General features: G+C 35.5%; 4 protein-coding genes across 4 annotated transcripts in view; all 4 read right to left on the reverse strand.

Moving 5' to 3' along the window:
- ovol1a (ovo-like zinc finger 1a) overlaps positions 1-7,212 on the reverse strand; it is a 7,645-nt gene extending 433 nt beyond the window's left edge. Inside the window, exons 1-4 of the mRNA XM_073837497.1 lie at positions 6,673-7,212; positions 2,793-3,031; positions 2,291-2,582; positions 1-662 (exon numbers count right to left, since the gene is read on the reverse strand). The exon at positions 1-662 is cut by the window's left edge and continues 433 nt beyond it. Coding sequence (XP_073693598.1) covers positions 325-662; positions 2,291-2,582; positions 2,793-3,031; positions 6,673-6,772 — 969 coding nt within the window. The 5' untranslated portion in view covers positions 6,773-7,212 and the 3' untranslated portion in view covers positions 1-324. The remainder of the gene's footprint in view (positions 663-2,290; positions 2,583-2,792; positions 3,032-6,672) is intronic.
- A 7,478-nt stretch (positions 7,213-14,690) lies between these two features.
- Positions 14,691-23,132, reverse strand: LOC141331333 (E3 ubiquitin-protein ligase TRIM39). Its single transcript, XM_073836358.1, has 7 exons — positions 22,443-23,132; positions 19,916-20,011; positions 19,485-19,718; positions 16,998-17,145; positions 16,844-16,888; positions 16,699-16,725; positions 14,691-15,232 (listed from the first exon to the last, which is right to left on the reverse strand). The coding sequence occupies exons 1-7, from the start codon at positions 23,130-23,132 to the stop codon at positions 14,691-14,693; spliced, it is 1,782 nt and encodes a 593-aa protein (XP_073692459.1).
- A 4,413-nt stretch (positions 23,133-27,545) lies between these two features.
- Positions 27,546-45,669, reverse strand: LOC141331329 (circularly permutated Ras protein 1). Its single transcript, XM_073836353.1, has 20 exons — positions 44,226-45,669; positions 43,483-43,566; positions 42,190-42,279; positions 39,366-39,458; positions 39,110-39,196; positions 38,926-39,023; positions 38,633-38,833; positions 38,491-38,541; positions 38,307-38,396; positions 36,357-36,508; positions 33,938-34,019; positions 33,275-33,399; positions 33,047-33,131; positions 32,273-32,379; positions 31,187-31,296; positions 30,982-31,093; positions 30,670-30,810; positions 30,493-30,586; positions 28,089-28,139; positions 27,546-27,970 (listed from the first exon to the last, which is right to left on the reverse strand). Exons 2-20 carry the CDS (start codon positions 43,562-43,564, stop codon positions 27,875-27,877), a joined length of 1,947 nt encoding a protein of 648 aa, XP_073692454.1. The 5' UTR covers positions 43,565-43,566; positions 44,226-45,669; the 3' UTR covers positions 27,546-27,874.
- A 337-nt stretch (positions 45,670-46,006) lies between these two features.
- tkfc (triokinase/FMN cyclase) lies at positions 46,007-55,796 on the reverse strand. The gene is made up of 16 exons (XM_073836354.1): positions 55,778-55,796; positions 55,404-55,596; positions 53,556-53,848; positions 53,393-53,471; positions 53,175-53,264; positions 51,653-51,687; positions 51,479-51,563; positions 51,308-51,397; positions 51,090-51,206; positions 50,353-50,469; positions 49,950-50,087; positions 49,750-49,856; positions 49,534-49,637; positions 48,636-48,669; positions 47,911-48,003; positions 46,007-47,818 (listed from the first exon to the last, which is right to left on the reverse strand). Exons 1-16 carry the CDS (start codon positions 55,781-55,783, stop codon positions 47,666-47,668), a joined length of 1,734 nt encoding a protein of 577 aa, XP_073692455.1. The 5' UTR covers positions 55,784-55,796; the 3' UTR covers positions 46,007-47,665.
- Between the last annotated feature and the right edge of the window lie 16,293 nt (positions 55,797-72,089).

A 72,089-nucleotide genomic window follows, 5' to 3' on the forward strand; every position in this document is an offset into this window, starting at 1 on the left:
GCTACATAAAATCTTTGTCCCACACAGTACAAAAGCAACTATTAAATGTCACATTCATCCGTGTATTTCTCCTGAGTTGTGTTTCATCTCATCTATTTTAATAATAATAATATTATTATGTAAACTCAAGTAGTGCATATTTATGCTGTAGACGTAGTTGTCTGCTTTTGAGTGTCTCACAGGGAAAAGTACCGCCTGATTCTACAGCAAAAGTGTAAACTGAATCTCAGCGTACTTCACTTTCCCTTTTTTAAACTCCCTCATGCACATTAATCACATCCCTTTATTCATATAAAAATATTTTTTTCAGAAAATTCTCTTTCTCTACATCCCTCCTGACTCTACAGTGTCATCGCTATTATGAGAAAGAGGGGAACCAGGTTGGGAGGTGTCATCTCTGGTGGCATTCAGCATTGGTGAGTGTCTACGTGCCCCCTTGGACCGCAGGAGGTGACTGGTTGGATGTTCAAGGTGGAGGTGGCGCAGCAATGCATCCTGGGTTGAAGCCGTATGGCCGCACTCTTCACAGACGTACAGCTTGCTGCGGCGCTCCTTGTAAGCGTACTGCTGCATGACGCCGTGAATCTTCTTCATGTGGGACTCCAGAGAGCAGCGCTGAGTGAAGGCCTTCTCGCAGAGGTTGCATTTGTACGGACGGACGCCTACAGGAGGAACAAAAGAATATTTTTGTTTTAAAAAATTGTTTTTGCATACCACTCATTTATTCTAATTCAAAAAAATCTAACTGAGAAGGAAATTACATGCTGGTTTGTTGCTCAAGAAACATTTCTTCTGGCTATCAATGTTGGGAACAGTTTTTGTCCTGATTTATTTTTTGTTGAAACTGTGATATACTACTATTCAAAAGTTTGGGCTAAATAAAAAAAAAGAAAATATTCAGCGAGCACATATTTAATTGTTCAAAAATATAGACAACGATAAAAACTATTATCATTAATTGAGTACCAATAATAAAGAATGAATAAATAATAATTGCACCAAATCAGCATATTGGAATGATTTCTGAAGAATCATGTAACACTGAAGACTTGAATAATGACCATTTTTAAATATATTCAGATAGAAACAAATAAATTGCAATAATATTTCACAGTATTACTGTTTCTACTGTATTTTTAAATCAAAAGCATTTACAAATCTTAATTATTTTAAACCTTTTTGAACTTTATCTATTTATCTATCTAGCTATCTATACAGACTACAGTCAAAAGTTTTTGAACATTAAAGTTTTTAATGTTTTTTTTTTCTCTTCTGCTCACCAAGCCTGCATTTATGTACACTGAAAACATTAAATATTTTTACTATTTAAAATAACTGTTTTGTAAAAAACTGTTATGTGAATATATTTTAAAAGGTCATTTATTCCTGATTTCAAAGCTGAATTTGTAGGATCATTACTCCAGTCACATGATCCTTCAGAAATCATTGTAATCTTCTGATTTGCTGCTTGAAAATATTTATTATTAATATGTTGAAAACAGCTAAGTAGATTTTTTTTCAGGTTTCTTTAATGAAAAGAAAGTTAAGAAGAACTGAAATAGAAATCTTTTGTAACATTCTAAATGTCTTTATCATCATCTTTTGATCCATTTAAAGCATCCTTGCTAAATAAATCTTTCTCAAAAAAAAATAAAAAATAAATAAATAAAATAAAATAATATATATATATATAAATAAAACAAGCTTTTGAATGGTATAGGGTATAATGCTAAAAAATATATTTTTATTTCAGATAAATGCTGATCTTTGGATGCTTCTATTCATCAAAGAATCATGAAAAAAATCTACTCAACTGTTTTAAATACTGATAATAATAATAAATATTTCTTGAACAGCAAATCAGCATATAAGAATGATTTCTGAAGGATCATGTGACACTGACGACTGGAGTAATTATGTGGAAAATTTCAAGCAGAGAAATAAATTACATTTTAAAATATATTCAAATAGACAACAGTTCTTTTAAATAGTAAAAATATTTCAGAATTGTACTGTACTTTGCATTAAAAAAAATGCATGCTTGATGAGTAGAAGTGACTTCTTTAAAAAAACATTTAAAATCTTACTGTTCAAAAACTTTTGACTGGTAGTGTATATATACTTTTTTTTCTTTTTTTTTTTTTACCTAATAAACCAAAGTGTCTTAACTAGATCTTCCAGTTAAAACTCTCAAATCCTGCCCCTCCACAACATCCAAATCTCACAATCCAATCAGCAACCAATCATGTGTGGCTACTTCCGTTTCACAGCAAACAGATGAAGCTCTTACCTGTGTGTGTGCGGACGTGTCTCTTGAGATCGAAGGTGTCATTAAATCCCTTCCCGCAAAAGTCGCACAAGTGTCTCTTCTGCTCGCTGTGACATTTCAGGTGTCTGTTTAGCATGCGCTGGAACTGGAAAACTTTCTGACACACCTGGCAAATATAAGTGGCACCGCTCGACTGCACCGAAGGCGACTTAGCTGCAGGAGGGGAGCAAGGTGTTGCTATAGAAGCAGGTGGACTTGCAGTTAGACTAGGAACAATAGGTGGAACCTCTTTGGGAAGCTCACCTGTGGTTACCTGCAGCGAGATAACAAACAAAGAGGGAAATATAAAGACGAAATTAGCGGTAGTGTAAACATTCAGACTAGTAAAGCGATATGAGCATAAGCAATTCGCAAATCAATTATGTCCAACAGTGGCACAATGGCGGCTCAATATGAGCTTATTGCCTCCGTAACTAGATCTTAGATAAACATAGTAAAAGTAAACATTTTCCAGAAGCCTCACCTTTATTTTAGTGCGCACATACGTATTGTCGTGTGTGCTTCTGATGTGCTCCGTCTCTGGACTCTGGCCCAGAGCGGTGCATGATGGGAGCTCAGCAGCAGGAACCACCGCACCGGGGTCATTGGTGTACATTTGGTTGTACGAGTACATGCTGTGGTCCTTGCGGGTGGATAAGCACAGCGCCACCTCTGCCGGACTTGCTTCCGTCTCCTCTCGAAGAGCAACGGGAGACATGGAGACTGGAAAAAATGGAAAACCACGTTTTAGAAGCACAGCAGAAAGCATCGTTCATTGTGTCGCCACAATGTTTGCTTTGCATATTGTTTAAAGACGAATGATGACAAATCTTTCTAGCACAACATCTCGACTTTGCGAACAAGTGTGGATTACATCCTACATAGCTGAAGATGAAGGATGTGATTGCTAGACAATCAGAAACTGGGTGTGTATGCGGCTCTTGAGGCTAAGGGGGACAGTTGTGCCTCTGGGCCAGGTGTGTGAGAATGCGAGTGTGAGTGGGTGGGTTGGCTGGTGCGCATGAGTGTGTGAGCGTATTGTGCCGGGCTGAAGTCAAACCACTCCTGTTACTGCTTTACCAGTCAGACCAGCTGAGCTAGAGGCACAGGCTCGAGCTCCCTTTATACAAACCTCCATGCAACACAATACATCAGATGGATAATCTGCAAATGTTTGCCGGTAAACTATCATGTTCTTTCCTGAGAGGTTGTTCGATCATTGCCTACACATCTACTGAAGAGATTATTAGGTCACAGGGGGAGAGAAAAAACATTGGTTGCATGGAGATTCCAGATGATCAAAAACACTAATACTAGTAGCCTGAACAATGAATCTGTTGATTCTGGTGTGGCACAATCGACTGGGTTGCAAATTATAATGCAAATATCTGATGTGTGCAGTGCCTAACGGTAACATGCAACAATCTATATTTCATAACCACCATATAATCCAAGTTTAGACTTGTAGAGCTAGTTAGTTACTAGTCATGAAGAAACCAAATGACAGCTTGGTACTTTCAGTGTTGGAATGAGCAGAATGTCTGTAAGCTATGATTTATGAAACAAAGCTGTTTATAAAGTTTGAAAGTTATTTACTGCATTTTATTTTATTAATTTTTTTTTCTTTAACATAACCTACATGTAAAAGGCAGTACATAGTAGTGATTGTTTCTTTTTGCCTTTGCACTTATGTTTGCCAACCCCTCCCTTCACAGACAGTCACACCACAAACAATAACATGAAGATGAACGACAACCGAACGGTTTGATCTTAAATGTGAACACCAGTCATAAGTCGCACGGGTATATTTGTAGCAATAGCCAACATTATTATATTGGTTAAAATGATCGATTTTATGCCAAAAATCATTAGGATATTAAGTAAAGACCGTGTTCCATGAAGATATTTAGTAAATATATCAAAACTTAATTTTTGATTTGTAATATGCATTGCTAAGAACTTCATCTGGACAACTTTGAAGCCGATTTTCTCAATATTTAGATTTTTCCCACCCTCAGATTCTAGATTTTCAAATAGTTGCATCTCAGCCAAATTGTCCTATTCTAACAAATCATACATCAATGGAAAGCTTATTTATTAATCTTACATATGATGCAAAAATCTAAATTTCATAAAACTGACCCTTATGACTGGTTTTGTGGTCCATAGTACATATTACAAATAGATTTGACTTTAGGATATAATACATATTATTAAGATTTAATAAATATTTTTTATTTTTTGATTGAGTAAAAAAAATAATAATAATAATAATTACATGCATAAAAAACATAGGCTTTTTGTGGACCACAAAACCATAAGTAGCACAGTTATATTTGTATATTTGTAGCAACAGCCAAAAATACTTTGTATGGGTCAAAATGATTGATTTTTCTTTTATGCCAAAAATCATTAGCATATTAAGTAAGATCATGTTCCATGAAGATGTTTAGTAAATTTCCTACAATAAATATTTCCAAACTTAATTTCTGATTAGTAATATTAACTCCTAAGAACTTAATTTGGACAAATTTAAAGACGGTTTTCTCAATATTTAGATTTTTTTAACCCCCAGATTCAAGATTTTCAAATAGTTGTATCTCAGCCAAATTGTCTTATCCTAACAAACCATACATCAATGAAAAGCTTATTTATTTATCTTTCAGATGATTTATAAATCTCAGTTTTAAACAATTGACCCTTATGACTGATTTTAACTCATTACTGAATATAAAGTCTAGAGTAGGCCTAAACCTAAACAGGTTTATCACTCATTCAAGCAATGTATTAATAGTATTGTTTTTTGTGTGTGTGTGTGTGTGTGTGTGTGTGTGTGTGTGTGTGTGTGTGTGTGTGTGTGTGTGTGTGTGTGTTTAAAAGACAGTTTCATCCTTATGACCGTTTGTTTTAGTGTCAGGTGGAAGGCGAAGTAGAATAAAACGATTAAAAAACAACGAAACTAAGTGAATGAATGGGTTAAAACAAGAGTCATAAACGGGTAGGCGACGTCGATAAATATATAACAATGCCTGTGCTCCGGGTTTGTTTAGCTGATATCGAAAAGTGAGGTGAAAGGTACACTCACTGTGTGTGTGTATGTGTGTTTGCTAAGGGTGTAGCGGGAAAAGGGAGACAGCGCGGCGAAGCCCGTTATTTCCTTTACCGCTGTAAACATTAACTCAAACCCATATCACGGACGACAAACTAAAGGACCACAGTGCGTTAAAACGGATGCTGCATTGATTAGTTAGAAAGAAAGAAAGAAAGAAAGAAAGATTAGCCTAGACAAATTATACTTTTTCATAGCCTATCATTATTGCTGTAGGGAGAATACACCGAGTTTAATCACCGATTAATACCGCTTTAGCCTATACAGTAATCGTTATGGCAACGAAAAAAACAGGTACAACAACCTCCTGACATACCTGCATGAATCAATGATACAAATGTCTCTGTTTCAGGTTGGTTCAGTTTATGAATGGGCTGTTATGCAAATAGATTAAACTTTCACACAAAAAACGCAGGGTGACAAACACAGAAAACATCTGAACGCATTGTTTTAAAATGTCACATTACTACAACACACATTTCGTCTTTAACTATTAAACGTAAATATTTAAAAGACACTAATATATCAGAATATCTCATTACGGATGTAACATGATAATCCGTGTAGAGATTGAAGAAGGGGCTCATAATGATCACTTGTGTCTACTCCGTTAGCTGACCCGCAGTAATATGATACCAGATTTGTTTACCTCCACAAATAGTTAAAATGAAGCATCAGTAACTTGTAAGCTTGTAATACGAAGAAGCTAAATAAATATGACCAAATATATTATATAAAAGTAATTACAGTGATAAGTCTAATCTAGACAGCAGGTTTCAGTTGAAATATTTCCTTTACCTCGAGAAAAACAGCTTATATGGTGCTTTAAATTCAGACGACTATAAATGTTTTGTGTGGGCCATTGGCACCGTACTGTGTTGCAATGAGTTTCATGTTATAAGGAAGACAGTTGGGTCTGAAGGTCAACTAAAGGAGCAATAACGGCCCTCTTACACACAAACGCATTTTATAAGATTTGTTTAGTTCAATCCCTCACAAAAAAATGTAAATTTAGGTTTTGTATGTACTTATAATATAGTGCAGGCTACTTTTAAAAAAGTTACGCAAAACACACATTTAACAAAAAAAACTATTTAAAAACAAAATGCACAAAATAAGCTATTAAATTACAAAGTGCTGTTACTTAAACACCGCATGACGTTCTGGGAATTGCTGTTGTGTTAGTGCCATTCGATGCATCCGTACCGTTATCCGGATTGTGTGCTAAAAAGTGTTTACTTTTGTATCGTCTCACCTGGAATATAAATGTCACCGCGTTCATGATCTGGCAGATCGCTCCAGTTTCTCTTGCCGGGTGAATTTCCCGTTTTCTTCACTAGGAAAGCTCGTGGCATGGTCTATTCCCGAGGTCCTTCACCGCTATCTCTCAAAATTAAACGGCAGGCTTTTTAACTTTTGGAAAAAAAAACTGCTTTACAATACAAACTAAGTGTAAAGTCCTTCTAGGATGGTGTCTTCAATTGGAGTAAAAGCCAACCCGAGTTCTTCGCTCTGTTCGCACACCTCTTGACTCCAAAGTTTTTGTAGGCTACCTGTACAGGTTTCCGTGGAGTTTCCCACTACATTTACCCGCTTCTGCTTACACCTTCCGCCGTCTTCCGCTACTCTGAGTTCACTAAGTCTTCTTCGGCAAATTCACTCAGTCCGGTAGGTTAAGACACAGCCAAGGTGTCTTTGTCCCGGTGGGAGGTGATGTTTGTGCCAGGTAAATAGTCCAAACTGCTCAACCGACGGAGTACAAAACGAATTTCAGTGGCTGATAAGAGCGCAGGTACACATTTCATGAGGAAACAGGTAACAGTGCGCATGCGTCTGAATATAACGGTGACAACAAACCCGACCCAGTCCGGCCTCTACGCCTTACCTGTCCAACCGGTTTTCTCTCTCTGTCCCCCCCCCCCCCCCCCCTCCCCTGAACAATTCCGCTTCAAGGTGGCAGCGAATGTAGAGGTAATAGTCTACGAGACAAGATTTGAGGGAAAAACGAACTAAAACGAAATCTTACACCGATTGTATACAGTTAATGTTGCCCATTACGTCATGTAAAAAAACCTGAAAGACTAAGTAGTATCTTCCTTGGGTTTTTCCTCTGACACCTTAAGAGCATGTCTTGGGCATTTAAATATGGTCGAAAGAGCTCAAATGACCAATGGTCACTTATTTTTTTGTTTAGTGTAGATACTGCTTATTGTTCATTAGACTAAGCATTAGATATGGGAACAGACAGTGATGGGATGATGATAGTTTCCTTGTAACTCAACTGCGCACTCTTTGTTCCTCTTAGCCCCTGAAAATAAAACTTTACACAATATTACAGTGAAACTTCTGAGACCTGATCCCCTCGGCATTTCACACCTTATTTATGAGGCAATTGATAATGACAGTTAAACTAAACAAGTGTACACAAAACAGCAGTTCATCCTGATGCTAATCAAACAGTTAGGAAAGTACTCAGTTCCAACGGTTTCATGCCAGCATGCAAGTTTCTGAAGACCACAGCTGCTGTTTTGCAGTTTTGCTTACACTTTTAAAAATAAAGGTTCTTTATTGGCATCGATGGTTCTATGAAGAACCTTGAACATCCAATGAAAAAAAAAAAGTTCTTTATACTGCAAATTTTTTTATAATGGTTATTTAAAAAAAAATGTTCACTGAAAGGTTCTTTGGGAAAGTGCGTAAGCTGATTTTGCTAAGTAGCAGTACACACTGTATATTTTCCAAAATATTCACGCTGTCCTTCTAATTTGGCCAACAGAGTGCTTCCATGATATGAAAACCAAAATTTACTAAAAATTTTATTTTTCCTCAATCATGTGCATTAGCTGTAAATGACCCAGATAATGGAAGGAGAGAACAATATATAAATGAAAAACAGGCTGAGGTAAAAAGAGCAAACAGGCGGAAAGATGAAGAGATGGTAGCACAAATGAGAAAGAGAAAGACTTTGAGTGAAAGAAGGAGTGTGTAGGTGTGCAGAATGACAGGTATGCTGTTTGGGCTGTTGGAGTGGTTGTGGCAGAACATTAGGCTTAAGTTTTTTTCTTTTTTTAATCAGGCTCTCCATCCTTACCTCACAAAAAATCTGAATTAATCTGAGAAATTACCACAATTTTAAACATTCTAGGTGTCTATAAGTAAGAATGCATTTTGTGTTTCCATTGTACAAGCCTCATGCAAGCAGGGCAAATCAGTTCAGCCACAAGACGGAAGTACCATGCATCTTATACGTTTCAAACATGGGTCTCAAAGACAGAGACGTTGGTGGCTGTGCAAGTAGAGCTGGCAGGAGGGCAAGAGTCGGTACATTCAAGCTGAACCTGATCGACGGCCTACGACCATTTCTCTGACAATCACCCCATCCCTTCCCCCATTTCTCTTCTTCTCTTCTCGCTCAGAGCCGGCTTTGCTTCATTCACTTCTAAGCCGTAAGAATGACTGGTAGTGACTTTTACTAAAGCTATGGGTTTTTTCCACAGCTGGGTGGAGTTGTGACCAACATGCATTACTGTCACAGTATTTGTGTGACATGACTTTAGTGTGCGTCACACCTGTCGACCAGAATCGATTTTGCGGTCTGAAAAGGTAGCTTGGAAAAACTCTTCTCACAGATCCACATTCTAGAGTGTATTAGTGAGGAATGTTTGTTACTATTGAAATATGGTAGTAGTCATCACACACACATGCTCTCTCATACTGTCTTTTTGTTATGTCAGTTGTACGTTCCTGCTTGGCTTGTTACACCTGTGATTTGTGAAATGTAAAGTTCGCATGATGCTATATTTTCTTTTTAATTATCTGTTGAACTTCCTGGAATGCTTTTTTGTCTTGATTGTTAGCAAGTAATATTTGCCACGTGAAAATGTGATGCAATTTTCTTTTACCTTATGAGGGCAAATTTTCTCCTAAACATAAACACATACAAAACAGTGTTCAATTTCATTATAAGGATCATTATAGCTTGCAGTTATAAAGTCAAAATGACAAAAATGCTGAAAATATTGACAACTTGACAACTATAAGGGAATGCAAAACAGTAAGGCCTTTGCTGGAATTTTAAAAATGACTGGTTGGTCTCTACTTACAGTTGAGGTCAAAAGTTGATATATATCTGGCAGAATCTGCAAAATGTTGATTATTTTACCAAAATAAGAGGGATGTTTACATATAGTCCAAAAGAGAAAATAATAGTTGAATTTATAAAAAATAATCCTGTTCAAAAGTTTACATACACTTGATTTTTAATACTTTTGTTACCTAAATGATCCACAGCTGTTTTTTCTTTGGTGATAGTTGTTCAAGAGTCTCTTGTTTGTCATGAACAGTTAAACTGCCCACTGTTCTTCAGAAAAATCCTTTAGGTCCCACATATTCTTTGGTTTTTCAGCAGTTTTTTAAATTTATTTAAACCCTTTCCACAAATGACTGTATGTAAAGTGACTGTGGACAACTGAGGGACTCATATGCAACTATGTGTTTATTTGAATTCAAATGACATATTTACAGATGCTACATACAGTAATGGTAGATTTAGTCATGTTTTTGAAGCAAAAATGGCAAATATAACATTAAAACACAGAAATTGCTGGTGCCAGAGACCAGGACAAACAAAAGGCTTTTTATTGACTAGACGTCACAAGTTATGAATGATTCTCATTCTGTATTTACTTTTGGAAGTACACTACCAACAGTAAGATGTTTTTTAAAGTCTCTTCTGCTCACCAAGCCTACACTTATTTGATCCAAAGTAACTGTTTTCTATTTAAATATATTTTCAAATCTAATTTATTCCTGTGATCAAATCTAAATGTTCAGCATAATTTCTCCAGTCTTCAGTGTCACATGATCCTTCACAAATCATTCTAATATGCTGATTTGCTGTTCAAGAAATATTTTTATTGTTTATAATTATCATTAATATTTAAAACAGTTGAGTACTTTTTTCCCCCCAGGATTCTTTGATGAATAGAAATATACCCAAAGATCAACATTTTCTGAAATTCAAAAGCTTTGAGGCACTTTTACTTTTATTATTCTTTTATTTAGCAAGAATGGTTTAAATTGATCAAAAGTAATGATAAAGACATTTATAATGTTACAAAAGATATCTATGTCAGATAAATGCTGTTCTTCTGAACTTTCTTTTCATCAAAAAATGTAAACAAAAAAAATATACTTAGCTGTTTTCAACAACATAATAATAACTGTTTTTGAGCAGCAAATCAGAATATTAGAATGATTTCTGAAGGATCATGTGACAGGAGTAATGATGCTATAAATGCTTTGAAACCACATTTTAAAATACACTACTCACAATAAGTTAGGGATATAGTGAGAGACATACACATACATACACACATACGGTGTTTGTTTCACTTCAGACATTTTTGGGATAGGGAGGCAATTGTATTGGGGTGATAGACACACCTCATTTTGTGTTTTCCATGTAATGGTCTCATTGTGCACAGGTGTCCCTTATATTGGGGCCAAAACCAAAAGACAACCCTTTTCAATGTGGCATCAATTTCAACATTCTGTGGGTATAAAAAGCTGGTATTGTCAGTAAGTCATTCCAAGTTGATCATTCAAACAGCCATGAACACACGACGTCACTTAACAGACGAGCAGCGCCACCTGGCCATGGGGCGCCTTTGGATCGGAGGCAGGCAGTCAGATGTTGCTCGTGAACTTGGTGTGTCTCAAAGTGTCATCAGCAGACTTGCATCAAGACACAGAACTACTGGCAGAGTTCATGACAGACCCAGAAGTGGAGCCCCACGAGTGACAGACTGCAACGATGACCAGTACCTAAGGACCTATGCACTCAGACATCGTTATGCAACTGCCACACAGCTGCAGGCCCGTTTACGAGATGTGAGGGGTACTAGGGTTTCCAGACAAACCATTCGCAACCGACTCCACCGCTTTGGCTTGAATGCCAGACGACCGTTGCAGGTGCCTCCACTGACACCAAGACACCGCCGTGAACGTTTGCAGTGGGCACAAGACCATGTGACCTGGACAATGCAGCAGTGGTCTACTGTCCTGTTCACTGATGAGTGTCGGGTCACCTTGCACAGAAAGGCGAGGTGAGTGATACACTGAGGTCAACATGGTCCCCAGGGTTTCCTTTGGTGGAGGAGGTGCAACAGTCTGGGCAGGCATCACCAGTCAGCGCAAAACAGATTTGGTTATTGTAGATGGCTCAGTCACTGCACGTTCTTACCTCAGAGACATCATAGAAACCATCATCATCTCCCAATTCCGCCAGCACACCCCCAACTTTCTGTTCATGGATGGTAATGCTCCACCACATCGTGGCAGAATTGTCACAGCTTGACTTCAGGAAGTTGGAGTGCCTCATATGGTATGGCCATCAATGTCCCCTGACCTGAACCCCATAGAGCACGTCTGGGACCAGTTGAAGCAGAGACTGCATGATCGTACCCCACCCCCACGTGACCTGGTAGAACTGTGTTTAGCACTTGTGGAAGAGTGGAACGCATTGCCTCAGAACAACATCATGAGGCTAGTGAGGAGCATGAGACGTCGCTGTCAAGCTGTCATTGCGGCAAATGGTGGAAACACCCACTACTGACATTGGCAATTTTTGTTATTTGGGGCTATCCTCGTTATTGTCTAAATTTTTGGGGTAATAAATATTAAACGAATGAAAATGGTGTTTCTTCTCAAACATTATTAGTAATATCAAAGGGAACTTTTACTTATTTCATTAAAATTCAGAGCAAATAGGAAAGGCACTCATGTAAAAAACAATATCCCTAACTTATTGCGAGTAGTGCATATTAAAATAGAACAAAGTTATTTTAAATAGTAAAAATATTTCAGAATTGTATTGTTTTTGCTGTACTTTGGATCAAATAAATACAGGCTTAGAGAACAGAAGAGGCTTCTTTAAAAACATTAATCTTAAATCTCTATCGATGCCCACAAGAAAAAATAAAGTTTATTGAACACACCATGACCTTTTGTGACAACATGCATCCCTGATAGCACACATACATCTTAGAGATGTCTATTTGACATTTGCATTTACATCTGCAAGACATCTGAAAGACGTAGTTTGCTCATCTGCAATACGTCTATTGGACATTTCCAAACAGATGTCAAATAGATGTCTATTAGATGTCTTTAAGATGTTTATGAATCAGAATACATGTAAAACTGACATCTCACAGACGTCTGCCAGATGTTTGTACACAGCAGATGCTTTCCAGATCAAGAGATCTTTAACAGACATCTTGCAGATGTACGTGTGCTATCTAGTAGGGTGTGTTGTCACAATGAAATCTGCCATTAGGTATTCTATTAGCTTTTCAACCAAATTTAAACAGTAAAACTATTATAAAATACAGAGCAATAGATGCTGAGATATTGGTGTTGTGACAACTTCAGTGTTTTACAACTAGCTTCAGTCTTGTTCCATATGCATTAGTTTAAAAGTTTGGCATCTCTTGGCAAGGAAAACAAAGTTTGCTTTACGTAGTTTTATATGCCACTAAGTCATAAAGGGCCGTTTGGATAGATGTCGAGGGCGAAGGCGAATATAAGCACGTGTTTGAATTAGGAAACGTTAGCAAAAAAGTGCAGTTATTAAATCAGTAGGTCTGCCACCTGGCGCCATATTGAGGAAACGCAGCCTCCCCGAATCCAGTCAGCCCTCGGGTATTTTCTCTCCGACAGTTACTTTTTGACATGCTTCAACACGAACGATGTACAGAGAGAAAATACCGTTAGGATTTGCTTTGGGAGTTACCTAGAGCTGCAAAAACAACAATGTAAAGACAGTTAGTGTTGATTACAGTGCCATTAACAGACACGAGGTGGTTGTAGACCTAATGTATTATGTAAGTCTAAGCTGTATAGTCTCATGCCAATGTTTGGAAATAAGGTATGTGGAAGAGAGAAGAGAGAGAAACGGAGGGATGTTATAAAGAGAGGAATTACCTGCAGTAACTTGCCATCTGACACTGTAATGTTTATTTCATTGTGTTCAAGTACACTCATTTTAACAGAAACTTTAAAGTGCAGTGTGAGAGAATAAGGCTACATTTTGAAGTAGGCCAAATGAATGGCTTGCAACAGTGGATGAAGCAAATTTACAAACAAAACAATGTGAATTTACTAATATTCATCTTGTGTCAAAGGAATAATGCCTGAAAGGTAATGACTATTTGTTGTTATACATAATGGTTTGCAGTGCAGTCTTGTTTAAGAAACATATACTGTATACTAGTCTTTTCATCCTAAAGAGAAGATGAATTAAAAACTCCTGTTGATTTTGGTGTTAGGAAATTAGCATATTTGTTGGTATAAAAAGACTTTTAACAGTGAAAGTAGTTACCATTTGTCCTCTTTTCCCAGACATGTCCTGACGGGGATTTCTAAACTGCCTAAAATGTCTGGGATTTGGCTCTGTTTTCCGATTGTCTCCATATTTGCCAAAGGTAATGACTGAAAAGTAGTTTGACCAATAGCGTACAAGCATTGTACATAATAACTAATTGTTGAGATCTACAGAGAATGGACAAAGCAATGCAAATGAGGACTGTAGAGAGCATGTCAATAGAAAACCAAAACCAAAACCTGGAAAAACAGGACTTGTCAAACCAAAATTTATTCAGACACCTTCAACATCTCGTACATTATTACAGTTTATTTACTATAGTTTAGAAAATTCTAATAAAATATGACAAGAACTTGAGTTAAACTGTGTCAGAACAAATTCATCTTGATAATGTCAGATAACTGATAGAAAGGTATGTAATGGATTGCAATCAGCCTAAAATGTTTATTGTCAAACTGTTAGTATGACAATATTTACACAACTATCAATACTTTGTTGACCAATTACCAAGCAATGCTTAATTTTGTCCAGTCTGTGGTGTAAAAAGGGTCCATGGTCAGGTCAAAAAGTCTGAATATTTTTTGGTTTCAAATTTGTATCAGTTTTACTGGTAGTCCACTGTATGACGAATTATTGGGTATAATATGTCAAAGTTTATTTATTTTGCTATCCTCGCTTACATAAATGAACTAAAGTGTCCTGGACCCACTAGTAAAAAATATAAAATCTGGTGTCTGAATAATTTTTAGTTTGACTGTAAATAAAAAAAAATTAAGTGCCAATATGGCAGGAGACAAATCATTTACTGTACAAGGCCAAAAAAAAAAGGGAACGTAAACAACATTTTGGACCAGGCGTTTGTTCTTAAAACATTCCTATTTTACTATTCAGTCTAGCAGGACAGGTGTGATCACTAGCGGAGCTTCATTTTTCCCTGTTTTGTTGGTACAGGGACTGAAGAACGGATAAATAGTCTCAGAGAAGTTGTCCGTAAATGTGTAGATGTGCGTCTTTGTGTCCACATTATAAAAGGACACTTGGCCTTTTTCGTAATCCACAAACAGCCCAATCTTCTGAGGTTTCAGGCTGAGGGTTAGGGCAGTAGAAGGCTCAGTTCTGAAGGCATAGTTGTTCTTGTCCCGCAAGCTAAGAAACCAGTAGCCATTGCTGGGGCTGACTGTGATCTTACCCTTCCTGTTGCAGGAATGACTCGCCACTCCCAGATCCCAGTCAGTCTTTCCACCCACCTCCACCTCCCAGTAGTGCCGGCCACTGATGAATCCCTCGCAGGCCAGGACACAGACTACACGGTCGAAGCGCTCACGGTTGTTGGGAGCATGTTGGTGCCTTTCACCACACCACACCTTCTTCTTGTCTTCTGAGAGGATGAGACGTGGATGAGCTGTGTTGGAGTCCAGGGTCACAGCCACTGGGGTAAAAAGGTATAATAATTACCTTTTTATAGTTTGTATATGGGTAACACTGACTATATGACATATCTGGCTCTGACTGCCATGTTTGGAAGTAAGTTTTTAAAGAAAATAATACTTTTATTCAGCATTTCATGTTTTCAAATCAGCATAATAAAATGATTTCTCACAGATCGTATGACAATGAAGAAATTTTAGCTTTATCACAACAGGAATAAATTGCATTTTAAAAGGTATCAAAATAGAAAACTTATTTTAAATAGTACAAATATTACTGTTTTTACTGTATTTTTGATTGATCAATTAAATGCAGCCTTGGAGAGCATAAGAGACTTCTTTAAAAAAACATCAATAAATCTAAATAGAATTAAATACGTTTTAATTATATAAATAAAAAATGGATTTATATTTAATTCATTTGATATAAATACACAAAGAAGATTTTGAACAGTAAGATTTTTAATGTTTTTTTTAAAAGAAGTCTGCCTGCATTTATTTGATCCAAAATACAGAAAAAACTGTAATATAATAACTGCTTTCTATTTGAATATATTTTAAAATGTAATTTATTCCCGTGTTCAAAGCTACATTTTTAGCATAATTACTCCAGTCTTCAGTGTCACATTATCCTACAGAAATCATTTTAATATGCTGTTCAAGAAACATTTTTATTATTATTTTTATCAATATTTGAAACCATTAAGTAATTTTTTTTTTCAGGATTCTTTGATTAATAGAAAGATATCAGCATTTATTTGAAATAAAAAGCGTTTGTAACATTATTCACTATACCATTCAAAAGCTTGGAGTCAGTTAAATTGATCAAAAGTTATGATAAAGACATTTAAAATGTTACAAAAGATTTCTATTTCAGATAAATGCTGTTGTTCTGAACTTTCTATTCATCAAAGAATCATGAAAAAAATTATACTCAGCTGTTTTCAACATAATAATAATAAATGTTTTTTAAGCAGCAAATCAGAATATTCAAATGATTTCTGAAGGATCGTGTGACTGGAGTAATGATGCTAAAAATTCAGCTTTAAAATCACAGGAATAAATTACATTTGATAAAACACAGACGTCTATGATGACACTTAATTAACATAGTGCCATATAAAAGCATGTGCATAATCAATTAAATCAAAATTAGAAATTGATAATGCTGTTTAATATAATTTAAGATTAAGTATATCATATCATACTGCTTGACAAGTTCCCAAATGCTCAAAAAAATTAAAAAACTACTTGCACAAGAACAACAGAACTAAAGTTCATATGCTCTTCAAGGGATGCAGATGTGATGTGCAGGAATTAACAATCAATAAACTGTTATCTCAACTATTTAGGACTTTATACATAACAGGACAAAGCTGTTATCAAATCTTGAGAGAAAAAAACTTCATTGCACCTGCTTATATATACACTGCAATAAAAGCAATAAAATGTAATCTCTAACACATACCTGCATATTCCTGTATTCTCTTCACTTCTGCAAAACATTGAAATAAGGTCATTGTTCTTAAAGAGACGCATTTCATAATTCTAAATCCATAGTTATATAATGAATCATAGTAAGACGAAGACTTGCCAGCAGAAGTCTTACTTACTTGGGTGTGACCTCACCGGTGATTGGTTAGCGGACAAAGAGAGGCCTAGAGCAGAAAGAAACAACGTTAACCGAACGAGGCTAAATGCATGAAGTGATTTCTCCATCTGCCACTAGATGGCACTGTAGTGTAGTGTTTGACACGTCTCACTCACAGACTGCAGGTACTTTCTGAAGCTCCTCCTTAAACTGTTCCAGTAGCTGACAGACAGAGGTGTAAATTGTTTTAGTCCCAAGGTCACAGGTCAGAGAGACACCCGTCCAGTCTTTCATTGACATGGGAATGCTGACATCGGAGTAACCCTGTTAGAAAAGGCAAGGCAAGTTTATATAGCAAATTTCATACAACAAATTAAATTAATCATAAAAATAATCACAACAATAAAAGCAAGGAATTTAATTGATTTTAAAGGGATAGTTTACCCAAAAATGAAAATTAAGACCTTTATTCATCTTTGGAACACAAATTAAGATATTTTTAATGAAATCTGGGGGATTAAAACAGTTATGGTTAAACCACACAGACTATTTAACGTTATCCTTACTATGTTTCTGTGCCTTGACTGTGGTACAGTGTTGCCAAGTCTGTGGTTTTCCTGTTGCCGTGGGTTGTTTTTCATGTCTGTGGTTTGAAGCAACCCCAATAACGTGATATTTATTCCCTGGAATGTGAATTTTACATTTTACCCCGCGGAACAGGATTTTTAATGGTGACTTCCCTCGAAATGCAGTTGGGCCAATTTTTGGAAAAGTTTTGAGTAGCACTTGGGCAGGTTTTGTTGTGAAAACCTGGCATCCCTGCAATGATAGTATTCTTACTGTCTATGGAGGGTCAGAAAGCTCTCGGAATTCATAAAAAATATCTTAATTTGTGTTTTGAAGATGAACAAAGGTCTTATGGGTTTGAAACGACATGAGGCGGAGTAATAATTGACAGAATTTTAATTTCTGGGTGAACTATCTCTTTAAATGAACTAAAACAGTGTAGAATAAAAGATGATTATATATACAATACAGTACAATCAGTTTGGACATAGCACAATGCTCATTCAGTAAATAAGAGAAGACCAGGAACAATTTTTAAACTTGATTTATGTAAATTAAGTCATGTTTATTTTTTCTCTGTAGTGTCTATAGTTTGTCAGATTATCAGCATTTTTAACTCCACTGGCCATATATATATAATTTTATTATTTTATATTCCTAAATATTAAATATAACAGTTTTATAAACAGTATTAAATGTCTATTTATCAATTAATTGCTTAAAATATATTAATTAACTTACACATTTAATTTATCTCAAATATAGCTTTTATTTGCCAGTTTGAAAAGTAATTAATTTACTTACAACGCTTTGGGGTCAGTAAAAATTTTTTTTGAAAGAAAGTAATACTTTAATTTAGCAAGAATGCATTAAATTGATCAAAAGTGACAGTAAAGACTTAATTTGAAGTCCAAATCTAAAGATTTCTCTTTTTTGAACTTTCTTTATTATATCCTAAAAAAATGTTTATTATGCTGCACAACTCTTTGCAATCTTGAAAATAATAAAAATGCTTTTAGAAGATTTTACAAAAATACAAAAATAAATTACATTTTTTTAAAAATCATTCAAATGGAAAACAGTTATTGGAATCTAATAAAAATAAAATAATAATAATAATCTAATAATAAATAATAATTTAATAACTAATAATAATCTAAAAAATATTTATTGTTTTTACTGTATTTTTGACCAAATACCTGCAGCCTGGCTGAGCATTAGATACTAAAAAAATCAAATTGTACCAACCCAAAACTTTTGATCTATAGTGTGCATTTTTTTTTAATAATAAATTGATAATTGCCAGTTATAGGACCAGATTTACTAACAGCCTTCGTCAGCGCAAAGCAACTTTTTGGTTTGGCGTTAAAATAGTATTGTCAGGATTTACTAAAGATGCGCAGTGAAGAGGAATTAGCGCTGAAAAGGCGTGGACACAGTTTTGCACCTGACTTTATTAAATATGCATTTGTAGGACTTTCCCTTTCAGACACAAAATTTATGGGAGAGTATTAAAATGAATCATGCAATGTAATTGACGACTAACGTTTGTGCTCGTCAAATTACTGTTATTTGCACCATATTTAACGCCCCCAAAAAAAGCACGTCTAAAGCAGGTGGTAATTTGCACTGCTCTTGGGAGGTTGTGCTGGTCATTATGGAACTGTTTTGGCTGCGTCTGTGTTCTTTAATGTGCGCATTGTCAGTAAATCACACACAGAATTTTCCCCTCCCATCGGCGCTTTTATAGAATTGCGTGCTAGCGCTAATTAGCCCTGTTTAATAAATCTGGCTTTCACAGGATAGTTTTTGTCAGAGCAAAATATGCTGCAATGGTGTTGTGAATGATTGCTAAGGGCTTTGGTATGCGGTTGCAAAAGTGTTCTGAGTTTTAAGTGTGTTACTATGCCTCTGCCAGGATGTTGAGGTGATTTCTTATTGGCTCATGTTAAACAAACCCTACGTCTCTGACATTTGAAATAGGATAAATACTGAAGAGACTGAACAGATAAAAGGACTGTTGAGTCTGTTGCTCAGATAAAATCTGATGCCTAAAGGTAAAGGGCATGTGTATGTTGTCTTGACACATTACAAACCTTCAGTCCAGTGATGTAATTTTCAGTCTGGGCCAGTTTAGCCAGCGCTGTGCTTCTCCTCCTCAGCTCTGAGATCTCCTGCTCCAGCTCTCTGATCATGAGCTCAGCCTGGTGCTCTGCTGAGCAGCGGTTTATCTCAGTCACTTCCAGCAGCCCGGCCTGACTGCGCTCGAGAGAGCGTATCAGAGCTCCAAACAGCTGCATGCTGCGCTGCACCTCATGCTCTGACAACATCTGGAGCACAGGGGGAAGCAGAAGCACAATGATGGAAGATGTCAGTCAAAACCCTGATACTGTGTGACCAAAGGTCAGATACTTGTTATTAAATATCAGCTGACATTTAAACCATAGCCGTTTACTTTTCTCCAAGACTTTGGGGACTTTTTATGTCGTGGGATGAAGAAAGCAAGTGAAGCTATTCCGTTACTCACTTTGACACCAGCTATTGATTGTTTGATCTCCTCCACTTTCTGCATCCTCTCCTTGGTCATCTCTTGTATCTCAGTCTCTGTGATGCCTATCTTCATCTGTGTGAAAGAAAACAGGAAATGAAGCAGCAGGAAGTGCCCCAGATTTTACCGGTAAATACATGGTCGTAATGCAACATTTTAGTTCAAACAAGTGCTTAAGCAATGTCAATGCTTCATTTTTATTCACCATACAGTTTTACTCCTCAAATATTTACATTTTTAAAAATGGCAGCTTTTTGACTTTGAGTAGTAGTAGTGGCTAAAGATCTCTGCCCGATTTGCTCAGTAATATTCAGTGGACACAAAAAGCATGTGAACAGTATAGACTCTTTCAGTTGACCTGTCGCAAACAGCTTGACTAACAGGCGGTCTAACCAATCATAATGCAGAATCTGCCATTTTGTCTGACAAACAAATCGAAGACTTCTGAGACTTCATATTACTCTAAGGTACTAATATGCACCTTTTAGGGTTTATTTAGACAGTTTATTGGATTAGTTAACAAAATCAAACCGAGTGGTATTATTTATTATTATCTTAATAATAATAAAATATATTCACAATTATATTAATATTTATTTATTCGTTTATTGTAAAGATACGTTTTATGTACATGTATTTTTATTTTATTTTATTGATAGCATAAGCACACTTTTCAAACAAAGAATTTATTTGAAATAAATAAATTCAAATAAATTAATAAGTCAAAATCAAATAAGTTAATGTAATAAACCAGTTTGTGAAAAGTCATTGCTAAAAGTTTTGTTTGGGTTTGATATTTAATTTATTTCATTTCATTGATATGTAATACAATAAAATTCGCATAGATTTAAGATGACTCAAGTAATAATTTTATTTGATATATTCATCATTTTATTTTATAGATACTAAGAGGTATTGATGTAGTGGATTTACAGTTTATTTTATTTTATTTTATTATATTTTATTTTAGTCAATACCAGTTGTTACTTCTTTCTCATTTTATCCTACCTTTTTTATTCTCAAAGATAACACAAGCACACATTTTTATTTGTTTGTTCATTGTTTTGTTTTAAAGATTAATAGCACAGGCACACTTTTCAAACAAGATTTTATTTTGTTTAATTTTATTTTTATTGTTTTGTTTTAAAGATCAATAGCACAAGCACACTTTTCAAACAAGATTTTATTTTTTTGTCAGTACAATTTTTTTTTTCATTTCATCCTACCTTCTGCTGTTTTTTAGTTTTATTTTCAAAGACACATTTTGTACTTTTTTATTTGTTTGTTTGTTTTGATTTAAAGATCGATAGCACAACCACACTCTTTAAAGATAGTACAACCACACTTTTCAAATATTTTAGTTAATTTTTTTATTGTTTTGTTTTAAAGATCAAAAGCACAAGCACACTTTTCAAATAAGATTTTATTTTGTTTATTTTTTCTTGTTTTGTTTTAAACATCAATAGCACAAGCACACTTTTCAAACAAGATTTATTTAATTTAATTTAATTAATTTCTTGTTAGTACTAGTTGTTGCTTCTTTCTAATCCTACCATCCTACCTTACTATTCTGCTGTTTTTTGTTTATTTTCAAAGATAACACAAGCACACATTTTTTGTTTGTTTATTGTTTTGTTTTAAACATCAATAGCACAAGCACACTTTTCAAACAAGATTTTATTTATTTTATTTTATTATTGTTTTGTTTTAAAGATTAATAGCACAGTCACACTTTTCTTTTTTTATGTTTTATTTGTTTGTTTGTTTGTTTTATTTTAATCATTGATAGCACAACCACACTTTTTTAAAGAAGATTTTTATTTTATTATTTTTTTATTGTTTTTTTTAAACATCAATAGCACAAGCACACTTTTCAAACAAGATTTTATTTATTTTATTTTATTATTGTTTTGTTTTAAAGATTAATAGCACAGTCACACTTTTCTTTTTTTATGTTTTATTTGTTTGTTTGTTTGTTTTATTTTAATCATTTATAGCACAACCACACTTTTTTAAAGAAGATTTTTATTTTATAATTTTTTTAATTGTTTTTTTTTAAAGATCAATAGCACAAGCACACTTTTCAAACAAGATTTTATTTATTTTATTTTATTATTGTTTTGTTTTAAAGATTAATAGCACAGTCACACTTTTTTATGTTTTATTTGTTTGTTTTATTTTAATCATTGATAGCACAACCACACTTTTTTAAAGAAGACTTTTATTTTATTATTTTTTTTATTTATTTATTTTTTAAAGATCAATAGCACAAGCACAGTTTTCAAACAAGATTTAATTTAATTTAATTTTACCCAACTAACCAGTTATTGATTAATTAAAGTACACTAAGTAAAACCAGTTGGTTAAAAGTCATTGCTAAAACTCAAAAAAGGTAACTGATTTGTTTAGAAATTAACATATTTTTTAAATAGCTTTTAGGGCCACTCTTTGGTTTAGATTTTTTTCCGTCAGTACCAGTTATAACTTATTATTCATTTCATCCTACCTTATGACTCTGCCACTCTTTCTCTGCACATGTGATGTCATGTGACTGGTGCTCCATCTGTCCACACTCAACACAAATACATTCCAGGTCAGATCGGCAGAAAAACTCCAGGTTACGGTGATGTTTTGGACAAAGAGGAACTTTCACGGCATCTGCCGCCCCACTCAGGGTATACCTTCTCATGGACAGCTGTCTGGCTAAACCAGACGGCTGGGTGTCAGCAGTACTATGAGTGTTTGGTGTGCCAGTTTGTTCAGACCCCGTTTCATCCTGAGAGGCCAGAGAATTGCTGTGAGCCCTGTGCCTTGTAAGTCTACGCTTCATTTCATCAAGAAGAATTACTGGAAGTTGCCCTGGCCTTAGTGTCCCATCCACTGAATCTTGTTTTTTTAGACTTTCCTCAGCGTCTTCACCTGACCTGTCCCCTCGAGTGGCTCCGGGGTTTTCTTTCATGTGCTTGAACTGTTCAGTGATCTCACGGAGAGTTCGATTAATGTGGAGATCAGGCTTTCTCTTGAAGGTCTGTTTGCAGAGGGGGCACTGACAGTGCTTCACAGAGTCCCAGTAGTGGCTGATGCAGGTCATGCAGAAGCTGTGGCCACATGGCGTGGACACCGGATTGTCAAACACGTCTAAGCAGATGGAGCACAGCAGCTGCTCTTCAGACAGGAAGCTTCGTGAGAATGGCATGGCTGTACTGAGGGATGACAAAAAATACAGGGGAAAAATGACAAGATCAGAGATGACTATGAGGGAAAAATGCTCAAATGAAAGGAAATGTAAAGGTTTTGAAAGATATGGCTAGGAAAACCAACACAGAGTAACACTGTACAGTCCAATTTGTTAACATTAGAACTAAGAAGAACTAATATCAATGTACATCATGTGGTTCTAATCTAATTGTAAATCAAAAGTGTTATTGCATGAGTAAATACACCTGAGTAAATACACCAATATAATCATTTTTTTACAGTCATTTGCAACACTTTTTTTAGTACACGAGCAACATTTTTTTATATACAACATTTATTAATCTGGGTTTAATCCTAATCTAGACGTTTATAAATATAGTATTGTAGATTCATGTTCATTTGTGTTAATTAGTTGATTCATAATACATTAAAAATGTATAGACTACCAGTCAAAAGTTTTTTTTAATGGTTTTTAAAGAGTTCTCTTCTCTTCATTATATTTCTGTGATCAAACATTTTCAGCATCATTACTCCAGTCTTCAGTCACATGATCCTTCAGAAATCATTCTAATGTGCTGATTTGCTGTTCAAGAAACATTTATTTTTATTATTATAAATATTTAAAACAGTTGAGTACATTTTTTTCAGGATTCTTGGATAAATAGAAAGATCCAAAGATCAGAATTTATCCGAAATAAAAAGCTTTTTTCTTCTGAACTTTCTGTTCATCAAAGAAACCTGAACAAAGATATATGTGACCCTGGACCACAAAACCAGTCTTAAGTCGCTGGGGTATATTTGTAGCAATAGCCAAAAATACATTGTATGGGTCAAAATTATTGATTTTTCTTTAATGCCAAAAATAATTAGGAAATTAAGTAAAGATCATGTTCCATGAAGATTTTGGTAAAATTCCTACTGTAAATATATCAAAATGTAATTTTGGATTAGTAATATGCATCGGTAAGAACTTAATTTGGACAAATTTAAAGGTGATTTTCTCAGTATTTAGATTTTTTTGCAGCCTCAGATTTCAGATTTTCAAATAGTTGTATCTCAGCCAAATATTGTCCTAACAAACCATACAACAATAGAAAGCTTATTTATTGAGCTTTCATATGGTGTATACATCTCAGTTTTGTAAAATTTAACCTTATGACTGGTTTTGTGGTCCAGGGTCACATATATGAATGATTTCTGAAGGATCATGTGACATCATGTAATGCTAAAAATTCAGCTTTGAAATCACAGGAATAAATAACATTTTAAAATATATTCAAATAGAAAACAGTTGTTTTAAATAGTAAATATATTTCAGAATTTTACTGTTTTTGCTGTACGTTGGATCAAATAAATACAGGCTTGGCAAGCAAAAGAGACTTCTTTAAAAAAAGATTAAACATCTCACTGTGCAAAAACTTTTGACTGGTAGCGTATGTACAAATGAACTTGAACTAAGATTAATAAATGTTTTACAAGTATTCATTGTTAATTTATGATACCAAATGCATTAACGTTGTCAAATGTTAACTAACACAGAATTCACTTTTACAGACAAATAGAGAGAGTTAAGGAGATTGTAAAAAAACTTTTCTTTTTGCCCTACAAGACAAATCCTAGTCAGTGTTATTTTAATTGAGATATTTGAATTTGAACTGAATTTAGTTTTTATTTGTATTTCTATTTAGTAATTTTGTTGTGTTTTGTCATTTTTATTAGTTTTTTTTAGACATATAGACATCTATTTTTTTTTTTTTTTTTACGATTTTTGTTTCATTTCTTTAGTACATTACTAGAAATATTGCTTTGGAAAATGGCTGGAAACCCTTATGGGTTTAGTTTTACTAGTCCTTTTACAAGCATTTGGCTTGAGTTTAAATATTTCAGCCAGCACAACAGCAAACATACAAGAAGAATATGATCACAAAACACTGAGAATAGTAGCAAGTACTAAAACTACGCTCCAAACAAAAATGGTGCTAAATAGCACTGAAAGTAGTTCAACTAGCTTGAAATCATAGGGGAACTTTAAGTGCTATACCTTTGTCAAATGGTGCTATGTAGAACCATAAGAGAAACCCCATTCCCCTCTTTAGATATTAGACGTTACTCCACTCTCATATGTTTGCTATGAACAGAAATTTACTACAATGGCAAAAGCTGATTTGAATCACTTTTATGCTTTTCTGAGGTCAAAAAAATATTGTGTGGGGCACTGGAATATAAACCTTAAAGAACTCACTCTTGAAAAATAAAGGTTCTTTATTGGCATCAATGGTTCTATGAAGAACAATGAACATTCATGGAACCTTTCAAATGCAGAAAAGGTTCTTTATAGTCGAAAAAGGTTCTTTAGATTTTAAAATGTTCTTTAAAATGATTCTTTCAGAAACTATTCACTGAAAGGTTAATTGGGGAACCAAAAATGGTTCTTTTATGGCATCACTGCAAAAACACCCTTTTTTATTTTTAAGAGTGCATGGCAGTGGTCCTATATAGTACCTCAACCACCTCAAAGAAACGCTGAAGAACCAGTTTTTGAAGTGTAGAACCAATATACAACATATTCAAATGCAGTATACAAGGCCAAATACAAATGCTAAACATTGTTCAGATGTTAGTCTTCACAAACAAAAGCAACCTATAGGATTACTGGATTGACAGTGTATGTTCGTAGTAATAGCCTAGGATCAGGGATGGATTAATTGAGAAGATTCAAAATGTTTATAAATCTCACTAAATTAGACAGATTAAGAAGATGCTGTTCTCACCTCTAATCAGCAGTTTCACACTGGAATGAAGCACTACTAGCTAAAGTGTGCACATCTTGTGTAAGAGCACTCGTCACGTTTCAGATCTGTCTGCTTCAGTGGTATGTTCCTTCCTTCAGCCACCAACTATCTAAGTTCTGTGGAGCAGCTTGGTGGGTTCTGGGAATCCAAACGTATTTCTAAAAAAGCAACAACAAAAAAACAAACAGTTGTACTATTATGTCAGTGACACACAAAGGTTTTCAAAGTCGTACTTTAAACTCCAGAATAAAGATAACATTTCAAACAAAGTGACATCTGCTAACAAATGATCATTTTCTTAGGGAAAACCATTTCTTGAGATATTTTTCCAGTGACTTTTAACCAGACAGTCCCATAATGAATGGTTTTTAGCAGATGTGTGAAGTCACTTCCCTCAGGTTCACCACAGTGGTAAAACACTTCCATACAAATTGGTTTCACTCATAATCTGATTAATGACATTCATTTAGTTTTAAGTATGGCTTAGGTGTCAACAAAACTTTTTTTTGTCCAAATTCGTCTTTAACTATGATTTAGTATTAACTATAACAGTCTTTGGCTTACATGCTTAACACCATAAAATTGTATTTACATGAGTATATTACCTCCGTAAGACTTTCTTCTTTATCTGGTGGTCTCTCACTCGGTCCTCGTGTTGTATCCAGAAGTTGTACGGGTATGATCGAAAATCTTACATGTGGTTTGCTTTTGGTTGACTGATCTGCCCCTCCCTCCTCAGCTCTTTTTCTCCAGACACGGTGAGCTCAAACCTGTCTGACGAGATTCCAAGCAAGATTACATGCTTGTTTCAGACACACTTTAGTGTCAGGTTTGGCAAATGGATCATGTAGGAACATAAGTAGTTTATATTTTGATGCAACTAACACTGACATTGATCATGACCAGACCCAGACAGAACTGCAAAGATGCACTGTTCAAAACTAAGAAAAGAAGTTCTTGTTAAATATGTTAAAATGGGAATGGAATGTTTACATGATGAACTACACAAAATGACACCAGTTGGATAAAAGTCATTACTTAAATGTGTGTTAAATAAAAAAATAAAAAAAACAAAATTCTAAATGAATGAATGGTTGCAGAGATCTGGGTCTGATCATGAATGAAAATGGCTAAATAAAGTCTTTTGGGGTCAGTTTGTAAGGTGAACCAGAGTTCAGATGCTCTAAACAAAACTTCATGATGGAAAAACTTGACGTAGTGTTAAATCGGCAGAAAAACAGATGTTTTTCGTAAGGGGGAACCAGATGGTGACACAAGGTTTCTAGGTACATACCGTCTTCAGAGAGACAGATAGAATCGCCTCATTTCAAGAATGGTATTTCAGAAGTCAAACGCTACTCTACATCTGCCCTTAACATTAGGGAAAAAGAGAAAGATAGATAAGAAAGAACATAAAAAGTGCAACTGATCAGGGTATTTTTGTCACGTATCACTAAAGTTGGACCTAACCAGTTCTAATCAGTTCTCTCAACTTGTTGACATACTTTTACCAGTGTTTGTCTTTTAAACCAGCGTACATTATGAAATAATTTGAAGATTGACAGATTGAAGATTGTTTTAAGGTGACGCAAGTAGAAAGAGTAAGAGGAATCAGTCTGTGATTTCTATAAAACGTTTTATTTGATTACATTATACTGTATTTGTTAATACAGTCGCTAGTATCTGAACTGGTAATCTGACATACATTTACACAAGTTACTCACGCAAAAATGTCTGAAATGCACAGACAGCTAAAGATAAATACAGCAGTGATGCATTAAAATCTCACCAGCTGGATACTAGGCTATCGACTCATAGTTTGCATATATTTTACATTGCGTGTATTCCAAGCTGTTTTCATTGTCCATAGTTTGAGATTGATATAGCAGCCTACAAGACTGGTTTCACATTTGAAATGACCGCTCACGAGTCTTGGTGACATCTGAGCTCAGTTCTCCAGCAGGGCAACTCTCTTTCCCTTTCCTGTCACGCTCTTTGCTCGCTTCATTTGGTAGACCACCTTGGCTGCTGCATCTGAGAGACTCTGGAGAAGGGGGAAAAATCATGTGATTATCCATGATATCTAAGCATTATTTCTTATTTCTTTTCTTACATTTTGAAGCCCATATTTTTTGTTAAAGTGTGGGAGATCTTTAGCTCACCGCAGTGGAAGATGTTCGGGATGCTGCTTTGGTGTCAGTTTCTGTTGTGTTCTGTTGAGAGTAAAAGTGTGTCATGCTTTCAGCACAAGGATAAATGCACTGCTAAAGCGGCTATTATTGATATAGTTTAGGTTTTTGAAGAACACATTTCAGGATTTTTCTCCATATAGTGGACCTCAAGTGCAAGACATACATTTTTATATATATATATATTTTTTTTTTAAGAAAATGACCAGTTGTTTTACTAGACCTTTATTCCTCGGCTGGGATCATGTAGAGCCCTTTGAAGCTGCATTGAAACTGGAATTTAGACCTTCAACCCACTGATCCTCATTGCAGTCTACTATATGGAGAAAAACCCTGAAATGTTTTCCTCAAAAACTTACATTTCTTTATGATTGAAGAGAAGAAGTCATGAACATCTTGGATGACATAGGGGTGAGTAAATGATCAGGAAATTTTTATTCTGTAAGTGGACTAATCCTTTAATGGCTCAAATGTAAATGATTAAATACTGTTTGGAATTTTTTTTTTTAATTATGACATTTTTTAAATGTTTTTGAAATAAGCCTCACCGAGACGGCATTTATTTGATCAAAATACAGTAAAAGCAGTAATGTTTGTAATGTGAAATTCAGTTGTAATTAAAAAAAAATAGCGTTCTGTTCAAATGTCCACAAAAACATTTAGCAGCACAGCTATTTTCAACATCGAAAATAATAAGAAACAATTTTAAGCACCAAATCAGCATATAAGAATGATTTCTGAATGATCATGTGACACTAATAACTAGGGATGTATGCATGTCCTCTATTTGGACTTATAAAATGCGTCCTGCTGGGATTCCTAAATCGCCAAAATGTCCGGGATTCGGTTTTCGCTTTCTACAGTCGCCATTCATTGTATGCATTTTTGTATTAAAGCCTTGCATGGAATTGTTTTCTTAATCCTGCTTCAACAAACATTCTAATATAGAATATAATTTTAGTGCATCACAGAGTATTTAAATCGCTTTGGATGCAGCCTGTGCTGGATGTAGGGTTGCCAAATCCAGATCTTCCATGGAATTGGGCTGATTGCAGTGGGCTGATTTTCTCCCGTGGGTTAGAAGTTTTAAATATTGCATAAATTCCATTTGACTAAAGCAGCTTGTATTGAAACATTTTGCATTCTACCTGTGATAAAACTGTGGTAGATACTAGTTTTGTGAAGGATGTGAAGGCCACTGTGGAAGGAAGCTTTTTTTATGATCAATCTCCATAATGGTGACTGTAAAATATGTAGTTTTGGTATGGAAATGACATATTTTGATACCAAAACTAAAATACCCAAATACCCCCATCCTCCGTCCTCTTTTTTGAAAACTAAAATACGGTCACCCCAGTTTTTACAATATATTTAAACTTCTTAATGAAACTTTATTGTGTTGTCCTTGACAAGAAAGTTGTAACAGTGTATTGTTACTTTTTTTTGTGTCAAATAAACTCAACTTATTATGCCTTGGGCACAGTATCTGTCAAACAAACTAACTAAAAGCACAATATTGCTTAATCCCTTTATAAAGTCTGCTTTCGCTGCATGTTTCAAAGAGAAGAGCACACTTCGTTCAGGCAATCAGCTCGTGATCCGCTGATTTCCGTGCCTCAGAACGGCTCTGTTCACAGTGAATGCAACTTTTTTATTGCATGTGCTGTGAGTTTTGTGCGTGTTTGGAAGCACAATGGCCACCAGTTATGCTTTATTTTCACCGCAGAGGATTAGAGCATTTTCCCAGATTTGTAGTGAGATGTATTTTGGTAAGCCTGTTTTCACTGGAGCTGGAGTTTTTCATTAAAATAAAAGTTGTACTGCTATTTCCGTTAAAATAAATGCTTAAAAGTTCAGTATAAATTGCTGACAGTGGTTTAAATTTGGTAACGTTAATGCAGTCCAAATTCAAAATATCTCTTTCAAGTGTAGAAATTAGGAAAGAAGTATTGTAATGTCCCTACTGTAGTGTAAAGCAAAAATAATATACCTATGAAATATTCATTTATTTTACAGTGCAATTGTTTTACAATATATGGCTATTACTGTTATAGGAATAACAATAATATAAATTGTTGTTTTTATTATTATATTCTAATTTGTTTGGCTTCCTAAAACAATGTAATTTAGATTAAGACAGTATATACTTTTTTTCTGACTAAGTTTTTTTTACTTAGGAACTTGGGTCTGAGCTTTTAATTTTGAACTGTCAAAGTGCATTAGATAGAATAATTTAACTTCAAAATGTAATTGTACCCCCCCCCCCCACAAAAAAAAAAAAAAATTAAGCAATGACTGCTGAAAAAAATAAAATAAATAAATAATTAACTAAATTTAATATTTAATATTATTTAGATGGTTGAGGGTGTATTCAGACCTGGTTGACAGTGGTGAGGTCTTCACAGATCATACTCATGGTACTGATCCAGTTCCCATAGATACTCTCTTCTTTAGGGCTCGGTTTCTGTTGACTGTGAGATAAACATTCAGAGAGATACATTTTATATATGCACATACGATGTAGCAGAGAGCTGTCTGGAGAGGTTTGCCGAACCTGATGTCTCTGAGAAGGTCCTGCTGAGCTCTAAGTTGTCTCTGTGCTTCCTGAACTCGGCCCTCCATGGTCAGCCTTGCACACAGCTGGGCACAGTGAACGCCCAAAACAGACATATTTAAACTGCCTGCCCACACCCAACTACACACACACACACACACACACACACACACACACACACACACACACACATACATCAAGACACATAAATGGAGAAGAGAAGGTTGAGATATATATATATATATATATATATAATTGTCTTTATATGTCTACAATTACAATTGCTGTTATTGTATATTTAAAGTTGTTTGCCTGCTGGTGGTGACTCGTTTCTGTTGAGTGATGACTCTTGTCACTCTCTGCAAATCTCGAGTCTTAAAACTCAACTGCAGTTGAAAAGGCACTCTGTCCCGCTGTTGGAAACCTAAAAGCACATTTAAAGATTTGAAAAGAAAAGGAAAAAAAATTGGAAAAAAAAATGTTTTTTTTTTGATTGCACTGTATATTTTGTGCTCACTTTCAACTTTTTCTGGTCTGACTGCAAACTGGAAGGTGATCTCAACACCGTCTGTTACGTTGCCAATCTCTCGTACTAACCGATGATTATCCTCCTCGTAGGGGAAGTACCTTTGCCAATCAAAGAAGAAAAATAGAGAAACGTGTGTATAGTGTGCATGTTTCTTTGCATGTACACTACAAGTCAAATGTTTTTGAATAGTACGATTTTTAATGTTTTTGAAAAAAGTCTCTTCTGCTCACTAAGCCTGCATTTATTTGATCCAAAATACAGCAAAAGCAGTAATATTGTGAAATATTTTTACTATTTAAAGTAACTGTTTTCTATTTGAATATATTTTAAAATCTAATCAAAGCTAAATTACTTTAAATCACTTGATCTTTCAGAAATCATTCTAATATGCCGTTTTGCTGTTCAATAAATTTTTATTTAATAATTATTATTATTATTAATATATAACACAGTTGAGTAATTTTTTTTTCAGGATTCTTTGATGAAAAGAAAGGTCCAAAGATCAGCGTTTACCTGAAATAAAAAGCTTTTGTAACGTTATACACTATACCATTCAAAGGCTTGGAGTCAGTATCATTTTTGGGGGTAAGAAATACTTTTATTTAGCAAGGATGCTTTAAATTGATCAAAACTGATTATAAAGACGTATATAATGTTACAAAAGATTTCTATTTTAGATAAATGCTGTTCTTCTGAACTTTCTATGCATCAAAGAAACCTGAAAAAAAAAATCTACTCAGCTGTTTTTCAACATAATAATAATTGGTTTTTAAGCAGCAAATCAGAATATTAGAATGATTTCTGAAGGATCATGTGACTGGAGTAATGATGCAAAAAAATCAGCTTTGAAATCACAGGAATACATTACATTTCATAATATATTCAAATAGAAAACAGATATTTTAAATAGTAAAAATATTTCAAAATTTTACTGTTTTGCTGTGCTTTGATCAAATAAATTCAGGCTTGATGAGACAAAGAGACTTCCTTGTAAAACATTAAAAATTTTACTGTTCAAAAACTTTTGACTGGTTGTGTATTTACATGTGTTTGTTTGTATGTGTGAATACTTACATGCCATCTGGTGCCAGCAGTGTTGCCATAACGCTAGTTGCTAAAACATTGTCAGCTATAGCGCTCTGAATCTCTGTGGCAACTGTACCAATATTTACAATATTTATCTGGAAAGTGGATGAAAAAAACATAATTAGTTTTTAACATTTAAGATCATGGCTTGTCTCATGTAATGTTGCAGCTCTCCTTTTAAAACATTGGGGTTTGTTTGTGTGTTTTTAAAGTAGGTCTTTTATGCTCACCAAAGCTATAGCAAAATAGCTGATGTCTTGCAAATGTATGCCTCAGTTTCCTATTATCATCGTTTCAGAGCAAAAACCTCTTTTTGACATTCAAAAGCAGCTGAAGGGGAAATACTGAACACAAAAACGCTCTTCCTTGCATGTGTGGGTGTCACTGATGATAAGTATCAGTTTCTTTGAAATATGCTTCGAGCATGTTTTAAACCCATTAAAAACAGATTAGGCTTCTACAGAGGGGTTTTACAGACACGGTTCAGTGACAGAAAACTGCTGTAAGCAGAAAATGTAGACTTAAGGGGTCATACAGAAAACGTGAGAATTTCTCACATAGTTTACTAAGAGCTACAAGTGTGTGAGACATAACCAAATGTGAATAGACAACACCCTCAGGAGAAATGAACTGTTGCTGCAGCTCTCATGTACCTCTAGGCTTCTCTAAAACAATCAGTCTTTACCATCTTATCTGATACCAGCAACATGACCCAAACTGCTAAATGATGGTAGACTGTAGATGAGCAGAAGTATAACTCACTCTGCCTCCTGTGTGATCAGCCAACCTCCCAACCTCTGCCAAACGACAGTCTTCTCCTTCAAAGGTCATCACAGACACGATCACACTATAAATAACCACAGCAACAGAAATCTATGACTCAATGACCATAATAACACTTGACATGATTTCACTAGGTACACCGGCCATTGTTGTCCATTAAAACTAACGCAATATTCAGGAAGAGATTTGTGCTTTACAGTCGCTCACCCCTTTTCAGCAGCATAATGGGCTAACTGGTTGTAAAAATAAGGCGAGTGGGAAGGGAAGTGGGAAGATTCTTGATCTAATTGGCCTAGGCCTATGTTGGCCTGCCCATCTGTGCAAATTATAACCTGAAAAACAAAAAAATATAAATAACATATAAAATATAAATAACACAAATGTGATCAGATTTTTCTTTTATGCCAAAAATCATTAGGATATTAAGTAAAGATCTGGTTCCATGAAGATATTTAGTAAATTTCCTACCTTAATTTTTGATTAGTAATATGCATTGCACTACTTTAAAGGCGATTTTCTCAATATTTAGATTTTTTTGCACCCTCAACAATCCTAACAAACCATACATCAATGGAAGGCTTATTTATTTATTCAGCTGTCAGATAATGTATTAATCTCAATTTCAAAAAACCAGACCCTTATGACTGGGTTTGTAATCCAGGCAGGGTCACAAATATATACACGCATATGTATAGCACTAGTATGCATTAGTAGCTAAAGCAGCAAATATTTGTATAAATATGCAATAGATTTGAAAAGTGTGCTCTTCTGTATGGCTTAACTCAGCGAATATTGGTTTTATCATTTTTTGCGATATTTATCATAACAAAATAAGTATAGTTGTCAGAACATATAATTATGAGTACAGACCTTTGACCCTGTGAACTGAGATGCCATGGCCACAGAGATGAGGGCAGCAGGTCCCAGTGCTGTGGCTCCATGCTCTCTGAGTCTGGGAGAAGAAGAAACCTTAATCAATCACGTTGAGACAGTTATCTGAGACAGACTGACTTAACACTACAGTATATTGCAATTCATGAACAATATAAAAAGCAGAAGTAAAATAATTCTGAAGCAGTTTCATGAAGCATTAGGATTAGCGAAACATTTTGTTATATATACAGTACTGACCAAAAGTTTTTGAACAGATTTTTTATGTTTTTTAAAGTTTCTTCTGCTCACCAAGCCTGAATTTATTTGATCCAAAGTACAGCAAAAACAGTAACATTTTTAAATATTTTTACTATTTAAAATAACTGTTTTCTATTTGAATATATTTTAAAATGTACATCATTACTTGTCTTCAGTGTCACATGATTCTTCAGAAATCATTCTAATGTGCTGATCTGCTGCTCAAGAAACATTTATTATTATTGTTATTATTGTCAATATTTAAAACAGTTGAGTACATTTCTTCAGGATTCTTTGACAAATAGAAAGATTCAAAGATCAACATTTATCTGAAATCAAACGCTTTTGTAACATACACTATACCATTCAAAAGCTTTGAGTTACTACACTGCAAAAATGCTTTTCTTGCTTAGATTTTTTTGTCTTGTTTCCAGACAAAATATCTAAAAATTTAAAAAAATCTATCTTCTTAAATCAAGGAGGATTTTTTAGATGAGTCAAAATTATTGTCTTGTTTTCAGAAAAAAAAAAAACAATTCAAAATTAAGTGAGTTTTTGCTTGAAACAAGCAAAATAATCTGCCAATGGGGTAAGAAACAAAATCTTATTTCAAACAGAAAACAAGATTATTTTTCTTACCCCATTGGCAGATTATTGGCAGATTTGCTTGTTTCAAGGAAAAACTCACTTAATTTTGACTTGTTTTTTCTGAAAACAAGACAATTATTTTTACTCGTCTAGAAAATCTATCTGGATTTAAAATTTTTTAGATATTTTGGCTGGAAACAAGACAAAAAATCTAAGTAAGAAAAGCATTTTTTACAGTGTATAATTTACCTTTTTTTTGGAAAATAAATTATAGAAATAATACTTTTATTTAGCAAGGATGCTTTAAATTGATCAAAAGTGATGATAAAGACATTTATAATGTTACAGAAGATTTCTATTTCAGATAAATGCTGTTCTTCTGAACGTTCTGTTCATCAAAGAAACCAGAAAAAAATCTGCTCAGCTGTTTTCATCATAATAATAAAAAATGTTTTTTGAGCAGCAAATCAGAATATTAGAATGATTTCTGAAGGATCATGTGACTGGAGTAATGATGCTAAATATTCAGCTTCGAAATCACAGGAATAAATTACATTTTAAAATATATTCAAACAGAAAACAGTTATTTTAAGTAGGTATCATATAACATTTCAACTTGGTTTTCAATATGGTTTTCTATAGAAATAAACATGTCTTTAAAGAAATGGTTTTCCTGTGGTTGGTTCTATACTGTTTACAATGACAATAATGTTAAGCAATATCTTTGTGCCTTGTTAAAAGTGTTCATTGACATTTCGCTTGCGGTTGATGCTAGTAAAAATTTATTACCTTTGATACTGTAGATCATAATGTTCTTATTTGGCATTTAGACCATTTAATCAGTATCAGGGCTACTGCCTTATGATAGTTCAGCTCATATCTTCAAGACAGGTCATTTTCTGTAAAGCTAAGTAAGTTCTCTTCATCTTCTACACCAATTATTAGAGGAGTACCTCAGGGCTCTATTTTGGGCCCGCTTCTTTTTAACTTTTATGTGTGTCTACAGGGGGATATTATTAGGAAAGTCAATGTTTCATTTCATTTATATGCTGAGGATACACAGCTGTACCTGCTGTTGAAAGCTGGTGATTCCGTTCTACCATTATTGGATTGTATCTGAGAGATTAAAAAATGGTTATCAAATCATTTTCCACACCTTAATGAGGACAAATCAGAAATAATTGTTGTTGGGCCCCCACAATTAAGGAACTGGGCAATCATCTACCCTTGTAAATGATTGGTATCATCCAGGACTCAGAATTATGCTTATCTAAACAATAAATAAATTCTGTTGTTAGGAACAGTTTTTAATTAACTGCAGATTATTTCCAAATGTCAACAGTTTTTGTCTTTTTAAGACTTGGAGAAGGTTATTCAAGCTTTTATATAGTGAGCTCATTAAACTGTTGATCTTTGTACAACAATTCAGACAGTTTGAAATCAACTGACAGAAGCACAAAACACAAAATCAAAAAAATACTGCCTGCTCTCACAAACACAGACACACAAAATAGAGAAAAGATGACATGACCTTTGACGGATATACATTCAATGACAACTTGTCACTCACTCTTTGATTTTCTGGGTGAGAGGTTGGATAGTCTCTGCAATGCAGTGAGGAGTGCTGTAGTTCTCGCCCTCCTTCTTCAGATAGTCATAGTCCACCAGTGCCCAGTCTCTCAGAGTTAGAGGAACCTTTGTACCATCACCATATACTGTTACCTAAAAAAAACAACACACGCCTAAATGTCCATGCTTCTCTAAACCACAATCTATTCATGTGACAGCACAATAAAGCACTATGCTGGTGCTATTCTTTACCTCTTTATGTAGTTCTCTAAAACAGCTTTTCAATTGCTAAGCTTAGTAGTTTCACATGCTTCACAGTTCCTTCACAGTGAATTTAGGTTTCCACAAACTAGAAGCCACAAGCTTGTCAAAACCAAAACAAGAATGGGAAATGCTCAGTCATCACAGCTTGACATGTCTGTGAGTTTTATAGGCCTGTTAAGTTTTGGCTTCAGAAGTAGTTCTTCCTCATGTCTGTGATTCTTGTACAATGATTACACAGTACATTCAGCCTGGTCCTGTGTCGCCAAAACCCACCAGTGTAAACTCTGGCCCACACAGATGCTTTTTCTGACAAAGAATAGCCCACTTAGACAAGAAGAGACCATGTGACTGACATGACTGACAGTTTTGGTGTTGTTTAGCCACTAATCAATTAAAAATATATTTTACAAGGTGTTTTTAGCCATTAAATATAATGATCCCCTACATATAATATAAAATCTGCTTTATATTTTAATGTATGAAGACACAAATGTTTAAATCCTTTGTAAGTATCTTTTTTATTTTTTCTAATAATAAAATAATGTTATACAGAGAAATATTTTCTATAAATTCTAATTTATAGTGCTTTCCACAAAAAATATATTTACAATAAAATTATGTGTAAAAAAATTACAAAATTAATTTTTTCTTCTCACATTTTCCCTAGATCCCAGTTTAAAAATAATAGTGTGGCAGTTTTTGCAAACACTGTGTTTATAGTCTGAATTAGTTATAGATCTGAACTAGTAATAATAAACTACCTAAAAAGTTGATGCATTAATATTGACAGTTTAATAACACCATCTACAGTTGAGGTCACAAGTTTACTTATATCTTGCAAAAAATGAATTATTTTACTAAAACAAGAGGGATTTTGTTCTTCAATAAAATCCTTCAGGTCCCACAAATTATTTGGTTTTTCAGCATTTTTGTGTATTTGCACCCTTTCTAACAACGACTGTATGATTTTGAGATCCATCTTTTCACACCGAGGACAACTGAGGGTCTCACAACTATCACAAAAGGTTTTAATGCTCTCTAATGCTTCAGAAGGAAATGCAATGCATTAAGAGCCGGGGTGAAAACATTTTAAATTTGATGATCAGGGTAAATTAAACTTATTTTGCCTTCTGGGACACATATAAGTATCTTCTGTAGCTTCTGAAGTGCAGCACTAAATGAAAAAATGTGATATTTATGAATGAAATTATGATATTTAGGCAAAATAAGATAAAATGTACACATCCTTATTCTGTTCACCCCCTTCAGTTGTCTTCAGTGTGAAAAGATAGATCTCAAAACCATACAGCCATTGTTGAAAAGGGTTCAAATACACAAAAATGTGGGACCTGAAGGATTTTTCTGAAGAACATCGGCCAATTTACACTCATGAACAACTATCACTAAACAAAAAAAACACAGCTGTGTGGATCATTCAGGTAACAACACAGTATTAAGAATCAAGTGTATGTAAACTTTTGAACAGGGTAATTTTTATAAACTCAACTATTCTTTTCTTTTGTCTATCTTATTCAGGACAGTACTAAATAAAAAATAACATGCATTTTGTATGATCCCTCTTGTTTTGATAAAATCATTTAGATTTTGCAAGATTCTGAAAGGTTGATGACTTTTGACCTCATCTGTACTTGTCTGGCTCACTTTTTTTTCCAATAAGTCTCTTTACCTCATTGTTAAATGTCACCAGTGCCACTCTTCGGTGAGGTGAGGTTTTCTGCAGAGTGGATAGCACCATCTGAAGAGCTTCTTGGACTCCCTGAATCCCAAAAAATAGGACTAACTTAATATGTATTGTGCCTGTTTATATAAGCAAAAAATATTTTTATTAAAAGTCAAAAGTTACCTCTTACCTGCAGTCGTGAAACATATGTGGGTGATCGTGTACTGTTACCAGGAGAGATCTGAGAGGAAAATACATTTAATGTGAACATCAAGTAAGGTTGTTGACCCATATCGACAACTCTGGAAATCTGTAATAAAAGTTATAGGTACCTCTGAAGTGACGCTCATACTTCCAGAAATGTCCACACAGAGAACAATAAGCATGTCGTCTAGGTTCTCATAATCTGTATCCTCATCGTCGTCCAAGTAAAGTATATCCCTGCCTGGAGGATTGCGCAAAGGAAACCGTCCTCCCTTCAGTGTAGTCTGGGGGTAGACATTCTCCTTCCCACAAAACTCACAATTCCATACCTAGATAAAAAAAAGGATGGGAAACACTTTAACCAAAAATAATTGTCATATAAACACAAATATCAGATGGGTTTTGCACCTATGTAACTTACTATTGTTTTTTGGTGTGTCGCTGAGCTGCTTGCTGAAGACATGATGGCATTGCATTTCCCACAGCGCACTGGTTTTTGGCTGCTCTGTATAGCAGATGCTAAAGAGACAGTAAGTGAGCTGAACAAATGGAACATTGATGAATTAAAAAATAAATAAAAAAGATTGTTTAGCAGTTTAGCACACCTTTACTTATGTCCACAAGGCTTCCTACTTTTAGCGACACAACATTTACATTAGCTTTAAGTTGAGTCTCTGCACTGTTCTCCAGACCTGAGAGAGAGAGAGTGAAGGAAAAAAAGATATAAAGGTCAGAGCACAGAGTTTGTTGTGTAATCAAAATCAAATATCATAGTATTTGTAGTGTATTGATTCAGTTTAAGCATATCTGAATATTTCTGTGCATGTTCGTGTTATGAAGGGCATGTGAATGTGTTCTCACCTCTTGGTGGTAATGGTGGTGGGAGAGCACTACACACAGTTTCTCTCCTTTGTATGTTACGGGGCGGTACAGGTGGTGGAGCCGGCGATGGAGCTGTACAATATAAAATGTAATAAATAAATAATTTCAAAATAAATAACAACTTAGTTTCTTATATGAATGAAAAAAAAACATTCAAAAGTTTGTGCTACTGAGATTTTTTTTAAAGAAAAGTAATACTTCTATTTACCAAGGATGCATTAATGAAAAGTGAAATCCCTTTACATTTCTACCTAAGATTTCCAAATGAATGCTGTATACAGTACTCAACATTTGAAGTGGATCAAAAAAGTTATTCAAAGTTGTTCTAAGACAAGAACGGGTATGGTTTTGGTTTTAGGACAACTTTGGTTTTGATTCACTTCAAATGTTGACTACTGTTTATACATTGATTATAATAAGAAGAAATTATCTGAACACAAAATCAGCATATTAGAATGATTTCTAGATGACGTGACTATGAAGACTGAGGTAATGATGCTGTAAATTCAGATCACAGAAAAAAAATTACTCTGAAATAGAAAACAGTATTTAAAATTGTAATAATATTCCACAATATTACTATTTTTATTATATGTGACCCTGGAGCACAAAACCAGTCTTAAGTCGCTGGGGTATATTTGTAGCAATAGCCAAAAATACATTGCATGGGTCAAATTTTTTGATTTTTCTTTTATGCCAAAAATCATTAAGAAATTAAGTAAAGTTCATGTTCCATGAAGATTTTTTGTAAAATTCCAACTGTAAACATATCAAAATGTAATTTTTGATTTGTAATATGCATTGTTAAGAACCTAATTTGGACAACTTTAAAGGTGATTTTCTCAGTCTGTTTGTTTTTTTGCATCCTCAGATTTCTGATTTCAAATAGATGTATCTCGGCCAAATATTATCCTATCCTAACAAACCATACATCAATAGAAAGCTTATTTATTGAGCTTTCATATGATGTATAAATCTCAGTTTTGTCAAATTTAACCTTATGACTGGTTTTGTGGTCCAGGGTCACATATATCAAAAAGTAAATTCTGCCTTGGTAACCATAAGAGACTTCCATATACACTACCAGTCAAAAGTTTTTGAACAGTAAGAAGTCTCTTCTGCTCACCAAGCCTGCATTTATTTGATCCAAAGTACAGCAACAACAGTAACATTATGAAATGTTTTTACTGTTTAAAAGAACTGCTTTCTATTTAAATATATTTTAAAATGTAATTTATTCCTGTGATTTTAAAGCGGAATTTTAGTGTCATTACTCCAGTCACATGATCCAGTCATGACTCCACGCTTTTGAATGGTATAGTGTATAATGTTACAAAAGCTTTTTTTATTTCAGATAAATGCTGATCTTTGGATCGTTCTATCATCAAAGAATCCTAAAAAAAAAAATACTCAACTGTTTTAAATATTGATAATAATAATAAATGTTTCTCGAACAGCAAAACAGCAATATGCTGAATGATTTCTGAAGAATCATGCGACACCGAAGACTGAAGTAATGATGCTGAAAATTTTGTTTTGAACACAGGAATAAATAACATTTTAATATATATTCAAATAGAAAACTGTTATTTTAAATATTTAAAGTTTAAGTGTTTTAGCTCTTTAGATCAAATAAATGTAGCCTAGGCTTGGTAAGCAAAAGACACTGCTTTAAAAACTGAGACTACTGTTAAAAAACTTTTGACTGGTACTGGTAAAGATGCATATTTATAGAGAGGTTGGAAAAAAATAACGTGAACATACAACTTTGTAATAGTCTCCTACAATGTCATCTACCAGAAGATGTGCCAGTTGTTTTACAGATGTTGGAGGAGAGAATCCGCTTCTCACTCTTCTCTTTAAAACTGTCCACAATTGTTTGATAATATTCAAATCAGTTGATTTGTCTGGCCAGAGCAGATGTTAAAATTCTGTTGTTCAGTGGTCGAACTATTGAGGTTTTATGATCTTTTTCGCATTTTAGCGTGTCTGTGATTCAAGTTGAAGCAGTTGCTTTCATGAATGTTGGCTTTGTGATGGTATCTGTGGTCACTTTTTGTGGTAAAGTAGTTCTGTTTTGTTTAGACACAATCCTTCTAAGTGTTCAACATAGTGTCCCTATCTTTCATTTTTGGTTTTTGGCTGTTGTTCTTCCTCTAATGAAGTCTTGACGTGCTTTGTGTATGCACTGATAATCAAAAAGACTGTTGTGCTTAAAACACCAAACAATTGGGTTATAAAGCTACAGACGCTCCTGCTAAACGGGCTTTAATGATTCATCCTTTGTGAGAGACTGACAAGTCACCCATTTCACAAATCACTAGTACTAAGCACTGTGAAACACAACTAGAGAGTACAAACAATAAAATAAAGAATAGAAAATAATCGCACCGTTTGTTATTTCACTGTAGCCTACACAAATTAAAATAACCTACTGTGTATACCTAATGCTAACCTTTGCAGATAAAACACACGTCAATTTGCACCTAAGTTTCTCTGTCATCTTTTCACACCCACAAAAAGGATGTGATATAAATTTTTCCAACCAACATTTGTTTTTCAAGAGCATGAGCATTTCTTTGCACTGAAAGGATTGTTCCACTCAACATTTAAGATCATTCAAATAAAGGTAAAATCTAACAAATGAGTCAATTCTGCTGTTCTTTTATCAGAACTAGTAACAAAACAACATTACCTTCTCAAGCAAGTCCACATGTGCAGAGAGAATTCAAGCCACTTTACTCATTCAGAATAGTGTTAATAATAGCAATGCTAAGATGAAAACAAGGTGTCATTTACTCACCTGGTTTCTGAACTAAGGTAACGCGGTTGTCATAAGGATGATCGACTGACTGAGCTCTAGACAGACCACAGGGAAGAGTGGAGGCAGAACCTACAAAACATGAGCAGTCATGAGGAATAGATTGAGTTACATATTGAATGTTTGTGCCAAGTAATATAATAACACAATACACAAAATGGGGCAAGTTGTCACAATGGGAACCTGCCTATGTGATGTTGTTTCAGTGAAATTGTAACACAAAACAATTATCAAGTACAAAACAATTGACAAAACAGCAAAACATAAAAAGCAATGTACAAAATAAATAAATAAACCTGCCCTAACCTGACATTGAATCTGATATAGGGCTATAATTTACAGTATAACGCATAATTTGCCAAATTCTGGATGGAAAAGCAAAAGTAGGTACAGCTAAATCAAAATGTGATATGGACTAGTGTCTGTGGATATTAAGCTGTAAAAGTATTATTTAAATATGAAACCTGTTTTTTTTTTTTTTTGCGAAGACTGTATGTGTATACGTAGAGATGTCTGTATTATTATTATTATTATTTTATTTTTTATTTTTTATTTTTTTTCTCCTTTATTTGCTGGCATGGGGTTTGGGGGATTGTTTTGTAAAATGTGAAAAGCTTTAAATAAAATATATATATATAAAAAAAAAAAATAAAGAAATAAATGAAACCTGTATGTTCTGCGCATCTCTGTGTGAATGAATGTTTTGTTTAGTACACATACTAGTCTCTTCGGCCGTTGCTGACTCAATATAAGACACAGCATCTCTAGAATTGCTCTGAGAGTCTATATATATATATATATATATATATATATATATATATTTTTTTTTTTTTTTTTCTATTTATTTGCACAACACAGAATTTCTGTTAAAAAAATTATATATATATATATAGAGAGAGAGAGAGAGAGAGAATTTAAATGTTAACTGTTAAATATCATAAGTTTCATAATTTCCATTAATTAGACATGCTTTTTGACACCATAGAAGTCCACTACATGGAGAAAATTCCTGAAAATGTTTTCCTTAAAAACCTAATTTCTTTACGTAACTGAAAAAAAGATAGAAAGACATGAACATTTTGGATGACATGGGGGTGAGTAAATTACCTGTAAATCTTAGTTCTGGAAGTGAACTAATCCTTTAATATATCTAATTCATCATTCAGTAATTCTGTCTCTTTACACATCCCCTCAGTATTTTTTGTGCTGTAATATTCAATGTTATTAGCCAACAGTTCTTCATTCCCTTTAATGCATTCACAGCGTAAAACCAACCTTGATTTGAGATTTTAGCTTCATCTTCTGTTAAGCTCTCCGACCTCCAGTTACACACGACATGACTGCAAGCAAACTCCATCTCTGTGGGTGATATAAAGAAAGAAAGTCTTGGTAAACACTGTCAGAAATTATGCTTTCATCAAGTTCTGTTCCTACAGTCACATTAAAATAGAAACCTGCAACGCCCAGACACTTTTAAAGCAAGTATTTCTTAACTCTTTCCTGGCTGTGCTGTGTACACAGAAAAGGGCAGATAATACTGTGTGTTTATGTGTAGTTTAGGCAAGAGTCTAGTTTCTTGCTTTCATTTCCTGCTAAAACGTACTTTTACTTTGATCTCTGTTGCTGAAGGCAGTAACACCTGCGGTAAACACTGTGGCACAGTTTGATTTCCTTGAAAAATGATCTTAATCCAGTAAATGATGTGATTAATCATTAAAGCAAAGCTAGAATGTGCCTTAGCCGTCATCAAACTCTGTGGTTTTATCTTTACTTCTCTTTTCTTTTCTTTTTCTTGCAAAGTTCGCAAAAATCAAGAGCAAACACACCCCGGTGCAATAATTTATATGAGATGTATAAAAAAATATAACATCAGTATGACTCATTCAGTGAAAACCACACGCAAAATGAGTGAGGGATTGAAAATAACTATTTATTTATAATTTGCAGTATAACAGAAACAGTCTATTAATCATGAGGGCATTAATTTCTGATAAACTCAGTGTTTGAAATGCACCTACCTGGTGATGGTACCGTAGTTCAAAAACAAGTGTCCCTTATTCAGCTAGTCTAGAAAGCCAGTTACATTATGGTCCTGCTCTTCACAAACCTATACTGTGCACGTTGGACTGTGTGAGTGCAGACACAGGAAGTCAGGAAACTGTGGGTGCACGACTAGAAGAAAAAAAGGTAAAGAAAGAAAGAAAGAGAGAGAGAGAAACGAAACGAAACAAGATGTCCAGCTTGATTGTGTCTCTGTAGATTTAAATACTCATTTTTTTCTCCTTTCCGCTTCCATCAAACATGGACTTTGACTTGATGTCAGGCTTATCTTCACAAAGAGAGAAAATGCAGTCATTTAATCATTATCAGCAGGTTAAGGGTTTCACACACTGGATGCAATATAAATAGAAAGTCATCACACTCACGTCATCACAATAAATATCACCCTAGGGACAAAACTGGGTTGTCAAGTTTCTTTTATAGACATGAATGAACATGTGGGTAGGGGCATTATGAGCACGTAATCATTAACATACAGGGGAAAAAAAACATATTTCGATTAGTGCCTAAAAAATTAACTAATTAATCCCACCTAGCATTGACGTTTTATTTTAAATATACTTTTATATTGCAATTGAAATTATTCATACACATAGCAAATTCTGACTTAAAGATACTTTTATTAAACCAGCATGTTTTTTTTTGACCGGAGGAGACACAGGCTTCTCCCAAAAGATAACAAGACGATGTTCAAGAGCCGTCATTGTAGAAAAAAATATTTCTCAGCTTTTATTTACATGTGAACAAAAAGTGGCATGTGCAAAATTATTCAAACTGTCACAGTCTGAGAAAATCCAAAGTTATTTACCATTCCAAATAGTCCAAGCTGTTCTAAAGCATCCCTGTTTCATTTGGGAACAGCTGTTTTAATCAACTCAACAGGTAAAAAACAGAAGCTCTCTGCTGTTGGTTTCTGGACAGTCATGGCTAAAACAAAGGAGCTCAGCCAGATTAGGCACACAAAAGCCCGCTTGGCCTTTGCAAATGTTCATCTGGACAAAGAAGAAGACTTCTGGTCTTCTGTTTTATGGTCAGATGAAACAAAAATTGAATTGTTTGGCCACAATGATGTAGCCTTCATTTGGCGTAAAAAAAAAGAGAAGCCTTCAACCCTAAAAACACCATCCCCACTGTCAAACATGGTGGTGGGAACCTAATGTTTTGGGGGTGTTTTTCAGCCGGTGGACCAGGGAACCTGATCACAGTAAACAGCACCATGAAAAAGTGTTGTAATAGCCAATAAAGGCTTTTCTATTGATTATTCAAAAGGGTATGAATAATTTTGGACATGCCACTTTTTGTTCAAATATAAATAAAAGCTGAGAACTATTTTTTTTCCACAATGATACCTCTTGTGCAACGTCTTATTATCTTTTGAGAGAAGCCTGTGTCATTTTCGGTCAAAAAAAAAAAAAAAAAAACTTGCTGGTTGAATAAAAGTAACTTTAACTCCTTATTTAGAAAAAACGCACTTCATGTCAAGAAAAAAAAGAGACAGAAGCAGACTACACACTAATTTTGACTACACTGATTACAATATATGCATTACCATCATATTACAAGGATAGTTCACCCAAAAATGAAAACTCTGACATTATTTACTAAAATAAATACTTTGAGAAATGTCTCAGGGTGCTTTGTCCATACAATGGAAATTGGTTGACATGAGGAAAAAAGAATAAATCACAGATTTTAAGTTCCTTTAAAGTCTGATTACTCAAAATGATGTCACCACAGATTAAAATCTAGCAAGTGTTTTTATTCATTCATTTTACAACTATTCTGCATTTAAAATGGCATGTTTATTAGTGCAAGCTGATTTTATCGTTTCTTTTGCATTCAAACATTTAGTCTAAAAATGTAAATTACATACAGTAAATGACAATAATTGTTTACAATAGTAAACAAAAAACAATTAAGCTACAAAGCTCCTTCATTTTAACACTGGTTGGTCTTAGTCACTCATCTTTTCATTGATTCATCAATGTACTGATTAATTATTCAGTGTTTCCAGGATTAAACCTAAAAAGTGTCAATTCTGCTAAACTGGCACCAAACTGCAATGCAAAAATGATGACTGTTATAAAAAGGTTTCTTGGACCAAACCCACACAATTGACCCTTTGCAAAAACCGCTGTTGCTATGTCTGACAAACAATGCCACTCTCACACTACACATCATGTTCTCACGCAGTGAAAAATGGTTGCAGCGCAAAGAGGAACAACAGACAAGACAGAGCAGGTTACTTCTGGTATGAAACAAGTTCTCAGCTTTAATATTCGAACAATAAATACTGTTTTGTGGCTCTTTATTGTGTGTTCTAACAGATCAGTGTATAGCAGGGGTCCCCAAACTAAGGCCCGGGGGCCGAATGCGGCCCGCCCCCACATTTGGACCGGCCCTCTGAACAATGCCAGAGATATATTTTGAAAATGTAATTTTAAATATGTTTTACTTATATCATGTCGGTATTTGATAATAAAGGTTGGCTTTCAACCTAAAATGTCCCTTAGTTATTAACATTGTCTAATTATTTGTTAAAATCACCAACAGAAGGGTACATTGCCATAATGTGTCATCGCGATTGTTCCTTGACACGTCTGTGTGTGGTGGCTCTTGATGCCTTGACCCCAGCCTCAGTCCATTGCTTATGAAGTTCACCCAAATTCTTGAATCGATTTTGCTTGACAAGCCTCTCAAGGCTGCGGTTCTCTCGGTTGGTTGTGCATCTTTTTCTTCCACACTTTTTTCTTTAACTCAACTTTTTGTTAACATGCTTGGATACAGCACTCTGTGAACAGCCAGCTTCTTTGGCAATCAATGTTTGTGGCTTACCCTCCTTGTGAAGGGTGTCAGTGATTTTCTTCGGGACAACTGTCAGATCAGCAGTCTTCCCCATGATTGTGTAGCCTAGTGAACCAAACTGAGAGAGCATTTTGATGGCTCAGGAAACCTTTGCAGTTGTTTTGAGTTGATTGGCATATTCACCATATTCTAATTTGTTGAGATAGCGAATTGGTGGGTTTTTGTTAAATGTGAGCCAAATCATCACAATTAAAAGAACCAAAGACTTAAACTAGTTCACTCTGTGTGCATTAAATGTATTTAATAGACAAGTTTTACAATTTGAGTTGAATTACTGAAATAAATGAACTTTTCCATGACATTCTAATTTACTGAGAAGCACCTGTATATCTTTTGAAAAGATATCTTTTTGACATGTTTAAAAGAGTTTTTACACTCTTTTAAACATGTCAACCCACTTCTTCTTAAATCACACTTAACACTTCATCTTAAAGATCTGTAGCAAAAAGTGTTAGCAAACTAGTGTTTTTGTTTGTATCTTTTTTTCTGTCTTGGTCCTCAAAAAACTTAAAGTTGGTGAGCTTCACTAACTCTAGGCCTTTAAAGCACTGAGTATTGCCTTCAGAATAGCGGCTACCGCCACGGCACCAGGGTCGGGCTGGGTCAAATGTTCAGATGCAATGTAACTGGCACGTCCAGCCCTTGCAGTGAGATTGCGGGTAGATTCCGCTCCCAAATCTGCTTTCTGTTACAGATAAGCAAAAGGCTAATATTATAGATGAATGAAAATATAAGAAAACTGAACAAGCAAAAAACAGCTAAAGTGGTAGTCCATACCTCCACTGCTGATTGTAGTATAGCTATGTGACCATCAGGAGGCGCTGTGGAAAGTTTCATCAACTCTTCCACAGCAGGGCACAGAGCATCAAGCTGAAAGATAACACATAGAGTCAGTTTTATTAATGATTTGCAAATGATTAATGAAGACACTAGAATAAAACCTCCAGGTTAATTATTTTAAAAACACTGCTGACATAGATTTTTTTATTTGTGTTAACTACACCACTGTTCAAAGGTCTAGGGTCAGTATGATTTTTTTTATAGAAATTATCTTCAGTAAAGATGCTAAATAAAGACTTTTACGTTTTAAAAATTGTTTTAAACTAAATGCTGTCATTTTGAACTGTATATAAATTTAAAACTGAAAAAAAAAAAAAAAACATCAAGCAGCACATCTGTTTTTAACATTAATTATTAATTACAGAAATGTTTCTTGAGCACCAAATCAGCATTAATTAAAATTATTTCTCAAGGATCATGTGAAACTGAAGACTAGAGTAATGAAGCTAAAAATTTTGCTTTAAATCACTGGAATAAGTTACAAAAAAGGAATAAATAAAGAAATAAATAAATGAAAAAAAGTAGTTTAATTCATGCATGTGTTACCCAATCTACATTTACTATTTACTAACTCAAGAATACAGATGATAAATTTGTGTAAAACAATTACTACAACTAGAATATGACTAGAATTAAAATATTAATTCATGTCTCAATCATACCATGGTCCGATCCCCTGGTTCAGCACCTCCATATCTGTTGGAAAACAAGGAAATATTTACAATGCAAAAGTTTGGGATCAATGTAATGTGTTTTAAGAAATGTATCTTATGCTTATCAAGGCTGCATTTATTTGATCAAAAATACAGAAAAAAACTAATATTGTGAAATGTTATTGCAATATAATACAGTGGTTTCTATTTTAATGTACTTTAAAATATAATTTATTCCTGTGATGCTAAGCATTTTCATTAGCCATTACTCCAGTCTTAAGTGTCACATGATCCTTCAGAAATCATTCCAATATGCTGATTTATTAGGCAACCTTATTTATGCAACCTAAAAATACTTTTTTTCGGGATACTTTGACAACTAAAAAGTTGAAAAGAACAGCATTTATTTAAAATATAAATCTTTTCTGACAATATAAGTCTTTGCTATCACTTTTTATTAATTTAACACATCCCCGCCGAAAAAAGTATGAATTTCTTTCAAAAAAGAAAGAATAAAAATTTCCTGTCCCCAAACTTTTGAATAGCAGTGTAGTTTGTTAGAAATTATTTCTATTTTAAATAAATAATGTTCTTTTTAACTCTTTATTCATCAAAGAATGTTCAAAAAAGTTCCAAAGTAAGTAGCACAACTGTTTCCAGCACTGATAATAAATCATATTAGATAAATCACATAGCATATTAGAATGATTTCTGAAGGATCGTGTGATACTGAATACTGGAGTAATGATTCTGAACATTCAGCTTTTAGCACTTACTAATCCTAAACTTTTGAACACATCTTTATACTTCATACATGTCATGTCAAGTACCAAAAGTATAAATAAACAATTCAGACCGAACGCGTTTAGCTAATACTGATGTCAACTGATGAATACTGATGTCTAACCTTTTCATGGCCTCTGTCCCAGCATGCAATGCCTTTGCCCAAGCTGCACCATCACAGTTTTGTTTGAGATGAGGGGCAGCCGCAGACAAAAAGAGGCAATATAGCTGAGAAGAAAAGATCAAGCATCATTTGATAATTTCAAGAGAAAAACACAATTTTGCTTCAAGATTTTAAAAGTAATTAATCAGCTGTTTCGGGAATCAAATGGTAACATACCGCCCCTGACGATCCGCCCATTCTTTCCTGGACCAACAGAGCAAGATCTGCTAGAAGTTGGTCAAGGTTCCCAGGGATTTTGCTAGTCTGGAGCCACTCCTGAATGGCTGAAGACAGACAGGATAATACATATGCACAAAATTAAGTAATATGTTGCTTCAAATGACATGTGCATTGTTTCAATGTTTAAAAGGTTTTACCATTAGCTATGAGAGCATGCGTGCTCCCACAGTCACCATCTCCTGCGGCACGGTCCAAAGCATTGAGTTCCTCTTGTTGCTGCAGGAGGATCTTACAAACAGACTCCAACACCAGTCGAATGACTGAAGACAGCGAACCTGTGGAGCAGCATCACTGTGTTAATGAAGTGCTGCAGGTATTTTGGTAAAAATATACACTACCGTTCAAAAATTAGAGATTTTTTTAAAGAATTTAATACTTTTATTCAGCAAGGAAACTGGTCATTAGTGACAGTAAAGACACTGATAACATTACAAAAGATTTCTATTTCAAATAAATACTGTCCTGTTGAACTATATATTCATTAATAGAAGGCATAAACTGAGACATATATGACTGAAATATGAAAAGTCTCTTCTGTACCTTCATTACAACTATCTGAAGCTGTGGCAAGTTTTTCTTCAGGTTCGATAAAGAGGTTCCTCCCACTCAAAGAGGCTGTGCTGAGGTTAGGCCAGGCTGGGGCTGTGGTTTTAGCATCTGAGAAACACAAATCAGACATAATTTCACTACATATACCCTCCACTACACATACAGTCGAAGTCGAACGTTTACATACACCTTGCAGAATCTGCCAAATGGTAATTATTTGACCAAAATAAGAGGGGTTATACAAATAGCACTGACCTGAATAAGATATTTCACAAAAATGTGTTAACATATAGTCCACAAGAGAAAATAATAGTTGAATTTATAAAAATGACCCTTGATTATTAATACTGTGCTGGTACCTGAATGATCCACAGCTGTATTATTTTTGTTTAGTGATAGTTGTTCATGAGTCCCTTGTTTGTCCTGAACAGTAAAACTGCCTGCTGTTCTTCAGAAAAATCCTTCAGTGTATTTGCAACAATGACTATTATTATAAGATGCATCTTTTCAAACTGAGGACAACTGAGGGACTCATATGCAACTATTACAAAAGGTTCAAACACTCACTGATGCTTCAGAAGGAAAAACTTACATTTTGCAGATTCTGCAAGGTGTACTGTATGTAAACTTTTGACATTGTTTTTATTTATATTATAATTTTTTAGTTATAACTATCAGTTATGTTAGTAGTTAGTATGCTTGTAAAATTGGTTTTAAACAGAACACACCAAACAGTCTGAGCATCTCTTCATCGACCTTCATTAAAGTAAGAGACATTCCCGCCATCTCCAGAGATGTCATAAATGATCCCGACATCACTCTGACAACCAGCACACCACGCTGCTCTGAAAATGACAACCATCGAAAATGGATTTATTCTAAGTAAAAGCTGAATGTTGTACATCTAGTATATGACTTAGAATGTGTTGTGATACTTGAGTCTCACCTAGGCAGTGTACAGCCGCTTTGGAAACCACAGCTATTTCCAAACATGAGAGAGCACCAAGATTATTCACACATAGCACCACCTTGTCTCCTGTTAGAGAAATACAGGTTTAAATATACATTTATATAAATTCACAGCTTCAGAATCAACCCTGTGCTAACTTGATCTTACCTGATTTCAGGGACAGATGTGATTTGTTTGAGGAATCAGTCATGTGACTTATTAAAGTTTTCACAACTTCATCAGCAGAGGCCACCTAAAAAAAAAAAAATCAAACCCATCAAGCTCGAAGGACCATACACTGCTCTTTATTGTAGGAATTATAAGAACACTGAAAATACTCACCTTTGATCTCTTAATACCTGGTTCTCCATGGATTCCTATACAAATAAATATGTAGTGTTTATTTTATTGTAGAAATATAATATACATACACTACCAGTCAAAAGTTTTTGAACAGCAGATTTTTAATGAAGTCTCTTCTGCTTACCAAGCCTGCATTTATTTGACCATAATACAGCAAGCGGTAATATTGTGAAATATTTTTATTTAAAATGACTGCTTTCTATTTGAATATATTTTAAATATAATGTATTCCTGTGACCAAAGCTAAATTTTCAGCATCATTAGTCTAGTCTTTAGTGTCACATAATCTTCAGAAATCATTCTAATCTGATTGATTTGCTGTTCAAGGAACATTTTTTTATTATTATTATCAATATTTTAAAACAGTTTAGTACATTTTTTTAATGATTGTTTGATTAATAGAAAAATTCAAAGATCAGCAATAAAACACGTTTGTAACATTATAACACTATACCATTCAAAACTTCAGTATAATTAAAAAGTCAGTATAATTTTTGTTTTTTGGGGGGAAAGAAATTATAGAAATTAATACTTTCATTTAGCAAGGATGCTTTAAATTGATCAAAAATAATGATAAAGACATTTATAATGTGACAAAAAGATAAATTTCAGATAAATGCTGTTCTTCTGAACTTTCTATTCATCAAAGAAAGCTGAAAAAATCTACAGAGCTGTTTTCAACATTGTAGTAATAATAATAATAATAATAATAATAAATGTTTTTTGAGCAGCAAATCAGAATATTAGAATGATTTCTGAAGTATCATGTGACTGGAGTAACGATGCTAAAAATTCAGCTTTGAAATCACAGGAATAAATTACATATTAATACATTCAAATAGAAAACAGATATTTTAAATAAAACTATTTCACAATTGTACTGTTTCTGCTGTACTTTAATAAATATTAATACATTAATGCAGGCTTAGTGAGCAGAATATACTTCTTTAAAAAAAACATTTAAGATTTTACTTTTCAAAAACTTTTGAGTGGTGGTGTATACACTACTGTTCAAAAGTAAAGTAGAAATTGTTTTTATTCAACAGCAGGGATGCAATAAATTTATCAAAAGTGACAGGAAACAGATTTATAATATTATATAAGATTTCCTGTTCCGATAAATGCTGTCCTTTTGAACTTCCTTTTTATCACAGCTTCCATAAAAATATTAATAGGTATAACTTTTTTCACATTGACAGTAATGATAAATGTTTCTTAAACACCAATTCAGCATATTAAAATGATTTCTGAAGAATCATGTGACACTAAAGACTGGAGTAATGATGCTGAAAATTCAGCTTTGCCATCACAGAATTTAAAACATTCAAATCTAAAGTTATTTTGAAATTGTTGTAACATCTCACAATAACATTTAAAATTAAATACTCTTTTTTTTATGTATTTTTGATCAAATAAATGCAACCTTGATCAGCAAGAGACTAGTCAGTAATATAAAGAGTAAATTAGTTATATTTACTCTTTAGTTATTAATCTCACTCACCCAGTCCCAGCTCCATCTCTCCTGGTGGAAGCTGGAAAGATTGAAGGCATCCAGGCACACTGCATGGAGACAAACTAACACCCAGCGTGCCTGTTAAAACACCAAAATATTTTTTTACATAGAAGAGTGGATGTACATCCACACCAGAAACAAATTTAACGCAAAACTGCAACATTTAATCTAAACAACCCAGGTAGTACTACGCTGGTCTTTCTCACCAATATTTTTTGTCGCTTCGTTCACCCGCGCAACAATTTCATCCAACGGACAGCCTTTCTCTGCCAGAGCTCCAGCTATCTAAAAATAAAAACAGCACTCAGTAAAAACAACAATGACTGATGAATACTATTCATTTACAGCCACTCAAACTCATTACGCTACCTTGTGGATAAACACAGTTCCACACAAGCCTCTCCTGCCAGCTTTGCTGGGCTGAGCAAAGGCGCAGTCATCAGCCACAATCACCATGTCCACCTGGACGCCCTGTGACCGGGCCTGTTCAAGAGCTATGCCAAAATTCAGACGGTCACCCGTGTAGTTCTTCACGATGAGCAGGACTCCTGAAGCGCCTCCTTTCCACAGAGTCAGAATGGCAGCCAGCACACTGCCTGGAGGAGGAGACGCAAATACTGCTCCCGCCACAGCTCCCGACAGCATTCCCATACCAATATAACCTGAATGAGAGTGCGATTCATCAAATGTCATAATAGTAGATGTGTGACCCTGGACCACAAAACCAGCCTTAAGTAGCACAGGTATATTTGTAGCAATAGCCAACATTGTGTGTGTCAAAATGATAATTTTTTCTTTAATGTCAAAAATCATTAGGATATTAAGTAAAGATCATGTTCCATACAAATATTTTGTAAATGGCCTACCGTAAATATATCCAAACTTAATTTTTGATTAGTAGTATGCATGGCTAAGAACTTTATTTGGACAACTTCAAAGGCAAGTATTTCGATTATTTTGCACCCTCAGATCGCAGATTTTCAAACAGTTGTATATTTTAGACAAATATTGTCCTATGCTAACAAACCATAATTTAATGGAAAGCTTATTTATTCAGCTTTCAGGTATATAAAGTGCCGTGCAAAATTATTCATATACCTTCATTTTTTTCACATTTGGTTATGTTGCTGCCTTATGTTAACTACTTTGAATTACTTTTTTCCCATATCAACCTACACTCCCTACTCCATAATGGCAAAGCAAAAAATAGGTTTTTAACATTTGTGCAAATTTATTAAAAATAAAAAACTGAAAAGATCCCGTTGCATAAGTATTCATACCCTTTCCTGGGACACTCGAAATTTAGCTCACAAGCATTCATATTGCTTCTAGATGTTACTACACTTCGAGTGGAGTTAAACTGTGGCAAATTTGAATGAGTATGATTTAGAAAGGCACACACCTCTCAGAAAAGGTCTAACAGCTGAAAATGCACATCAGAGCAAAAACCAAGTCTTGAGGTCAAGATAACTGCCTGTAGAGCTCAGTGACAGACTTGCGTTAAGGCAATGATCTAGGGAAGAGTTCTAGAGTTCAATCTGCTGCATTGAAGGTTCACAGAAGCATGTAGCCTCCATTATCCATAATGGAAGACGATTGGAACAACTAGGACTCTAGAAAATGTCTGCCAGCCCCCATCCAAGCTGACAGAGCTTGAGAGGTGAAAAGGTGAGGCAAAGAATGGCAGATAATTGCCAAATGCAGATGTGCAAAGCTTGTCACATCATACCCAAAAAGACTTGAGGTTGTAAAGATGCTTCAACTATGTAGTGAGTTAAGGGTATGAATACTTATGCAATGTACTTATTTCAGTGTTTTATTTTTAATAAATGTGTAAAATTTGCAACTCAGGTTTTTGCTTTGTCATTATTATGGTGAGTGTACATTCATGTGGGGAAAAACTAATTTAAAGCAGTTTAACATAATGCTGCAACAAAACAAAATGTGAAAAAATGAAGGGGTATGAATACTTTTGCAAGGCACTATAAATCTCCAATGCTTTTATTTAAAAAAAATGGACTCTTATGGCTGGTTACATAATGACTGATTCCACCTGACTCCATAGGGTTACACCAACCAATGTATTTTAGGAGGTAAATCAGGTAGAAGAATGAGCATGTGCTTGTCTGTGCCAGCAAGAAAGTGCCACTTGCGAGGGTGTAGGGTGGCATTTGGGACATGACCAGTGAAGTGAGCCATGTGTATATCATGCATTACCTGCATGCGCGGGCTCATGGCCAGATCCTCCTCCGGACAGGAGCGCTACCTTTCCCTTAATAATGTTCTCCAGATCGGACCGCAGCACAACTCTGTGCCCCCGGAGCAGCGCCAGACCACCATTACTCCTGACGAGACCCTCCAAAGCCTCGTCCACACACTTTTCAACCGAGTTCAATAATTTCCTCCGGACCTGCTCCAACCGTATAAAAATAATAACGTTACATTTTTAACCTTTGCATATCTGTCGCTAATCAGCAGTTGCATGCTATTTTAATCATCACAGAGACAAACTCTTAAAATATGTGCTATTCGCAATCAACATGTAACGTTAACTGTTTGCTAAAAGATTTCTGCAGGAGAAACCGTTATACCTCCATCGCGCTTGCGCAACCTTCGTCCTTTGATCACTTCCGCAAACAAGCGGCTATGACATTAACGTCACAGAGCCCGCCCCAGATTCATTCAGTTGAGGTAAAAATGCAATATCATACAAAATGTATATTATTTTTTATTTAGTACTGACCTCAATAAGATATTTCACATTAAAGACGTTTACATTCAGCCCACAAGAGAAAAAAAAATTACATACACTTGATGCTTAATACTGTGTTGTTACCTGAAAGATCCACAGCTGTTTTTTTTGTTTAGTGATAGTTGTTCATGAGTCCCTTGTTTGTCCTGAACAGTTAAACTGCCTGCTGTTCTTCAGAAAAATCCTTCAGGTCCCATAAATTCTTTGGTTTTTAAGCATTTTTGTGTATTTGAACCCGTTCCAACAATGACTATATGATTTTGAGATCCATCTTTTCACACTGAGGACAACTAAGGGACTCATATGCAACTATTACAGAAGGTTCAAACACTCACTGATGCTTTAGAAGGAAACACAATGCATTAAGATTTAAAGATCAGGGTAAATTTAACTTATTTTGTCTTCTGGGAAACATGTAAGTATCTTATGTAGCTTCTGAAGGACAATACTAAATGAAAAAAATATATTTAGGCAAAATAAAATTTAGGGAAAAATTTACCCATCTTCATTCTGTTCAAATGTTTACACCCCTGGCTCTTAATGGCTGTGTTTTCCTCTTGGAGCATCAGTAAGCATTTGAACCTTCTGTAATAATTGAGTCCCTCAGTTGTCCTCAGTGTGAAAAGATGGATTGCAAAATCATACAGTCATTGTTGGAAAGGGTTCAAATAAACAAAAATGCTGAAAAACCAAAGAATTTGTAGGACCTGAAGGATTTTTCTGAAGAACAGCTAGCATGAATTACTAAACAAAAAGAAAAAAAAAAAGAAAAAAGAAAACGCTGCGGATCAGTAAGGTATTAAAAGTATTAAGAATCAATATGTTAACTTTTGAACAGGGGCATTTTTAATAAATTCAACTACTGTTTTCTCTTGTGGACTACATGTAAACGTCTTTTTAAGTGAAATATCTTATTTCAGGTCAGTACTAAATAAAAAATAACATGCATTTTGTTGGTCTCTCTTATTTGGGTAAAATAAGTGACATTTTGCAGATTCTGCAAGGTGTATATAAACTTTTGACCTCAACTGTATTTAATATATAGTTCTTGAACTCACATGTTATGTTAATCCATTTTAATTTTTATCTGGATGCATGCTACAAAGCAGTGTTCAGTTATTCTTGTTCACTTTGTTTATTGCACTCTGTACTAGTGAATGTTATGAATAATAATAATAAACTCATATAGTTCTGCAATTCACCATTTTCTTCTCTTTATTATTAAATATAATGATTACAATTTATTACATCCACTATAACAAAGTACAGACTTTATTAACACAACATTGATCTTTATCATTCATATTTTTTTACAGCATCATCATTACCCTCAGAGAGTTTACTTAATGCAAGCATATCAACAAAACTAATTCAATTATCCACCTTATTTTTCCTGTAAGAGTGGGCGTAGCCATTTGTAAATGTTATGGGTCTGTCTTCCGGTCCAAATTGATGTTTCATACCATATTTTTGTAATGTATTATCTTAACACACTGGTTCTCTACGATAGGCTTACTTCCACGTTAAAGAATAAAATGGATAGTCATAGTCAACTACAAGCAAAGAACTAAATTTGTAATGGACATACAGGGATACACATTTTTATGAATTACCTTTTCTAGTGCATGGGAATTGCTTTCGCTTGGACAAATAGACAGAGGACTGTATTACACTGCTTGGTCGCATGATCAAGAAATTGATGCCCACAAGCAGGCCAAGATTATCATTTGCCAGATAGTCCTTCACAACAAACTGGAAAATTCCTATGCCATAAGGAACAGATATGCAAACTAGAATGCCAGTGATGATCATCAATGCCCTCTTTTTCTGACGGTTCATCCCTTCCTTTTGTGTTTCACCAGGACTTGGTCTCAGCAGGACCTTGAGCACTCCTAGACTACAAGCTGTGATCACCAACAGGCTGGTTGCAAGGGACAAAATGTAGACCTCAGTTGCAGGGCGTGGATAGGTGGAAACAGCAAGTCCTCCATAAACTACAGATGCCAGCCAGATCAGTCCTGCACCAATATATCTGTGCTTCACAAAGGCTGTGCTGCGGTAGATCACTGGATGAGCCACAGCCATGTAGCGCTCAACACAAATCAAGCAATTCATAAATGGACGTCCAACCAGGTAGCTTCCAGAAAAGAACATAAAAAGGAGGACTGTGTTTTGATAAAAAATACAACCAACATTAGTAATAAAATAAAGTATGATCACAAGAACCTCTAGCGCAGACAGGTTCATTGTAAGGATTTCTGAGGCTGCCAGACGTCCCTTTATTCTAACATTACTTATTCCCAGCCAGAGGACCCAGATTTGGATGGGCAGGAGGACAATGAGGTCCAGTGCCATCACACAAAGTTGAATTAAATGCCCTGGTTTGGAGATGGTGCATATGAGAAACAAAGAGGACGTTTGATTTTCAGAGACAGTGCTGTTCATGTTTCCTTTCAGGTTAAAGACACAAGAGTGCCTAAAAGACATTAAGAAGAACTAATAAGGCAATAGCAGCAAAGAATATACATTCCCATGTAAATAAATAAATAAGTTAACACATGATATTCTCTGATGTTACACTGACCTGATGTTGGAATTTCAGAGTGTTTCAAGTGTTGTTTCAGCAGCTCTTTTCATGTTGGCTTTGTCCAATGTTTGCATTTGTATGTCTAAGTGTAAATTATGAAAGGAAAACATGGAAATATGCAAATATGGAATGAAAAGTAGATTTTAACATCTGTTCAGTGGAGGTTGTGTTTATAGTTTTAAACTCTTCAAAATATAAGTGAAGAAAATTGATATTTTAGCATTTGACAGTAAATTTTATATTTAATGCTTTGATTTGCGCAAAGGGGTTGATGCATATTGACATTCATGCATCATAATGTGTGACAATAAACATTTTAATCTAATCATGATTTTTTTTAAAACATGTATTTATTTATTAGTTAAAATTTATGTATTAAAAAAAGACTACACACTTTAAAATATAGGTGCTTTAAAAGGTTGTTCACAGTGATGCCACAAAGAACCATTCAGTCAGTTATCTTTTATAATCTGAAGCACCTTCTTTCTCCACAAAGAGCCTTTTGTGAAACAAAAATGTGACCCTGGACCACAAAACCAGTCTTAAGTCGCTGGGGTATGTTTGTAGCAATAGCCAAAAATACATTGTATGGGTCAAAATGATTGATTTTTCTTTTATGCCAAAAATCATTAGGAAATTAAGTAAAGATCATGTCCCATGAAGATTTTTTGTAAAATTCCTACTATAAATTTATCAAAATGTAATTTTCGATTAGTAATATGCATTGTTAAGAACTTAATTTGGACAACTTTAAAGGTGATTTTCTCAGTATTTTGATTTGTTTGTACCCTCAGATTCCAGAATTTCAAATAGCTGTATCTCGGTCAAATATTGCCCTATCCTAACAAACTATACATCAATAGAAAGCTCATCTATGATGTATACATCTAAGTTTTGTCAAATTTAACCTTATGACTGGTTTTGTGGTCCAGGGTCACAAATGTTCTTCAGATGATAAAAATTTCCTTATGGAACCATTCAGACAAAAAGGTTCTTCTATGGCATTTTTAAGCACCTTTATTTTTAAGGGCGTAGTTCACATACCCCCATGTCATCCAATATGTTTATGTCTTTCTTTCTTCAGGTAAAAAGAGGAAAACATTCCAGGATTTTTCTCTGTAGTGGGCTTAATGGTGGCCAATGGGTTGAAGGTCTAAATTGTGGTTTCAAAGCAGATTCAAAGGGCTGAAATTAAGGGTCTTGTCTAGCAAAAAGAACTGCCATTTTCTAAAAAAAAGAAAAATGTCTATACTTTTAGACCACAAATACTTGTCTTGCACTAGCTCGACCTCACGCTTTACGTAGTCATGCACACGTGACATAGGCGGATGCACTGATCCACTGTTCACAAAGCCAACATGCGAAAAAAGTCAAACAAAACGCCCTTTACAAAAAAAAAAACAAAAAAAAAACAAAAAACAATGGCGCAAAATCGAACGCTTTTGAATTTGGAGGACAAAATGTGATACTACCTGATCTTTTTGAACTGAAGTACACAGATGAAGAACTAACAATTCACACAACACTCATTATATAGCTAGTGCAAGACCAGCATTTGTGGTTAAAAGGTGTAGAATTTTTTTAAAAGCCATGTTCATACCGTCGGTTTTTGGGATTAAAGGAACCGTATGTAGGATTGTGGCCAAAACTGGTACTGCAATCACATTCAAAATACTGTAGAAAGGTCTATCCCTTCCCGCTTCACCCTGACTCGAGGTTGCCAGCTAAGCTGCAGGAGTAGGCTGCAATAAGGAGCTTCCAACGGCAAGTGACGCACAGTAATTTGTTTTTCTTCTGTTAATTATGTTTATGTTTCACAAGAGATGTTTTGCGAAGTAATTATGTATCGCAAAAATTTACAGATGGCGATTAGCCAAATATTTCGCAAAGATGTACTGTAATACCACATTTCAGTCGGAACATAGGTTGTTTTCCAACCCTGCTAGTGGTGCGATATAAAGCTTTTTATGAACGCATTTAGCACGGGCGGAAAATCCACTGAGTACTGAAGCAAAGTTAGCCATACATAGTTGAATCTTACCTGTTCAGGAAAAAATTACCAACGAAAGCGTCTGTCTTCAAATTTTTCTCTATTTTCAGCCGTCTCCATCTTTCAAATGCATCTCCTATACCAATCCTTGTTTTATTTCGGACTTTGTCACGACGTATTTTGGTTTCAAAACGAGGTCTTTTTCGTTTCGTAACGTTATACATGTTTAATCCGACACGTTAGAATAGCCGCAGCTGTAACAGAGCTGGCAACCCGTCTCACAAAACTCTACTGACTTCGTGATTGGTAGATAGCTGGAGGGTGGAGCCTCAGACCAAAACACAAAACGTCAACAATAACATCAGTTGTGGGCTGCAACTCTCACTTTTAAATGACAATATCCTGGCCAGACCACTGTTCTCAGTGATATAAGTATTTGAAATGAACATGATTTCTTAATGTCTAGTGACATTTCAGGGCCATTTTATGATTAACTGACATAAATTTCTTACATACGGTTCCTTTAACAACCGCATTTACTTACAGGTGTGTGTCTCGAAATGTCCCGTTCACACAGGAGCTTACTGTAGTATTTCGATTGTTGCCTGTATAAACGTGCAGTCAAGCCCGTATTCCTTACCAGCAACCCTAGCAATAGAGACCAAAGTGATCAAAGATGGTGTCATCCATTAAACTGAAAGTATTACCACTTCTGACATGACAAGACTCCAATCGAGCCACAAGGTCATCCATCAAATGATTATGAACTGACAGCAGCTTTTAAAGGGATAGTTTACCCAAAAATGAAATTTGATGTTTATCTGCTTACCCCCAGCGCATCAAAGATGTAGGTGAATGTAGGTGACTTTGTTTTCTTCAGTAGAACACAAACGAAGATTTTTAACTCAAACTGTTGCAGTCTGTCAGTCATATAATGGCAGTCAATGGTTACCAAATATTTAAGAGTGAAAAAAAAAAAACATACACAGACAGAACCAAATCAAACCCTGATACATTGAGGTCTTGAGACACATAACGATTGGTCTGTGCAAGAAACTGAACAGTATTTATATCATTATTTACCTTTGATCCACCAGAACGTTCAGCTGTATGGAGCGCGTTCACAATGTAGCCGGTGAAAAGTCAACACTCACAGATGAGTTTGCACAAGAAAACGTAATCTTTTAGTTTTTAATCGGTTGCCAGAATCAGGATTACCACAAGTCATTACCATTTTGAGAGTGAACATGCTTAGGAGAGTAGAATATTGTGGTGGATCAGAGGTAAATAATAGAAATAGAAATACTGTTCAGTTTTTTTTTGCATAGAAAGATCATTTTGTGTCTTAAGAGCTCAGTTTATCGTCACGAGCCGCAGGGTTTAATTTGGTTTTGTCTGTGAATGTTTTTTTTAACTCTTAAAGATTTGGGAACCATTGACTGCCATTGTATGACATATGGCTGCAACAATTTTAGACATTAACGTTATAACGATATTTAACATCTTAGATGCCCTGGGGGTAAGCAGATAAACATCAAATTTTGAGACTTGGTCTCAGAGGACCTTGAGCACTCCTAGACTACAAGCTGTGATCACCAACAGGCTGATTGCGAGGGACGAAATGTAGATATCACCTGTGTGTTGTTTACAGGAGGAAACCGCAACTCCCCCATAAGACAAAGTCAGCATCCAGACCAAACCAGCACCAATATATCTGTGCTTTACAGTGGCTTGGTTGCGGTAGATCACTGGATGGGCAATGGCTATGTAGCGCTCAACACAAATCATGCAATTCAGGAAGGGACATCCAAACATGTAGCTTCCAGAAAAAAACATCATAAGGAGCACTGTTTCTTGACTGTTAAAAGCAAGAGCAACAACAGCTACACAATAAAGTATGGTTGCAAGACCCTCCAGTGCAGATAGATTCATTGTGAAGATTTCTGAGGCTGCCAGATGTCCTGTTTTTCTAACATCACTTATGCCCAGCCAGAGGACCCAGATTTGGATGGGCAATAGGACAGTGAATTCCAGTACTATGACTTCAAATACCCTGCATAAAAGTCTTTGCATGCAAGAACAAGAGAGGATGTTCGGTTCTTGGAGACAGTGCTGTACTTGCTTCCTTTCAATATGTCAAGAGTCTAAAGAACATAAAGAGCAACAAATAATACAATAGTACATTTAGAAACTACAAAAACAAGACACATTCTCTTTGGTGATGATGAACAATATAGAAATGTAACCAGTAAATTAGACTGACCTGATTAGGGAGAGATGACCATGTGTGAGTGATTCCAGTGTTGTTCCTGCAATTTGGGTTTAGTGCATTGGTTTTATGTTTCTCCAGTTGTATGTATGTATGTAGTTTGATTAATGAAAGGAAAATATGCAAATATACAGTTGAAGTTATGGTATTGACCTGAACATTTCACATAAAATATGTTTACATATAGTCCACAAGAGAAAATAATAGCTGACCCTGTTTGATAGTTCATACTATAGTATGGTGCTTTGCTCCAGGGACTCACCTCAGTCGTGGTATTGAGGGTGGAGAGAGTGCTCTACAAGTCCAACTCTCTAACCATTAGGCCATTGCTGCCCCCAACTTTTATTTTTAAAAGGGGACAGGGGAAAGGAATTTTTGCTCTGCATTTAACCCATCCAAGTGCGCACCCACACCTGAGCAGTGGGCTGCCATATTTCAGCGACAGGGGAGCAGTTGGGGGTTAGGTGCCTTGCTCAAGTGTCTCACCTCAGTCGTGGTATTGAGGGTAAAGGAGAGCACTGGTTATTCACTCCCCCCACCTACAATCCCTGCCGGACTCAAGATTCAAACCCACGACCTTTGGGTTACAAGTCAAATGATTAGGCCACGACTGCCCCTTTAAACAGTTTAACTGCACACTGTTCTTCTAAAAATCCTTCAGGTCCCACAAATTCTTTGGTTTTTCAGCATTTTTGTGTATTTGAACCCTTTCAAACAATGACTGTATGATTTTGAGATCCATCTTTTCAGACTCAGTTACAACTGAGGAATATGCAATTACAGATGCTATTACAGAAGGTTCAAATGCTCAATGATGTTCCAGAAGGAAACACAATGCATTAAGAGCCGGGGGTGACAATTTTTGAACACAATGAAGATGTGTCCATTTTTCTTATTTTGCCTAAATATATTTTTTTCATTTAGTACTGCCCTTCAGAAGCTATATAAGGTACTTACATGTTTCCCAGAAGACAAAATAAGTTGAATTTACCCTGATCTTCAAATTCCAAAAGTTTTCACTCCCTGGATCTTAAGGCATTGCGTTTCCTTCTGAAGCATCAGAGAGCGTTTGAACCTTTTGTAATAGTTGCATATGAGTCCCTCAGTTGTCCTCAGTGTGAAAAGATGGATCTTTTAAAAGACAAACATCAAACATTTGATTCACCATTGTTCAACATTGAACATCATTGTTCACTACATTGAGTTTGTGTTCTAATATCAAAATATGAAGTGAACTGATACTGCTGCATTTGACTCTAAATTTCACATATAATGCACAGATTGACAATGCTTGACAATTGTTAACAGGGGTGCACATAGGTTTTACAGTCTGGTTATCATGAGAGCACCTGAAGATTTGTTTTAGTGTGACCCATTAAATATAACTATAAAACTAATTTCAATAATAGCAATACATATTTAACATTATTGCAGTTTATGTAGGTTTTTAATAATCAAATGAGATTTTATATGAATTTTCATCATTTAAACCTAAAATCAGCAAGCTTTTATTTTGGCGGGTTGTAAGTAGGGGAGAGTGGGGTAAGATAATCCTTTTTTATTTATGTGATCCTCAAGATAAGGGAAAATGAGGCAGAAATACAATGAAAGTATCAAGGGTTAAAAATGATGGCTTCTTATTAAAAGGTGTTTCTGTGGCTTAATTTGCCCCATGATTCATCTGATTCAAACCCAAGTGAATTTTTTAAGTAATAACTTAATCAATTTGTATTTTACAAACAGTCATATTTTTTGTTCTTAAAGCTCACATATTCTAAATAAAACCAATAAAATGAAGTTTAATTTTCAGTCTTTAATTGTTTGCATTTCTGAAACAAATATCGAACACCAAAGTTTTAACCTACCTAAAAACAGACTAAACAGAGAGTCAGAACTGAGTTAGAATGAAGGAATAAATGTACCTTTTCTGCAATGTTGAACATACCATTAGTGACTACAGGTGGAAAGATATATTTGATTATAATGTGATAAAAAGCATCTTCTGGTTCTCAGAGAAGGATTTGGTGCACTTGTACACTGTCAAATAAACTATAAATAATATGTATATATATTTCCTAAAAAAAAATATATTATTGGATATTTCACTATTCTTAATAGGCGAGGCTGATGGTTACACAACATAACCCAGAATTGAGCTTTCATTGTCTGAGAGCCATGCAATATACACAATACTGTGCCTTTAACCTCTCTTTATTATGAAGAGTCTTTTTTAATGCATGAAAACTTCCCAAGCTTGGACAGATGGAGAAAAGGTTGTATCAAACTAGTTCCTTGAACTGACCACATATTGCTGCCCAACAACACACAGAAAGCATCATAATTTAAATATTTCTTCATACTGAAAATGAATATATCCATGCCATATGCAATAGATATGCAAACTAGAATGCCAGTGATGATTACAAATGCCCTCTTTTTCTGATGGTACTTTCCTTCCTTCTGTCTTTCACTAGGTCTTGGTTTCAGGAGGATTTTGAGCACCCCTAGACTACAAGCTGTGATCACCAACAGGCTGATTGATAGGGAGACAAGGTAGGCAGGAATAGGGAGATCTGGAAAGGTAATAAGAAAGCCTCCATAAAACAAAGTCAGTAGCCAGACCAGACCAGCACCAATATATCTGTGCTTCACGGTGGCTGGGTTGCGGTAGATCACCGGATGTGCCACGGCTATGTAGCGCTCAACACAAATCAAGCAATTGGTAAAGGGACGTCCAACCATGTAGCTTCCAGAAAAGAACATATAAAGAAGCAATGTGTGTTCAAAGTTAAGAGCGAAAGCAACCACTGTCAACAGAAAAAAGAAGATAGTCATAAGTTCTAAAAGAGACAGGTTGACTGTAAAGATATCTGAGGTTGCCAGATTTCCTCCTTTTCTAATGTCACCTGTGCCCAGCCAGAGGACCCAGGTGTGGATGGGCAGGAGGACCAGGATCTGAAATGCTGCAACACTCAGTCCGATGAAATTTCCTGGGAAAGAGTCTGTGCATGTAAGAACAAGAAAGGATGTCTGGTTCACAGAGTAAGTGGTGTTCATCTTGCTCTTCAGTCGAAACAAGTGCAAGTATCTAAAGAACATGAGGAGCAATCGTGAAATGGTGTAATGAAGATTCATTTAAAAATGTATAAACAGACTTTACTGAAAAAGTGAACTGTTAGCAATAGTGACACGGAAATGTAGCTAGAGATTGTATACTGACCTAGTAATTATTAGAGTGGTTCCGTAGTTTTTCATGCAGTGTAGATCATCTCACCTGGGTATGCATGATTTATAACAGCTGCGTGTCAGAGGATAAATTATACCTGGAAAATATGCAAAACTCTGTTTTGTTGTTTTTAGAATTTACACATTTCCAGTGTTTACACAGCTCCAAAATGTCTTTAAGGGAGCTGATATTCCAGCATTTGCATTTATATTTGTTCATTTAGTAGACGCTTTTTTCCAAAGCAACTTACAACTGAGGAATACGACAAGTGTTTCATCATAAAGAGGCAAATAAACACAGGAAGTGCTCGTAATACAATAGCTTCAGATATTATTCAAATTAGTACTTACTAAACAGGGAGGGATTAATAGTCTAGAATAAATATTTGCTGATAATTTACCCATATCATCCAAGATGTTTATGTCTTTCTCTCTTCAGTTGCAAAGAAATAGTTTCTGGAAGAAAACATTCCAGGATTTTTTTTCTCCACATAGTGGACTTCAGTGTTGGCCAACGGGTTGAAGGTCCAAATTGCAGTTTCAATGCAGCTTCAAAGGGTCCTTCACAATCCCAGTTGAGGAATAAGGGTCTTATCTATAGTGAAACGATTGGTCATTTTCTTAAAAAAAAAATTCTATACTTTTAAACTGTTAGCAATAGTGACACAGAAATGACAAAGTGAGATTGTATACTGACCTAGTACCGAACAGGTAATTATTAGGCAAGGCAAGTTTATTTATATAGCACATTTCATACACAGTGGTAATTCAAAGTGCTGTACATAAGAGGAATTAAAATCATAATATAAAATCATACATAATAAATCACAACAATAAAAACAGAAGATTTAAGAACATTTTAAATGATTTAAAATTTGATTTAAAAATTTATTAAAACAGTAGAAATGATTATACACAAAATAATGCAATCTGTTCGGACGTAGCACAGTGCTCATTCAATAAATGCACAACTAAACAGATGAGTTTTGAGTCTGCATTTAAATGTATCTAATGTATTAGCACATCTGATCTTTTCTGGAAGCTGGTTCCAACTGCGGGCGGCATAATAGCTAAAAGCGGATTCCCCTTGTTTTGTGTGAACCCTTGATATTACTAACTTGATATGAAACAAAACATCTAATTCTTGCAATGTTTTTGAGATGATAGTATACTGATTTAGTTACTGCTTTGACATGGCTACTGAAACTGAGGTCTGACTCCAGAATCACACCAAGATTCTTGACTTGATTTTTTGTTTTTTGACCCCTAGTGTCAAGGTACGCATTTACCTTATGAACTTCATCTTTGTTTCCAAATGCAATGACTTCCGTTTTCTCCTTGTTTAACTGAAGAAAGTTAAACTAAAAACTCACTTCTTTCATCATTAATTGGATTGAATTCAACTTTATTGTCATCACAATCATGTACAAGTACAAGGCAACGAAATGGTATGGAAAACAAAGAATGAGACACAATTGGAAGAGAGAGGTAACACATAGACACAGACATAACATTGCAACAGGGGAGGGGTAAAGGGGATGAGGAAGTAGTCCAATGTAGGCAACAGCCATCCGGTCCTGCAGCCATGACGGCGACATACACGAACCCGCCTACCCACACCGGGGGGTGATAAGCACGAAGGTGTAGAGGTATAAAGTCAAGCAGTTCTGTATTGTTTTATTTTTTTTAATTGTTATTCATTTTATTAGTTATCATTTAGGTATACTGGTTATTCCTTTAACATAAACTAAAATGTATAATGTAAAATGATGCCTATTTTAATATCACTTAGACCTGTATACACTGGCGGGTGGCGCGAGGGGGCGATAGTGAGCCGCAGGGATTTTCGCTCATTTTATGAAGAAGTCACACCGTCAGTCATGTAAACACACTATGAGACTGTCTAATTTCGTGTTGTGTTTGTTAACTTTGCAGGTAAGATGAGTGACGTGGCATCGCAGTTTATGTTGATCAGATGTTTATGTGTGTATCTTATGTGTTTTTGTTGGAGACATCTGTTTAAAATCGATAAAATTACCCGCATCGGCGCACCCGCGGCTGAGATGCGGCCGACTCGGCCGCGCTGACGGAGGCCGCGGGAGGGGTTTCAATATGACAGATTAATTTACATCGGCAGAGAATAAAATGCGCTCAATGTTATTTGTAGAAAGAGCCCGTTAATATTTGATTTAGTCATTTGTGGCTGTATTATTCTGTCATTGTTTAATGAGAAATAAAATGCTGATGAATAGAGTTCATAGTTTTATCAGAGAGTTTATAGTTTTATCAGAGAGTTTATAGTTTTATGAAAGAGTCTATAGTTTTATAAGGAAGTTAAGAATACTGAATGTGTTTTACACAGTTTGTGTTCGTACAGCATTATAGTTTTATTACTGTAATGTTAAGAAAAGTGAGTTACATGATGTACATTGCAAACACTTAAATGTTATGTATTTCAGGAAATTGTGTTATTTGAGTTTACTGAAAAGGGATTTTCGCTCATTTTATGAAGAAGTCACACCGTCAGTCATGTAAACACACTATGAGACTGTCTAATTTCGTGTTGTGTTTGTTAACTTTGCAGAGTGTGACAGCAATAAAATACTATAAAGGCCACCAGAAAACCCCGCCTCTTCTGTGTGTGCAACATAATCATGGCGAGCCAGCCAGGAGAAGCTGCTGACTGGATGATGTGAAAGAGACAGCTCCTCCTCGAGACGAACCTAGAAACAACAAAAGACACATTAGTAAGGAGATTAAAGACTGAATTCAATTCTATTCCCCTTTGAAAGGATGGAACAACTTCAAGACTGTGTTAGCTCCAAGTTTCTGACGCTAGAGAAGCCTGAACTGATAAAAGTGTGCTCCTACCTCAAGTGCAGCGAACCAGCGGATGAAGGTTTCTCAGGCCAAACAAGACGAGCACTGATAAGGCTGGCAGAGAGGACGCTAGATGAAATTGAGGAAAGTTTAGAAGAGGAACAGTATGTAGAGAGCCTAAATAAACTTCTGGATTTCATCGGGTCCCTTAAGAAACCAACCGAGCTCGAAACTTCACCGGTAACCCTGGCTGAGATAGAGAAGCTAAGAAAAGAATATGCAGAACTACAACAGGCCCAGGCACATGCTCGTCGCGCGCTAGAGGAACAGATTGGAGTGCTTGAGGAAAAATCTCAGAGGCGAAAAGATGAAACGAACGTAAAAGAGCCACGACATGATTCAATTCCTGAAGTCACTCTGAGGAGGGAATTCCGAGTCCATGGACAGATTGGAGAGGCTGGTCAAAAGGACAAGTTATCATACACAAGCCTTAACAACCAGATCGAATCAGGAGTAAGGAAGGGATATGTAGAGGCAGAAATCATTGAAGCAGTTATCAGAGCTGTGAGTCCTGGCCTTCCCCTCAGGGAACTCCTTGAAATAAAGCGAGATCTCACACTCTCCACATTAAAGACCATTCTCCGAGGACATTATAAAATAGATTCTTCATCAGATCTACTGCACAGACTCATGAACATATCACAGGAGCCTAAGGAATCTGCTCAAAGTTTCCTGTTCCGAGCCATCGAACTGAGGGAGAAATTACTGTGGGCATCTGGAGATGAGCAGGATGGAGAACAGTTTAGTCCTGAGCTCATTCAACGGAAGTTTCTTCGCTCTGTGGAAACTGGACTCTTAAATGATGCAGTGAAATTTCAACTTAAACCATACCTCAGTGATCCGAAAGTGGCAGATGAAGTGCTAATCGAGGAAATCGGTGAAGCGGCTAATCTGGAATTGGAGAGACAAGCAAAATTAAAGAAAGCGGTGACTCCAAAGCCTTTCAAAATAAATGAAATGCAAGCAGTAGAACATATCTGTGGCACTAAGCGACATGTAAGCAGCGGAGTGGAGACTCAAGGCCAGAGGGAAGAGACATTAATGAAAGAGATTGTTTCTGGTAAAGACAAGAAAAAACAGGTACAGGACAAAGATACCGACAACGACACCACTAAAGCAATCGAGGACCTTAGAGTAAACGTCATGGAAATGACCAAAGCGTTCCGAGAGGCAATGGAAGCGACCAGATCACAGTTTCCCCCTGTGACTCCATTACGAACAGAAAGGAGGTCCAAAGGTTGCCGTTCATGTCAGGAGGCACAAAAGGGTGAAGAGTGCAGACACTGTTATCGCTGTGGTCAAGATGGACATCTGTCACGGGGCTGTCGACAACCGAGGCCAACATCGGGAAACGGGAGAGGACTGCTGAACTGGACCCCCCAGTAGTCCATCCTGTCGTTGGGTCCCAAGCTAGCCCAGGAGTGCGGCAGACATCCAGACCTGTACGAAACAAGGAAGACAGTAAAGAAAATCACAGCCAGCCTGTTACTCACCAACATGCAATTACTTCTACTGACAACTCACTGTCCCTTGCCACACCTAGGCTCTTGAACATCATTGGAAAAAGATGCCTGGTCCGTTGTCAACTTAATGATGTTACAGTTGAAGCTTTATGGGACACAGGAGCCCAAGCCAGTATTATAAATTCAGACTGGAGAAAGCGACACTTACCACACACCACTGTCAGACCTGTTGAGGAGCTCCTTGGGCCAGGAACGCTCACCGGATTAGCTGTGAATCACACCGAGATCCCCTTTGATGGCTGGGTAGAAGTGAGCTTCTGTTTGAGCGATGATGGAGGCACAGAAAAGACTTTGCAAGTACCCATGCTGGTAGCAAGTGATGTTAGTGTTGCTGAAAATCCAATCATCGGTTACAATGTCATTGAGGAGATAATTGGCAGGTGGGAGAAACAGAGGCCACAATCCAACCCAGTCCAGAGGGTAAGCAAAGCTTTCTCTATATCAACAAATAAGGCTAGAATGATGCTTAATCTGCTGAAGACTGTAAATTCAAACACGACTGTGGGAACTGTGCGCATTGGTAAACAGAAGATCCAACTCAGTGCAGGGCAGATAACCACTGTCTATGCACGAGCGCACGTCGGGGGACAATATCAAGAACAAAGCCTGCTATTCATTCCTAGTGAGCCATCACCACTACCAGAGGGTTTAATAATGCAGGAAGGTGTAGTCAAAGTTGGTAATGAGAAGACAGCAAAAGTGCCAATCGCCATTGCTAATACAGCCAAGCACCCAGTCGTACTTACGTCACGACTCATACTAGGCCACCTGGAAGTGATAAAGTCAACTTACCCAGTAACTGCAGATTCCTTCCAGAAAGATGAGACTCAGATGAAGCAGGTGATAGAGCAGCCTACATCCACAGTGCAGACATATGGGTTGAGTGTTACACAACAACAGACAGAGAAACCAAGTCATTGGGATCCCCCAATAAAGCTTGAACACTTAACAGAGACACGGCAACAGATTGTGCGACAGCTATTGAGGGAGGAGTGCAATGCTTTTGCTTTTGATGACCATGATGTTGGCTGCATCCCATCACTAAATATGCACATCACCCTGCATGATAAGACACCTGTGCAAAAGACTTACATATCTGTGCCTAAGCCTCTCTTGCAGGAAGTAAAAGAGTACCTTCAGGATCTGATGAACCGGGGATGGATAAGCAAGTCAAGATCACCCTACTCCTCGCCAATTGTATGTGTGAGGAAAAAGGACGGGAGCCTGAGACTTTGCTGTGATTATCGTGAGTTAAATCGGAAATCTGTACCTGACAGGCACCCTATCCCCAGGATCCAGGATATGCTGGACTCCCTGAGTGGCAGTTCCTGGTTTTCGGTCTTGGACCAGGGTAAGGCCTATCACCAAGGATTCCTTGATGCCGAGAGCCGACCCCTAACAGCCTTTATAACACCCTGGGGGCTATTTGAGTGGAACAGGATTCCGTTTGGCCTTAGCTCGGCTCCAGCCGAATTCCAGAGAAATATGGAAGCGTGCCTGGAGGATTTGCGTGATGTTATCTGTCAGCCTTACCTGGATGATAATCTTGTTCATAGTGCCTCCTTTGATGATCATGTGGGCCATATTCGCACAGTCCTCCAGAGATACCAGCAACACGGAGTCAAACTAAGCCCACACAAGTGTGAACTGTTCCAAAGGAAAGTCCGTTTCCTGGGT

The sequence above is a fragment of the Garra rufa genome, chromosome 3, assembly GCF_049309525.1.
Source record: "Garra rufa chromosome 3, GarRuf1.0, whole genome shotgun sequence".
Taxonomy (NCBI): Eukaryota; Metazoa; Chordata; class Actinopteri; order Cypriniformes; family Cyprinidae; genus Garra; species Garra rufa.

Bases quoted from the DNA above. Each gene is read 5' to 3' on its own strand.
- LOC141331333 (XM_073836358.1), bottom strand. From the start codon at position 23,132: ATGCCATTCTCACGAAGCTTCCTGTCTGAAGAGCAGCTGCTGTGCTCC. The intron at 20,012-22,442 runs GTAGGATGAAAT...TCTTTCACACAG, and splicing joins AAGAGTGGCAGAGTCATAAG to ATGAAGATAGGCATCACAGA. The intron at 16,726-16,843 runs GTAAGTAAGACT...AATGTTTTGCAG, and splicing joins ACCGGTGAGGTCACACCCAA to AAGTGAAGAGAATACAGGAA.
- LOC141331329 (XM_073836353.1), bottom strand. From the start codon at position 43,564: ATGGAGTTTGCTTGCAGTCATGTCGTGTGTAACTGGAGGTCGGAGAGC. The intron at 31,094-31,186 runs GTGAGCACAAAA...ATGTGCTTTTAG, and splicing joins CAGACCAGAAAAAGTTGAAA to GTTTCCAACAGCGGGACAGA. The intron at 30,587-30,669 runs GTTCGGCAAACC...TTTATCTCACAG, and splicing joins GACCTTCTCAGAGACATCAG to TCAACAGAAACCGAGCCCTA.
- tkfc (XM_073836354.1), bottom strand. The intron at 49,857-49,949 runs GTAAAACCTTTT...GTCTGTCTTCAG, and splicing joins GCATGCTCTCATAGCTAATG to CCATTCAGGAGTGGCTCCAG. The intron at 49,638-49,749 runs GTATGTTACCAT...TTTTCTTCTCAG, and splicing joins TGGGCGGATCGTCAGGGGCG to CTATATTGCCTCTTTTTGTC.